The sequence below is a fragment of the Neofelis nebulosa genome, chromosome 13 (genome assembly GCF_028018385.1).
Source record: "Neofelis nebulosa isolate mNeoNeb1 chromosome 13, mNeoNeb1.pri, whole genome shotgun sequence".
Lineage (NCBI taxonomy): Eukaryota > Metazoa > Chordata > Mammalia > Carnivora > Felidae > Neofelis > Neofelis nebulosa.
In genome coordinates this window covers 28882635-28954723 of record NC_080794.1, presented here as the reverse complement: position 1 = coordinate 28954723, position 72089 = coordinate 28882635, and the positions used below count along the sequence as shown (strand labels likewise).

Below are 72089 nucleotides of genomic sequence, written 5' to 3'. Positions count from 1 at the left end.
GTAAAATGAAGATTAGAGGAAACAAGTAATGAGATATGAGAGTCATAATTCTGGCACAAAGGTCAGGCCAAGTAGTGCAAGAGAGCTTTTGTGCTTCAATTGATGAGAGTTGTCTTCTTCAAATTAGATTAAAATTATAAAGGGGAGGCTTTTCTTGCTTTTGATGGCTGTATTTAGCAAGAGATTAGTTGCTTAAATTTACCCTTTTGTCCAATAAAAAGAAACACAATGTAACTTGAAGTCTAAATCAATGTAATTTAAAATATAATTATGTGTGTATGGGAATGTCCATGGTAAATTAGATGAATGTGGTTTTGAAGAAGGAATAGGAATCTAAGGATTGAAGAGATTCTTGTCAAATAGAAATCGATAACTAAACAAATTTTCTCATTAAAAAAATGGAGCTCCACATTTCTGAGATAAATGATAATGTAAAAGTGACTGAAAAGGATATAGCACGGCTTGTAGAGATTCATAATGCTTTTAAGTGGCTGGGTTTGTGTGTGTGTGTGTGTGTGTGTGTGTGTGTGTGTGTGTGTCACAAAGCACAGGGTAGTAAGAAAAGAAGAAACAATGAGAGACAGAGGAAGGAGATCCGTTGGCTAGGGGTGATCCTCCTAATTTTTCTCTGCTTCTTCATTAGCACTCTGACTTCTCACCGCCTTTCGATGCCAACACTTTCTGCCTAGGTGAGCACTCAGTTACTTCGAAAATGGATGAAACACTTTAATCTTGCTTTCTTCTTTACAATGGTTAAGGGTGTGGATCAGGACAGAGGGAAAGAATGAGATGGAATTTCAACGTGGGCCTTGGGAAATGGCAAAGTTTATGTGAGGTGGATGTGGCACCAATAAAGGAAGGATAGAAATAAATATTTCTAGAAGTTCTGAAGGAGAGATTACCTTCATGGGCAGCCAGGCAAGTAAGTCTTCAGAGAGGAAGTGACATTGAAACTGGGTGTGGAAGGATGGGTAAGATTTCGAAAGGCATGGCTGGAAGAACATTCCAGGAAGAGAAAAATGGCCCAGACAAAGGTGTCATGGCAAAAAATACAAACCTGTTCCAGGAATGATATGTGATTCAGTGTAGCTGGAATGATAAAATGGGTGTAGAGGTAGAAGGCAGGTTATAAGAGGCCATGAATGCCAGGTTAAGATTTTAGTTGGTATGTAAGTAAACTCCTCACACAACTCACCAATATGAATGTCCATCTCCTAAAATTTCTGGTTGATAAGGATTGATTTTTTATCAACAAATATTTTCTTAAAGAAGAGGCACGATTGTACTTTGCTAAACCTTCTGAAAGAAGAGGCACAATTGTACTTTGCTAAACCATCTTTTAGTGTCTTAAAGGCAGGAGCTTGGCCAAGTTAACCTAAGCCTGGATTATATATGAGGTTCAGATTATCACAGAGCACTTTGGGATTCTAAGATGTTGTGTGGGGTGTTTTTTTTTCTTGTTTTTAAAATTTATTCATCTTTATCATGTGGTCACTTACAGGGTAGATGTGGCAGATTGCATTTTCCATAAATGACCAAATCAAGTTCTGTCATCCCACACAATCTTATTACATAGTTATCTTGACTTTCCTCTTGTCAAGTGGTGGGATCGTGTTCTCCTCCCTAGGCTGGGTCATAAAAAGCCAAGCAGCTTCCTCCTAGTTTTCTTTGGATGTTTGCCTTTGGAACTGTAAACCTCAGTGGAGGAAGTCAAGGGTCTCCATGCTGTGAGGAAGCCCAGGTCACTTCTGGTTGGCAGTCAACATCAGCCACCAGAAATGTGAGTGAAAAATGTCTCCAGATGATTCTTGGTCCTTGAAGTTAAATCACTCCAAGCCTAGAAGTCCTTCTTGCTGAGGTCCCAGATGTCAAAGAGCAGAATAAATCACCCCCACTCTGCCCTTTCCAAATTCCTGGCACACAGAATCAGTAAGCATAATAAAATGGTTATTGTATGAAGCTAGGTTGGGGTAATTTGTTTGCTGTGGTAGTAACTAGAACATTAAGAAGAAAATTAACAGTAAGCACTGGTGACCTTTTGCAGTTATCTCTCTGTTCAGCATGATCATTGTTGTAAAGAAGGGAGGGAGGGAATTATCATTTTTTAGAGGGCCTTTTCAGGTGATTTACATATATTATCTCGTTTGATCTTCCTCATGACATTGTGAAATTAACATTATCAACTCTATTGTATAGAGAACCAAGGCTCAGAGAGGTTAAATGATTTCACTAAGGTCACACAACTAGAAAGAAAACCTAATTTTTGTGGCTCTATAGTTCAAAGGATTTCCCCAACCACATGAGTCTTCCCTAGGCTGGGTGGGGGCCACTGCAGTATCATATGAACAGTGAATTCTTCTGCCTAACTTACCTCTCCATCAGATGGCACCCTTGATGAGCACCAGGGCCAGGAGCTGTGAGGGAGATGAAAAGAGAGACACGGCCCCTGCCTTTGTAGCAGTGATAAGTATTTTGGTGGCTAGTCAGCTGTAAGTCCTATGGGAAGATACAAGCAACACAAGGCAGTATCTGATCCAGTACTGTGAACCTTCACAGAGGGAAGGGGTCACTTTGGAGTCTTGGGCAAGTAAGTGGCCTCCTGGTGATCTTCTTTCTAACTGGCCAAAGTAGGAGGGACCATATCTCCCACTTCTCCCAGACAGTTTTGTTTTGTGCTTGTTGTCCCAGGGAAATTATTAATAGCACCTCTTTTTAGTGTCACAGATATCCTGTTTTGGACGATAAATTGCATGGTCACCTTCAAATTGAACTTTTTTAAGGTAATAGGGTGAAGCACTATTGAAATGGCATGAAGGCAGTAACTAATGGCCCCAAACAAGTAGCAGAGTGTGTTATTTTAATGAAAAAACTTGTCCATTCACTGTAGAGCAAAAGAGCCAATTCGTGATTTTGTTCAACTAAGTGAATGTTTATTGGGCGTCAACTGTGTGCCATAATTAAAAATGAATTGACAAAAACAAACAATAAAATCTCACCAACCAACCAAACAAACAACCACAATTGAATTGGTCATCTAAATTGACCTAATTGGTTTGTGTCTGGCCAAAATGGCAAGGACAATCTATATCTCTTTTGAGGAAAATGAAGGTAAATAAATCTAGTATAAGGACCAGGCTATACATCTGAAAGTGTGGGCATTTGCTTGGAGTAGGAGATGAGGATTGGGGAAGAGAGCTTAAAATACAGATTCTGGGTCTCTATCCCAGACCCCAAAATCATTCTCAGAAAATGGACCCATATCTTGGCATATTTAGCAAGTTGCCCAGGAAATTCTGCTGTACCCTAAAGTTTGAAGATATCTGGGATTAGATACTTAGTATCAAGGAAACACTAAGGCCCTAGATAAAGTTCATTATTTAGAGAATGTTGTTAGTTTGATTTAAAGTCACACATACATTCAGAACTTGGACCAGTGGACTGATCCCAGGGGTAGAATTAATCTCAGTCAGCACTGTGAAAAGAATATGAAGCTAGTCTTAATTCCAAACCACGTCCCCATGTTCTAAACCCACCCATGAGGATGGGGAAAGGGTTGCATCATATTACAAGAAAAGGGGATATGTTTAAACATCAATATTTTTTTATTACCTCTGTCATTGGGATTAATCCCATAATAGATTTGCTAACTACTCTCTAAGTAGTTTAGGAGCTGCAGAAAATGAGTTGTGTTGATCTGAGTTTGGCCCATTTTGACCAATTCTAACAAAATGAACAAAGGGGAGAGAGGTACAAATGGTGCCCTGCAATTCAATGTGGTAAAGATTGCATAGGTCACTTTCTGAGGATATTTGTGCCTGTGTAAACAGAACTTCACAATGGAGTGGAAGAGCTGGGATGTTAGAGTTGAAATGGAGCTTTGAGTTCATCAACCCAACCTTCTTATATATGGATAAACTGAGGCCCAGAGAAAGGAAGTGGCTGGATAAATCCCAGCTCTGCTGCTCCCTCTCTGTGTATTCTTGGACATGTCACTTGCTTGTCATTTGTCATAATGATGCTGACTTTTTGTAGCTTTGGGAAGGAGTAAATGAAGTGAGAGCATGCACAGGACGTGTTGAGCACACCGCTTGACACTCCTCGTTGACGTGCTGTTTACCGTTATTATTAGCTACAGTCATAGAGCTGGTTAATGACAGAGCCAGGCCCAGGCCCCAACTTTCCGACTCCACATTTTCTGTGGTGTCCGTGGGGTTCCAGAGATCAAGCACATGAGATACCTGTGTGTTTCCACGTTGTCAAATGCTATTTTAAGACCTTTCAGAAGGGCCCCGGGACAATGAGCTCTGGCTGGATGCCTCCAGCTGGACAGTCTGTTCTCAGGGGCATGTGGCTTCTGTGCTCTGGCTGGCCATCTGTCTGTGCCCCGCAGGGCCCGGCACTACTGGCTCCTCACTGCTCCTAAACCACATGGTGGTGTGAAAGGGAGACTGAGGCCACAGTTGCCAGAGCCACTTTGTAGGGGAACACTCCTCAATTGTGAGAAAATCAGGAGGCCTGGGAAATGTAGGGGTAAAGTGTGAGTGTTATGAAGGCACACTGCCTCGTTCTACCACTTACTGGCAATGGGGCTTGAATAAGTTACTTGCCCTTGGAAAAAATCCTCAGTTTCCTCATCTGTAAAATCTACAACAAGCCTACTTCACAGGGTTGTTGTGAGGGTCAGTGAGGAGATTCACACACATCAAAAAACCTGGCCCACAGTCTACAAGTAATGGCTTTTGGTTAACTTTTAATGATGTTTCATGAATTTAGAGCATAATTAGGATATAGAGAACTTCTCAAGGGAGGGGACAAAAATCAGAACAGAGAATTTTCATTTGTAATGAGTAATGCAATAGGATTTTGAATATCATAGAAAGGTAAGGCTGAAATTGAGAATTGGTTGAAAATATTGTATAGCCATTGGTGGGCAAGTTAAAAAAAAGTTGGCAGTAGCTTTGCAAAGGAAAAATTGGAAGTGCTTTCCATACTTCACTGCTTTGTGAGGTTCTCCCCATCCCCCCATATGCCTACTTCTCCTCAGGGATGGTTATGGCTATTTAAGAAATTGGTGTAAAAATAAATTTGCCGGAAGTTTCTATCCGTGTTTATTAGCCCACAATGTACTTTGAAAGTACATTGTACTTTGCACAATGAACTTTGAAAGAACTTTTAATTAACAATAAATTATATCGGTAGAATTTATTATTAGCATTTATACTATTTTATTTATTTATTTTTACTTTTTTAATATGAAATTTATTGTCAAATTGGTTTCCATACAGCCCCAGTGCTCATCCCAACAGGTGCCCTCCTCAGTACCCATCACCCACCCACCCCTCCCTCCCACCCCCCATAAACCCTCAGTTTGTTCTCAGTTTTTAAGAGTCTCTTATGTTTTAGCTCCCTCCCTCTCTAACCATTTTTTTTCCTTCCCCTCCCCCATGGTCTTCTGTTAAGTTTCTCAGGATCCACATAGGAGTGAAAATATATGGAATCTGTCCTTCTCTGTATGACTTATTTCACTTAGCATAACACTTTCCAGTTCCATCCATGTTGCTACAAAAGGCCATATTTCATTCTTTCTCATTGCCATGTAGTATTCCATTGTGTATATAGACCACAATTTCTTTATCCATTAGTCAGTTGATGGATATTTAGGCTCTTTCCATAATTTGGCTATTGTTGAAAGTGTTGCTATAAACATTGGGGTACAAGTGCCCCTATGCATCAGTACTCCTGTATCCCTTGGGTAAATTCCTAGCAGTGCTACTGCTGGGTCATAGGGTAGGTCTATTTTTAATTTTTTGAAGAACCTCCACACTGTTTTCCAGAGTGGCTGCACCAGTTTGCATTCCCACCAACAGTGCAAGAGGGTTAGCATTTATACTATTTAATTAAATAATCGAAGCCCACTGGCCGCTATATAGTAGGCAAGTGAAATGTATTCTGCTAGGTTTCAAAGTGAAGGAAAAAACTACTAACTGTCTTTAAAAGAATTGCTGCTTTAGGTTAACTAATTTGGGTGATGACCGATGTAAACCTCTGGCTGCATAATGCTTCTGCCATGGTGGATATTTACTAGTCAGGCTAGGTCAGGTAATGCTGAGGTAACAAATAACTCCAAAAACTCTGGGTCTTGAACAAGATTTATTTCTTCCTCGTGAGACATGCCCATATCAGTTTGTCTAGGGCTGTGCTCCAAGCTGGGGACCCAGGTTGATGGAGCAGCCACCATGGGGCATGTTGCCAGTTAGCATGGCCCAGAGAAACAGTAGTGGATTGAGCCCAGGGTCTTAAAGCTCCCACCTGGAAATGGTACACATCCATTTCGAGTGGACACACTCGACTGTAAGGAAGCATAAAAGTACAGTTGTGTTTGGCTAGAGAGCAGGGATGTTGGGTGACCAGCACGAATACTACCACATTTACATACATGTCTTGCCAACCATAAACTTCTTGAAGGTAAAGACACTGACTTGTTCCCCTGTCTGTCTGTCAGCACCAGCCCGCAGTAAGAAAGTGATACATGTTAGGCAGCTGGCTGCCTACAGAGCTTAGTATGTGGCTGGAAAAAAAAATGGGAAAGAGAACCAGTAAACTTGACTTTCTTTTCCCCTCCCATTTGGCACATCTGTCCTTCCCTTGTGCCAGGATTCTGACTGCAGCTGGAAAAGGGGGATATTATTACTGTCTTATAAAGATGGAGTAAGATGGCATATGTGAAAGGCACTGTCCAGTAAAGTCTTGTGGCTCTAGCTATTGCCAAATGCCCTCTCTGGGGCCCCATGGGTGTCCACTACCATCTGTTTTGCTGCCCCACTGAGGCCGCTGTCCCCAGGCAAAGCCTTACTGTGCATTCAGTCTCCTCTAATCTTTTCCCCAGTTTTCTCTTTAGATGTCTCTATCAAGACTTACCTGCCCTATATCCTGTTTCTTCAGAACTCAACTTTCTACTAAGTAGGATAAAATAATCTCTATTAATTCATTAATAGATATTAATGGGTTAAAAAAATCCCCCCAAACTTGGCAGTTGCTTGACTGAAGGGACAGTTGACACAAGGTAAACTGCTGGTAGTCACAGATTCTCAGTGTGTCCAGAATAAAAGGTGCCTTAGAGAACATCTAGTATGATGGTGTTGAACCTTTTTTTCTTTCAACTGAAAGATAATTCAGGACACTACCTATAACACAAAAGGGGCAATGCCCTGATTGAGAGGAGGTAGGCAGCACGTCCCTGCTCAGCTTTCCCCAACCTCAAAGTGCTAGAGACATGCACAGAATTCCACTGATTCTACACTAAGACCCAGACAGAGGAAGGGAGCAAGGATCCCCCAGATAGGTAGGACCAGGGTTGAAGCACTCCTGTCATGTGAGTGCTGACAAACCTCATCTAATCTGACAAACTTACTTGGGAGAAGGTGGTAGCCAGAGAAGGCGGGGGTTATTTTTGATGAGTCATGGAATTTTTTCATCTATGGGCAAAACACGTGTGTGTGTGTGTGTGTGTGTGTGTGTGTGTGTGTGTGTGTGTGTTTCTTCTAAGGATCTAAACGACTCTAGCCAGAGATAATAAGATACAAAAACTTTACTTCTGAGCTACTCGTTTGAATGTAGTACAGACTGTTAGTTACTCAGGGTCATTATCATGTGATGGGTTATCAAAGGCCTGTGTGGAACGTGTGGGATTTTTATGAGCATGTTTTTATTATAGTAGAATGTTTAAAGGCCCCTTATGTACAAAGGGCTTTGAAAACTCTAATGGGGCTTCATAATCACCCGCATGATTATGAAGGTCAAATTGTGCTGAACAAACTTGAGAGCTATTTTTGAACAAAGTAGTGGATGAACAGAACAATATTAAAAAAAACCCTCCAACTCTTTTGGTCACCCCTCTTAGCTCTTCTGGGTACAACACAGTCTCTCTCAGAGCTGGAGAAAATTGCTACTCTGATGCATGTTCCCACTTTGTTATAAACGCAAGGAGGTATTCTTTCCCTGGGTTTAAGATACAGAATGGACAGACTGTACACTAGGTTTCAGAGTAAAGAGTTGGTTGTCGTGAGTATTCAGACATACTTGCTAAGGAAACTTGCTCCAGTTTGTTTTTAGCCCTGTCCCCCATTGCCCCACAATCAACACGTGCCCTCAGGAGCAGGTTGGGCCTCACCGGATGTCCTTCTATAGAGACGCCTGCTGCTTTCACTTGCCATCCGCAGTTTTCCATCTCACACTAGGAAACTACAAGGTTAGAAAAACAATGGACCGTTTCCTTCCTCTTTCTTTAAACTAAGAGGCTGAGAGGAGGGCTTCGTATTCATTACTCACAAGCCAGACTTGAGGATAAAGGTCATTATAGTTCAAGTGTAACAAAAGTGAAAATCCACAGGTCTCAATGGATCCTCAGCCCAACTGGGGTCAAATAGTCCTCATCCTGTACTTAGGGTGCTGTCTCAACCCGAGGTTTGCCTTAAGCTTTGCAAATATTTTGGGCTGACATTTGGAATCTGAGCTTGCTAAAAAGAGCTCAAGATGATGGGCACAGGGAGAGGGGAAGAATGGCCACAAAACAGCCTCAAGTTGGGGAAAGTCTCCCCTTCTAGAGCCTTGGCTGCCAGGCAATCTGGAACTGTTATTATTATTGGTTGTGACAGGTACATTTCTTAGAACCCCAGATTTGAGTGCTCCCGTTGAGCAGTTAAGATGGGTTTTCCTGACATTTTGTTTCCTCTCTGTAATATCCTTTTGCCGTACACTGTTTTCTCGTGGCTAGACACTTTGTGGCCAGAAAACCCTCCTCCAATGGGTGATGCAGACACCCTGGTAGCAGTGTTTCCTCATCATGCTGAAAGGGAGAAGGAAACCACCTTCTAACAACTTGCACCAGTCTCCCCGGGTATGCTGTTTATGCTAAAGAGCTGCTGTCGTGCTTTTTACAAGCCAGACTCTGTCACACTTGACATCCACAGAGCCCGAAGTGACAAGCTGCGGTAGTGTGACCTTGGGGGCAATGGGAGAGACACATGAAAAATTGCATCAATAGCACAGAGTGTCTGAAAATCCTGCAGAGACATCAGGCAGGGCCATAGTCAGACTTTCAGGGGGCCCTCAATGTTTTTGCCATTGTGGCCGCTTCCTCCATGAAAATTAAATAAGTAAGTAAATCATTAAATTTCATGACTGCATTGGTATAAGACAACATGTTAATGTTATCTATCTCAATATTTCTTTCAGCCTAAAGGTTCATTTATTTCTTCTTACTTTAGAGGAAAGTAAAAAATTTTTGTGGTCCCCTGAAAGTTTTTTTGGGTGGAGGCACTGTGCCTGTTGTACCTAATGGATAAATGAGCCCTACCAACAGGAAGCTTCCTTGGCACAAACTGGAGAAACTGACTATGAATTAGGCCAGTTTCATTACTTTGAATGACAATGCTGGGGCGTCTGGGTGGCTCAGTAGGTTGAGCCTAGGACTCTTGATTTCGGCTCAGGTCATGATCCCAGGGTCAGGTAATCGAGCCCTGCGTTGGGCTCTATGCTGAGTATGGAGCCTGCTTGAGATTCTTTCTCTTCCTCTGCCCCTCTTTCCTTCTTGTGTGTCTGCTCTCTCTCTCTAAAATTAAAAAAAAATTTTTTTTAAATGACAGTGCAAATGATAAGTGGGTTTGGGTCATAAAAAGAGAGAGATTAATTAAATGTGTGTACAAATCCACAAACCAAGTTCTCACAATTAGCAATAGGCTTGTATACAGGCCTTTGACATTTTGAAGTAAATTTTGAAACCTTGGTTTAGAAGTAAAAACCAGAAGTGTTAGAAATATTAAGGTGGTATGGCCTTGGGTCAGAATCCTGGTTCCACTACCCACAAACTCAGGCAGCCTACTTTACTCCTGGAGTAAGTTATTTTATTCCTCATTCTTGGCTTCCATCTCTGTAAACGAGAGATGATGAAAGCTACCTCATCAGGTTACTGGGAGAACTAAGTGAAGTCCTATTTGTAAAGCACTTGGTAGAATGTCTCTGCTATGGTAAAATGTCCAATACATGTTGTTATAATTAGTATTATTATCATCATCATGAAGTATGGTTATCCCATTAATAAGATGAAGAAACTCAAGGTCCTCCGTTATTTTGCTGGACAGTCATTTTGCTAAACTCAGACAGGTAATAAGTACTTAAAAAGAAGGATTTATCTGAGATTAGAATTAATCAACAGCATGTAAAGAGAATATAGGAAATGATGGGAAGGTTCAAAGATAATCAAGATACAGATCCTGGCCTCAAGAAGAGTACTTCATAGTTAGGGAGACAGGACACATCTCGAAAGGATCAGAGACAGTCACAGTGGTGGTGGACAAGTTCTAAGCCCTCAGTAGGTTGAGATTTCCAGGAGGAGACTTTTTCTCAAAAGCACCTGTCACATCCTATCTAGAATTGTCAAATCTCAGTTTGTAAAAATGTCCTATTTCAGCTGGGTAGGGAGCAAAGGTGGTTTGGTGCTGCCACCACCACACTGGCAGAATCCAACCACGTGAGAACAGAACTCTTGGGCATCCAACGGACAACAGGACAGAGAAAGCAGCAATAGACACATGCACGCACACACAAGGTATTTGAATTACATGAGTTATATGAATAATACTTGATGTAGTGCTTTTAATTTTGTAAACATTTTTACATTTTTATTTTTCACCATTAAAATGATATACTCTACAAGGATTCCAACTGTTATTTTCATTTAAGGGTGAGGAAATTGAACTTGACTGATTTACCTAGTATCAGACTGCTAAGTCTTGGGCCTTTTTGCTTAGGTCTTCTGATGCCCTGTCTTTGTTGAATTACTATAAAATCTTCGTGTTGATCACAACAATAATGGAGTATTTATTGATCCCCTACTATTTCTTTGGCATATGTACTGTTTCTCACAGCTACCTTATAAGGTGAGGCTTCCTAATTCCATTTATAGTTGAGGAAACCCAGTCTCTTCCAGGTCAAGTAACTTATTCCAGGTTCTATTTCTATCTAATAAGTTGAGATCTTACTCTAGCTTTGTCTGACTTTAAGGGTCAAGTTCTTTTCTGCATGCTTCTTTGTCATTAGTTATTGGGGCTTGAGGGGATATAATTTTACTTTAATTTTTAATGAATATTTACCCAAATGATAAAGAAGTAAAGATTATTCTCAGATAATCAGCCAGTGACTTCAGAAAGATGTCTTTGAAAATAATGCTTAGTGTTGTTTACACAAATGAGCTGGAGTATAGATTTTTCAGATATTAGGATGAGGCATAGGAAAAACAGTATTTATCCACCCTTATATTTGATCACAGTAAGATTGTTATGTGTGTGTCTGAAGAACTTGGTTCTGAAGGTCTGGGCTAGACGGTGTCAAACTTTTGTTTTCACCTTGCTGACAGAGGTAAGAGGAACCTTTGGTCCGAGCCTGAGTTGGGAAGCCCTCACTGCTTCTATGTTGCCTGCCCAGAGTGTTTTCATGTTTCTCCATGGGGTCATCTGAAACACCAAGTTCTCGGTCACATGTCTTATGTAGATTTTAATGTAGACAGTGTTTAATATGACACTCCCCACCCATCAGAGTGAGAGCATATTGCAAATGGTGGGAGACCAGTTGTGAATTGGTCTTTTATGCCTGAACCTGAACCTTGTCCCCATTTAAAGGATTCATTATTCACAAAAGCTTGCCTATATACTAAAACAATACTCACTTTCCACCTCATTGATTTTTCATATTGCTTTTGTGAGCCTGAGTTTCTTTGAAGATCATGGGTTTGATAATAATAATTTTGAAAGATAAAATTCTTCTTAAGCATCCCAAGCCAAGTTTGAAGTTTGAAAAGAACTCTACTCTCTTTAAGTATGTGGAAGCATCTGTTGAGAATGCAGCTGGCCATTTATTACTGTTTTGTATTAGCTAATTGGAAAACACCTAAATTATAACTAGTCACCCCCGCAGTTCAGGGTTGATTAAACAGCCCATGACACTTTTTCCCTTGTAGGCTGTCTTAGGAGTAATTATAATGACCTGCCCATTGGATTGACTTAATTAGTCCTCATTCTTTCTAGTGTTCCTCCTGGCAAATGTCCTAAGAATATCATACCATCTTGCACCACTTTTCCCCTCATATTTCACAATGGGCATGTATAACCAGGAAAGTTTAAGCAATTGCTTGGTTTGGTTTGGTTCTTTCAAAGGAATAGATAAATCATTGAGCTACACTTGAGAGAGGAAATGACAGTTTTTATCTTTTATTCAGGTACCTTGTATTTACAGGAGACCACAAAAGTTACTGACAGGATGTTATTGATTGCATTTACCCAATTGAGGCTTGAGATGAGGCCCTGCCATACCACACCACACAGTCTTCTCATTCCTGCCTGACAGCCTGATCCCAGATCTTCTGGACTCTCTCATGAAATCGAGAATTTTTATAATAGAGATTTCAGGCCTTCTGACCAATTTCCCATGAATTATTCTTCTAATTTAGCTCCCTTCTCTCTGTGCCAGTCAGTAACAGTATCCCCTTTTGTTGGCTACCTTGGCTAATTACTTGAAGGAACTAATGAAGATCAAATATTCGTTGTAGTAACTAAGTACCAGTAACTGAGTATTAGGCCCCCTTATAAGTGATTTATCTGTATTAGCTCTTTTAATCCTCACAACAACTTTCAGAGGGAAGGGCTATGTTTTTTTTTCCCCTCATTTTATAGGTGAGGAAACAGATACATACTGATTTGTGATTAACCTGAGGCATAGTCCTTCCTCCCCTTCCTTTTTTTACCTCCCCTGCCCTATTTTTTCCTTCCCCTTCCCACCACTTCCTTTCTCTTCTTTCCTTCCTCCGCTCCCTTTTCCCCTCTGTAGACCCCCCCTTTTCCTCTCCTGTCCATCTCCTTCCTTCCTTCCTTCCTTCCTTCCTTCCTTCCTTCCTTCCTTCCTTCCATCCATCCATCCATCCATCCATCTATCCATCCAAGTCTAGTTGAGCCCTTAAAGTGTGCTGAGTAGTAGTATAGGCACGTGGGGTGACAGTGAACACAGAAGACAAAGTCCATGCACTCAGGCAGCTTCACCACTATCCTGTAATACCCCAAATGACACATCTCCCCCAGGATTTCCAGATTAATTCCACCCAACTTCTAACCCACCTTCCCTTTCAATCCATTTTAGTAATTACAAATTTCAAAGGGTCTTATTTTAGGTAATGTGACTGCTTCAAAACCTTTGTGTGCCAATAGACAGTGTCTATCTTTATCTGAAGTACCTTGTTACATGGTCTTGCCTCCTGTGAGTGGTCACAAAATTCAGTGTAACTGTGAGACTGTGTTGCAATGAGAGAGAGCTCTCTGGGACATGACTGGACCCATTTCAATAAAAGAAGCTGATTTAGGATTTCCTGAATGACATTTGCAATTTGGGAGTGGGGCATTTAATCCCAAAAGCCATGGATCATGCTAACTGTGGACATCAGCCTGAGTTAAAACATTCACCCCTAGGGAGAATTTCTAGGTATTTTAATTATAGTCAGTTAAGATCACTCTTCCCTCTCCAGTTTTCTCACTTCTTCTCATGTGACATTTCTTCTCGTGTCAGCTTGTATAGGGGAAGGTATACCTTTTATATATTTTCAAAATCAGAATACCTAGATTTGTATTTGTCCTAGCTCATCGCTTGTTAGCTATGTGACCTTGCACAAGACATAATCTTCCAGAGCATCAGTTTCATTAACTTTAAAATAGGAATGATAATATTATCGGCCTCACCTACTGCATAGGTTGTTTTCAGGGTCAAACAAGATCAAAGGAAGAGTTTATTGTACCCTGTGAGCTACTTTACAAAAATAAGTACCCTTTGCTTTCCTCCTCCTTCTCCTCTTTGGAGATTCCACTTTTACTGCCAGGATGATATGTTGTATCTATCTGACTATAAGGAAGACCCATGCTAATGCCTGTGTTAACTAGGAAACTGAACATTGTTTTCAATTTTCCCTCAGGGACAGAATATTTATTACATATATGTGTGTGTGTGTGTGTGTATATATATATATATATATATATATATATATATATATATATATATATGGAGGCCTTTAGAATATGATGATACATATGTGAGGAGTGTGGGCTCTTGAAATATTTTCTTTGGGGAAAGAAAGCAGAGGGAAAAAAAGAGTACCATCTTGAATTTTTCTTGAGTTGAGGTTATTGAACACGTAGTGTATTAAATGGAGTAGAATTTCCGTAATGAAGATGTTTTACATTTTAAATATCTTCATCACATCTTATTGAGTAACTATTGGTATGCACATCTTAATTACAACAAACCATAAAGGACTGATTGTTTTTTATCCACGTAAATTATTTTATGGGCCTCTGGGTTTCTGTCTTGGATACCGAAAGAACCTCTCCCAAAATGTATGCAAAATATACAGTTTGGAGATAATGACAGGTGTGTGTATATGTTTTCTTTTTTTTCACAATTCCCTTACTTCTTTGCAGCCTTCCACCCATTGTTTCAATGGAATTTATTACTTTAGGAGAAGGCTAAAATAGCTGATCCCAAAAAGTCAATTGAGTTTCTGAACTTATTTATTAAAGTTCTCAAAGAGAGAATACTTTTTGAAAGCTGAGACTTTTAGTATAAAAGCCTGAGCTGGAAAGCTTAAGATTTTGGAAGTTTCAATGCCCAGAGTTTATACCAAACCACATGAGTATTTTGCTGCCCAAAAGAGATCTGGTTTGAGCAGCAGGTACCCAGGGGGAAAAACAGAAGTTAGAGGCTAATGAGGAGCTGAAGCAAGTTTTTAGTGCTCTGCTTCCCTCCTACAGAACCTTTGGGGAACCTGAGGATAGGATGGGATAGGATAGGATAGGGTAGGATAGGATAGGATAGGATAGATTTGGGGCCCTGTACCTTGATTCCTGATAAAGGGCAAGAGAAGGAAAGCAATTCTTGTAGGTAAGTCCATTCCAGCATGGTTTTGCAGTAGCAAAGTATAAAAGATGACGGGAAGGTCTAGGCAGAGAAAGTCTTAAGTAGCACCCCAAAAAGCCTGCAGCCCCTAGAGATGCCAGATTCAAAAATCCCCATTCCCCTGAGATGAGTGTGGCCATTTACATTTACCATTTTTTAACACACAAAATTTGTAATGGCTACAAGTGAGTCATTGCAGTCTGATTTTCCTTTCTCATGTCTAGATGTCAAATAACCCAAAGTCTCTGGAGTCATCTGTGTGACCTTCAAAGACCCATCAACCTGAGAACAGAGCAGTAGGATGCAGGTTTTTCAACCATGGATGCCATAGTGGTAGGTCACAAGGTCATAGAACAAGTTCCACTACAAATCAGTGTTGGATGGATGCTGATGGACAGGGTTGACATCATCTGGTACTCACCAGCAAGGCCCTATCACTTGTGTCACTTGGTGCCTATTCTGGTGATTGGTTGGTGCCTGTACCCTATTGCTTGTTAAATATTTTAAATATCACATCTACTGATGTCCTTGGCCTAATATCAGGAAGTTTCAAAAGCCCCTTCCCCTGACGTGGATCACCCCATAGGGATACAATAAAAGAAAGGGATGGAAACATCCTGAAATGATGATGATCCTGTCCTAAGGAGACCAGAATGAACCCATGACTAAGCTCACCTTGATTGTCAAACTTAAGTTTTCCACTATCAGTTTGTGAACAAATTTAAGTTCATTTACAGTGAATAAAAAGCTCCATTTTTAACATGTAAATTACGATACTGCTACAAATGTGAATCACTGTATTCTAGCTTTTACTTCTCATCTCTAGATGTCAAAGCCTCTAAAGGCATTGGGCATTAGGTTGGGGAGGTCGAAGGGGAAACCTGTTCTTCTGCAGTTTTAAGGAGTGGGAAAGAGGGCTCAGTGGTAGTGTGTTACCACAGTGGAGTTGGACTTCCAAGCTGGCATAGTGGAACTTTATTTTTCTACCATGTAGGCATTGAGAAGAATTTGTCAAGCAAACCCCACAACAGATATGAGGTTAAAGGATATGTTTATTTCCCATGGGCTAAAACCAGGAGAGCTCGATATCAAATAGGAAAAAAAATCAACTAGAGGAAGAGTAAAAAACCAAACCAATACAAAAATACCAGAAAGGAAATGGGCTGATGTTCATAGCTTACCACAAAGTTAATCAAAGGGGCTTAAATGTTCTTGGAGGGAAGAGATTTATCAGCATGTCTAAGAATGAAATTTTAAAAGAAATAAGTGTTTTGAGTCTATGTTTGAAAGTAGCAGGTAAATTCAAAGGGATTTAAGGCATGGTCTTTGTAGAAAAGTTACTTGCCCCTTAAAAAATGTTGTATTTGCCTGGGTAGACTAGGATGGGGCCATTGGATGTCTCTGGTTAGGACCCTGGTTGAGAGATATGTTCATCAGATCAAGGATGAGTTCCTCATATGGGAGCAGCGTGGATATTGTTAGGTATTGGAATGGGTGACCAGACAGAGTGAGGGAGTCTTTTCTCAGAGGTTATGAAAATCAGGAAACATTTTTATTGGTCTATTTAGGTTTTAAACTTCTTCAAAGTAAGAGGAAGAAAAGAAGATGAAGCAGCTGAGTCCAATGTAGTGAGCATCCTGAGCCAGTGCAATACTAGGTTGTCTTCAAATATTAATTATGTATATTTGAAACTTAAAACCATCATAGAAGTTTCACTTAAAATAGTGGATAACAAACATAGGTAAGAATGGTAAGAATGAAGAGCATGGGGGAACATTACTGACAAGGGTCAAGGGAAATGGTCTTATTGGTCTCAACATTTATTTTGATTTTGAGTCCATCTATTTTTCAGAATTCCATTAGAAAGCATTCCATATTGCTACAAAGTGTCACCAAGTGACCCTCATACTGATACTGGTCACAATCTAGAAAGCCTTCAGAGGATTTGCTATGCTAAAAAAAAAAAAAAAAAAAAGGCTTGAGAAAGGTATTGTTAATTCAGTATCTCTAGGTTTCAGGGTGATTTAAAAAAAAAACTCATAGGATCAGGGTCATCTCTATGTTGTACGGGGCTCTAGAAATATATTTTTTGTGCAGGGCCCTGTTCATAGAAACACTTTGATTAAAAAACATAAAGTCAATGGACCCCTGTGAGGTATAATCATTTATCAGTGAAGATTTAGAATAATGGATGGACAAGTGTTACTTCTGTGTTTGTTATGTGTCCAGTCAGCACCTGTGAAGGTCCTCATGCTCTCTGGGCACTAGCTCTTCCTGTTTAGGTCCAGGGACCTTCTCTCTCTTCTCCTTTTTGTCAGATGCACCATTCCTGGCTAACTTCATATCTCCCACTGTGGGAAAAAGGTAAGAAATACATTATTAGTCCCCACAGTCTTTGGAGCCTGTTGGTATTAAAGCAGTACGGACTGATTTTACCTCTTTAGCTCTCCCACAGTCCTCTGTTCAGTGCTGGTCAGGTCGGTACTCATGACACCTTATCCTCTTTGCGCTGCCCGTGAATATGGGCCTCCAGTGACTCATAAGCATCATTAACCAAGCTTCTTTGCCGATGACCGCAAGGGTGAGTTTTACCCGGACAATGCAGAAAAGTGGGAACAGTCATTTATTTTTTTGGTCATGTTAAATTGACTGCTTGCAATTATATAGCGTAAATGTAGAATAACACATCTTCAAGTATGTCTTCTGTCAGGTGCTGCAGACTAGTGATCTCCTTCAGTGTTGACAGTGGGAGAGGGTCCTGCGGGCCCAGCAGAAGAGTGGTTCCCTACCTACAAAAAAGCCAACATGAGAAAATGCAATGTTAGCACATTGATCAGAGACACGGGGACATGTGTTACAAGGGTATGTGATACAGTTAACAGTCTCCAAAAACCTTGGAGGAGATGAGGGACTCAGGCATTCCTGTAGACTGACATGTGGCGAGGAGTGTGTCAGGGGACGGTGGCTACCCTTAGGCCAGCAATGAGGGTGGGGCATCCTGATGTTGAAGGACCCCCACTGCCACCCCGCTACCCTGGGGTTTTGTAGATTGGAGGCAGCACTGCAGTGGGAACACTGACAAGCCCACAAATGCCAGGCTCAAGTCCAAAAGTGGTTACTTCACCCATTGCCCTGAATAATCCTATGTCCGATGTGAGTGAGTCACCCAAAGTCAATATGCCAGCACCCACGCTGGCAGCCCAGTCGTTTGCAAGGAAACAGCATGCTGGCTGTTGAGGGGGAGGGGACCTGTTTGCCAGGCTAACCTCCTGGAACACATCTGGACCACAGGCCCCAGAAAACCGAAAGGTATGAGGTCAGGGGTTCCTTGGGGCATCTGATTGAAGCCACCCTGGGACAGAGGGTTGGAGAGCGCCCTGAAAAGAAGTGGAGGCTAGCACCCCTGCAGGCACTGGTCTGGGATGGGGCTGCCAGACCTGGATGGCACTGCTAGCCAGCCCTGGGAGATCCCAGGCATCTGAGGAAGACTTAGAAACATTTGCACAGGTGCTCTGATGGGATTGGGCCACTTGCCTGGACCTAAGGTTGGTGCCGTGTAGGGTGTTTTGTCGTAGATCTGGAAGCATGCAGGGATCATATGTAGAGGGCCATACTGTTGACTCAGAGCTGGATACACGTTAACCCTTCAGTTTGCAATGGTCTGTCAGAGTGCAGGGGTAGTTTTCCAAAAAACAACACCTGTATAATAATTTGTTAGGGAAGCATATATATGTGTGTGTATTCCCCTAACACATGCATGTGGTCACATATATACATTTTTATATACATTCATATAAAAATATATAAGCACATAATTTATACTTTTTTATAAACAGGTATAAACATAAACATGTGTATGTCTTTCACACGTATATCTCTTTCATTTGATAGAAGAATTTGGCTTCATTAATTCATTTTAATTGATTTTTTCATTCATGTAACCTATTTATTGCAAAGCAACCATTTTCATGTTTTTGATCCAATAAAGTATTCCAATATGTGAAATCATGACACTAATATGACATTAATCTTCATTTCTTTTTTTAAAATTTTTTTTAACGTTTATTTATTTTTGAGACAGAGAGAGACAGAGCATGAACGGGGGAGGGTCAGAGAGAGAGGGAGACACAGAATCAGAAGCAGGCTCCAGGCTCTGAGCCATCAGCCAAGAGCCTGACGCGGGGCTCGAACTCACGGAGTGCGAGATCGTGACCTGAGCTGAAGTTGGCCGCTTAACCGACTGAGCCACCCAGGCGCCCCTTCATTTGTTTTTAAAATAATCTCTAGGCCCAACATGGGGCTCAGATTTACAACCCTGAGATCAAGAGTCACACACTGTTGGGCACCTGGGTGGCCCAGTCGGTTAAGCGTCCGACTTCCTTTGGGTCATGGTCTTGCGGTTTGTGAGTTCAAGCCCCATGTCGGGCTCTGTGCTGACAGCTGGGAACCTGGAGCCTGCTTCAGATTCTGTGTCTCCCTCTCTCTCTGCCCCTCCCCCATTCATGCTCTGTCTCTCTCTGTCTCAAAAATAAACACTAAAAAAAAAAAAAAAAAAAAGAGTCGCATGCTCTACCCACTGAACCAGCCAGGAGCCCATTTCTTCACTTCTTAAGGGAGCTGGATAGATACACTTATGGCACCTTGGTTTCTCTTTACAACCATATTTTCTTTATGGCTGATACTTTTGTGTAATTTTGTATAAGTTGGGAGATTTCTTACTAATTTTACCCTGCTTGTCTAGTCTTTTTCCTTTCAGTATATAGTACTTCTTGTTATATTTTCAAAAGAATACTTTATAAAGAAAAAATATTCAGCAAATAAAGGAAATGAAAACCCCAATGGATGTTGTGTAAGAATAGGATTGTATCATTACCAATGAAATTTTCTTTCCTATAAACAAAATGAGGAACCAGACTAAGAAGTATTAAGTATGCTTAAATATGCTGAGGTCTTGGAAATTGTAACTGTAAGAACGTGTATCACTGTACCGTGCTTAAGGGGTATAGCTTTCTCATTCTCTGCATTCACTGGAATTTTGAGAAGTAGTGCCAAGTATACGTTGTGAGCTTTGTCCACTCTGAACTCAGTGGCAATGCAAGAGGCTCCTGGTTTGGTGGCCACATCTCAGGTTCGAAGAGGGAGGCAGTACAGGGGCAGAGTGGGCTGCATGGTGAGGCAGTGGTGCATATGGGCCTCAAGGGCTGGGCAGTGGTTTGGAAATTGCAGTAGTGGATGTGGTGAGGTGCTGCCCAGATGTCCCTTCAGGAGGAGACAGACACACATCGCCCAGCTGCAAGGAGAGCTGGCTGCTGATGGATCTCAGCTGAATCCCTCTCTGAGAACTGCCTTTTGCCAAAGGTTATACCTCCTTCCTGGGAGGAAGCCCACCTCTGGTGCCTGGTCAAAGGGGGGTGGAGGGCACAGCACCTTGACATAATTTCTGACATCCTGAAGGGCCACCCCAGCTCCAGAGCTTCAGATGGGATCCACTGAGGCCTGAGTTGTGGACGCATCATGGTTCACCTTCCCCCTTTGCCCAGTCCCGCACCCCTCGCTCCCTCAAGGGGCTTCCTGAGAGCTCCCCAGTAAGCCCTGCATGCAGATCTCAACATCTCACTGTCGGTTTCCAGGATGCCTGATGTAAGATAGTAACAGGCTTTCCAGGCAGAGGGTGGCTTTGGGAAACACTCGAGATGTCCAGTTGGCTGGGGTGTTGTGTTGAGTGTAGGGGCAAGTGAGATAGAAATGTGGCAAAGGGGCAGGTCTAGGGGGTGGTGAGGATCTGCAGTTTTGAGCACAGGGCAGCCTTATGGCCAATTTAGGTCAAATTACCAAAAAATTTTGTGGTATATCTCAGGGACCATATTATAATGAGAAAAGTAACTGAAAGAAGTCGGTTTATAATGTACTGTCATTTTGAGATGCAAATCCCATCATTAGTGAACCATAGTTTTTAAAACATTTTTTCAGGAAACAGGGATAGATCTGAGAGGATTGTCTACATAAGCAATCTCCACATGCATTTACAAAATAGCTGGTAGGGGTTAAAGAGATTGCCTCTTCACTTTCGAATACTTGTTCCTAGGTGAACAGAAACTATGTCCTACTAGGTATTAGAGATTATGTATGTTCTCTCTGAACCTACAACAACCCTGCAAGGCAGTATTAATGTACCAGTTTTAGGGATAGGGAAACTGAGGCTTGGATGGAATAAGGGACTTGCCTGGTGAGTAAGGGGTAAAGATGGGATTCAATCCCAGATTTCTTTAACTTAGAAGCTTCTGCTGTCCAAATCAGATGAGCAGGTCTCATGGAGCCCATGACCTGGGCCTCGTGCTCCAGGGCTCTGACTCACCAGGCCTAAGTGGTGACCAAGACATGTGCTTATTAACCCTTGTAAGTCATCTGTTCAAGTAACCAAAGTGGCGCTTCAGTAACTTAGCCGTTGATTTCAACAACGGCTCCTTCTTCAGTCACAATAATAATCATAAATAGCACTTCTATTTTTATTATTTGCAGAGCCCTTTCTATGCATTGTGTTGTCCGAGCTTCACAACAGGGCTCTGTGGTAAGTAGAACAAAGCATTAGCCCCGTTCTGTGGATGAAGGGACCGAGGCTCAAAGAAGCTTAGGTGCTCACTCACTTGGCTCAAAAGGGGCAAGACCAGACCCTGAATTCTCGTGTTCCCTTTTGTGTTCCAGGTCGCTTCTCTTAAGCCATTTACTTAAACATCTGAGAGGGAATGAGGCTCTAAGGAGAATGTATCTCTGTCTTTGACCTTGGTTGAACTTAATACTCTGTAAATACACCAAGATTGTCTGTGAACAATTCATCAGCCAAGAAATAAAAATGGCAAGTTCAAAGTGATTAAAAAGGAGGTTCGACCCTACTGTAACTTGCTGGGTAGACACCATATTCTGGCACCCTCGTACTTGACTATAATTATCTCTAATTATCATTCCATTCTGGTGGATGCTTTCTACTTTTATCAAAACCTGATCTTTCCCCTCATGTCACCTGCAAGGCCCTTTTTTCTAAACTCTGTAAGATTTGTCATTTAAAGGTGATTGCCATGTCTCACTAGCAAAAAATTCCCAGGTTATTGAAACAAGCACCTTCTTCTCTATACTTGGGGTTTTATATCATTGTTTACCTGACCCTTTGTGCTCTTTAAGTTTTAAGGATTTTTGTTAATTTTTTTCGACCTTTCTGAGGCCTCTAAGCATGGTAGTTTTTGTTTGGGTTTCTGGCTTTGCAATATACCTGGTATTTGTTAGCACCACAGTCTTGCAGGAAAAAGGAATAGAGATGGGGATTCTCTGTAACTAGGAAAAATGGGATATACCAGATGTGGATGGGAAGAAGTATAGGAAGAAAGGGGGAGGGGAGGGACAGAAATGGCCTTCCTGAGAAAATACTTCCCTCTGGGCTCAGCCAGGCATTGGGACTTCTCTGTTTCTCAGAGAAATTCCCCCTCCCCCCCCCCTTTTTTTTTTTTAAATAAACTTCATGAAAGTGAATTGTGTGTGAAGGAAAAATGACCTCACAAATTACTCTGCTTTCCATGAAGTAAAAAAATCATCGTGGAAAATTTACAAGGAAAACAATTTAATTTCTCTATTTCTCTTGCCATATGATTTTCAATATTACTCAACACTTGGACCATCCCTGCTAAGTGTCTGTCCTTTTTGACCTCATTTGTATTTCCCAATCACTTTGTTTAGCAGCTTGCTAAATATAATGCCCCTTCACCCTAGGTCCTTTTTTCAACAGATGAAGGATGAGACAGGAAGTAGTGATATAATTTCCCTGGATTCACACTGCAAGTTAATGGCAGAGGCCAGGGCTGTGTGAGAATTTAGCACCAGCCCTTTTCCTAGCTCTGCTCTTGGGCACAAATAGTAGGAGACAGACCAGCCTTCCAGGGTGAGGACTTTATCAGAGATTAACAATTTGGTCTTATAGAACACGGGTGGGCAAACCATAGCTAAGGGCCAAATCTGGCCTGCTGTCGGTTTTTTTACGGTCCTCAAGGTAAGAATTTTATTAGAGTTTTAAAAATCAAAAGAAGAAGGATATTTCACAACACACAAAAATTATATGAAATCAGTTTCGTGTCCATAAATACAGTTGTACTGGAACACAGCCACACTTGTTTGTTTACATATTGTCTTTGGCTGCTTTCATGCTACAATGGAAGAGTTGAGTGGTTGCAACAGAAATTTGAAAAGCCTAAAATAGTTTATAATTTATAAATTAGATGGCCTGCAAAGCCTAAAATATTCACCATAGTGCCTTTTATAGAAAAAGCTTACTGACCCCATATAGAAGATTCTGAGGGATGAGCCATGAAATAAGTATTAGTTTTTTGGCTCATGCCTGGGGCCCGCGTCTGTCAGCAACGGGAGGCAGAAAAGGGTGGGGCAGTGGAGAAGCTACAGGAAGATTCTAATTTTTCTCAGACTAGGGCCTGTATGAATCCCTAAGTATATCAAAGGACCCCACTCCCCTTTTAAAAACCAATTCTGAGGGGCGCCTGGGTGGCGCAGTCGGTTAAGCGTCCGACTTCAGCCAGGTCACGATCTCGCGGTCCGTGAGTTCGAGCCCCGCGTCAGGCTCTGGGCTGATGGCTCGGAGCCTGGAGCCTGTTTCCGATTCTGTGTCTCCCTCTCTCTCTGCCCCTCCCCCGTTCATGCTCTGTCTCTCTCTGTCCCAAAAATAAATAAATAAAAAAACGTTAAAAAAAAAAAAATAAAAAAAAAATAAAAAAAAACCAATTCTGAGGTTTTCAGTTATGGGAAAGGAAAACGACACTTAGAAAAGTTCAGTGACTTTCTGAAAGCTATGCACCCAGTCAGTGGTCTGCCTGTGACTTAAGCCCAGGAGTTTACGTTCAATGCAGGGTGCTTGAAGCACACCGTGCTTCTTCTGCAAGCTGGGCAGCCTGGGAGAAGCCAGGGCTGCTGGCGGGAAGCCTCTGTACTGAAGCAGGGGAGGCGGCCACCAGGCCTCCACTAGCGCTCCCAGATCACACCACTCTTTTTTTTTTTTTAATTGAAATGGACTTTTTTTTTTTTTCCAAGTTTATTTATTTTGTGAGAGGAATAGAGACAGGGAGAGAGAGAGAATCCCTGGCAGGCTCTGCACTGTTAATACAGAGCCCCTCACAGGGCTCAAACTCACCAACCGTGAGATCATGACCTGAGCCGAAATCAAGACACTTAACCCACTGAGCCACCCAGGCACCTAGATTGCAGCACTCTTGTGTTCTCTGCTAAACCTGGCAGTGCTAAGGGCCCGTGCGGTCACATCTTATTTCAGCAGCTGGAGTATGAATCCTTTGAATAGGGTTTCCAGATTTAACAAGTTAACATGCAAGATGCCCAGTTAAATTTGAATTTCAAATAAATGCTTTTTTAGTTCATGTATGTACCATGCAATATTTGAATCTATTTGTATGAGATATATTTAAAAAGTTACATGAAGAATTGTTTATTGCTTATCTGAAATTCTGATTTAACTGGACATCCTGTAATTTTTCTGATTACTCCTCTTTTGAGGGCAAGGATCAGGTACTTTACTCTTTATTTATCTACCTCTTTCCTCCCACGTCACCATCACTCCCACACGCAGCCCCACAGCACCTAACTGTGCCTTTCAAAGACACTTAGGTACTAAATTTAATGAAAACCACCCTCTTTCAGGCTAGGCACTAGCTCCCACCGAGGCTGAGGAGGCAGACATGTAAACAGATTCATTTCACTATATTCTGATTCCCACCAGTGGCAGGGTGAATCAAGAGCTACGGGGGTCTCAGGGAGGGAGCCCCTCGGCCTCCAGGATACAAACTGAAAAGGCTTCCCAAAGGATGTGATCCCCAAGGTGAGATTTGAAGTATGGGTAGGAATTGATAGACAAGGCGAGGGAAGGGAATAGCATGCGTGGAGTCATATCTAAAGAAAAGGGAGAGACGCCTGAGTGGCTCAGTTCTTTGAGCCTCGGGCTCTTGATTTTGGCTCAGTTCATGATCTCGCAGTTCATGGAATTGAGCCCAAATTGGGCTCTGCGCTGACAGTGCGAAGCCTGCTTGGGAATCTCTCTCTCTCTCTCTCTCTCTCTCTCTCTCTCTCTCTCTCTCTCTGCCCCTCTCCAGTTCGTGTGTTCACGTGGGCTCTCTTTCTCTTTCTCTCTCTCAAAATAAATAAACATTTTTAAAAAAGAAAAGAAAAGGGGATGGTGTGCCCAGGAACAGAGAGATAAGCTGGGTGATTGGTGCACTGGTATCTGGGACACAGTAGGCACTTGATAAACAGTGATCCAGAGATTTGCCCCAAAGGCTAAATTCGGTAGCTCTTTAGAAGTGGCTCTAGAATTAAGACCACACAAGATCCTTGTGCTCAGTACTGTGACTCTAACTACCAGTTCTTGGGCCATTAACCTTGCAGCCTTTTAAGTCAAGCAAATGTTCTTGGAAACTAATTGCCTGTTTGCTTCAGGTTAGTTTCATGATATAGTTGGCATGTCCTACACCATGGCATGAAAGAAATCCCATAGTGAAGTCTAATATTCACTTACTGTTCTTGAACTAGTGATGGGAAAGAGACCCATGCCTACTTGGGCCTGAGGCTGAGCATTTCATCTACCTTGAGGATCTAACTGGCTATGGTGACTCTCTGTGAGGTAAAAAGGAGTCTGTCATTAGTCAGCCTTATTCCTGTTAACATTAACCTCATGCTTTGCTGTCCTTAGTCTTTTTTCAAATAACACTAATAGATAATATAATATGCATGGTATCTTGTATGTGTCCCTCTTCTCTACTTTTCCATCTTGCTAGGTATCCAGGAGCCTGCACTGTATGGGCAGTCTCAGTGGACAACCTTACCCTCACTTTGGAGGGCAGTTGGTCAGTGAGGTGGCTCTGTCCCTGCTGAGTCACTCTAAGTTCACTGTGTCCCTCTACAAAAGTCTACAGTTTTCATCAATCACCTTTTCCTTATAGCAGCCCTCTGGTTCCAGTAAGTGCTTCCTTCCCTTGGTCCTCCTCTGCCGCAGGCTTTGGGTAGTAATGGCTCCCCACTCTTGCTTGCCATAGGGTATGCATTTTTCCTGGTTGTTTTTCCTAAATACTGCCCACACCTTGATAAACAGTCATCACTTTATTAAACTCTCCTGAAGTGTACCATTTATTTCTTGATGGAATCCTGACTGATGCAGATAAAATAAGTATCAGGACAATAATTTATTTGCTTATTAGTTTCTATTTACAATACTAAAGATGGAGGAAAAGCTAATTCAAGGTCATACTTCACTCTATTGTACATTTTGAACAACAGGTGACTATTATGTAGGAAAATACGTTGGTTTGGAAAATAAACTGCATTTCAACTTAGTTAATATCTCTAGGGTGTCTCCGGTGTTCAACACAAAACAAGTGAATTATTCAAGAGAGTTGCCTTTTTTTTTCTGCAGGTGCAGATATAATGGTAAAGAACATGAGTTTTGATGTCAGGAAGATTTAGTTTTGAATCTGAGCTCTTTTAGTTACTTCCTTGTGGTTAAGGGATAAGTTGCTTCCCGTGGCCTTATCTATAATATGTGAATGATAATTCCTCTCTCACACAGTGGTTGTGACAGTTAGGTGAGATATCAGGTAGAGAACCTGAATAGACATTTTTCCAAAGAAAATATACAAATGGCCAATAGGTACATCCCTAGTCATCAGGGAAATGAAAATCAAAACCATGAAGAGATATCACCTCATACTTGTTAGGATGACTATTATTAAAAAGACAAGAGCTAACAAATTTTGGGGAGGATGTGGAGAAAAGGGAACCCTTGTACAGTATTGGTAGGAATGTAAATTGGTGCAGCCCCTCTAGAAAACAGTATGGCGGTTCCTCAGAAAATTAAAAAAATAGAACTGCCATATCATCCAGCAGTCCCACTCCTGGGTATATATCTGAAGGATATGAAAGCAGGATCTGAAAGAGAAGTATCTGCACTCCCACATTCATTGCAACATTATTCACAATAGCCAGAATGTGGAAACAACCTGCATGTCTGGCAATGGATGAATGTGGTGTTTATACAATGGAATATTATTCAGCCACGAAAAAGAAAGAAATCCTGCCATTTACAACAGTGCAGATGAATCTGGAGGGCATTATGTTAAGTGAAACAAACCACACAGAGCAAGATATATATTGTATGGTATCACTTATATGTGGAATCTTTTTTAAAAAGCCAATTTCGGGACGCCTGGGTGGCTCAGTTGGTTAAGCATCTGACTTCGGCTCAGGTCACAATCTCACTGTCCGTGAGTTCGAGCCCCGCGTCGGGCTCTGTGCTGACTGCTCAGAACCTGGAGCCTGTTTCGGATTCTGTGTCTCCCTCTCTCTCTGACCCTCCCCCCCCGTTCATGCTCTGTCTCTCTGTCTCAAAAATAAATAAACGTTAAAAAAAAATTTAAAAAAAGCCAACTTCATATAAACAGAGAGTAAAATGGTGGTTGCTGGTGTCTGGGGGAGGGGAAAATAGGAAGATGTAAGTCAAAGGGTACCAAATTTCACTTATAAGATGAATAAATTCTGAGGATCTAATGTATAGAATGGTGACTGTAAGTAAATAGCACCATATTTTACACTTGAAATATCCTGACAGATCTTAAGTATCTCACCACACACACACACACACACACACACACACACACACACAGAAGATAATATTTATAAAACACTTAATTTGTTGCCTGATACATAATAGGAATACTAAAATGCCTAAGTAGGTATTTCCCCCCAAAATGCAAAAAAACACCAATTTAAAGGGATAAGGCATCTCTGTGCTGATTACCTCATTATTTACAATATCCAAATAATGAGAGCAGCCCAAGTGTTCACTGATAGAGGAATAGATAAAGAAGATGTGGTATATATATATATATATATATATACACACATATATATATATATATACACACACACATATATACACACACACACACACACACACACACACACACACACACACTGGAATATTATTAAACCATAAAAAAAAAGAATTCTTCCCATTTGGAACAACATGGATGGGGCTGGAGACTATAATGCTAACTGAAAAGAGTCACTCAGAGAAAGACAAATACCATATGATTTCACTCATTTATGGAGTTTTAGAAACAAATGGGCAAAGGAAAAAAAGACAGGGAGAGAGAGACAAACCAAGAATCAGACTCTTAATTATAGACAGCAAACTGATGGCTACCAGAGGGGAGATGGGTGGGGGGATTGGTGAAATAGGTGATGGGGATTAGCACCAGGTGATGCTCATGGAATTGTTGAATCACACCTGAAACTAATATTACACTGGCATTAAAATAAAAAGCTTAATAAAAAATACCTAAGTGAGGCTTACAGACATCATTTTAATTGTGTGCAGCAATAAGCCTTGGATTCTAGAACAGAAGCTTCCCATAGAACTTTCTGCAGTAATGGAACTGTTCTATATTTGCACTAATATACACCTATTGAATACTTGAAATGTGGCTAGCTGAATTTTCAATTTTATTTAATTCTAATTAAATTGAAATGGCCACATATGGCTCATGACTACCATAGTGGACTACGGTAAACAGTAGGTCAGAAGAATAAACTTAAAAGTAACAAGTCATTTTGTAAGATCACCTGTGCCATTTGGACATGTGGTCATAAAAGCTATCAGTCGGATACAGTCAGAAGTATCAACTGTTCATGCTCCCAGAAGCTGACATGATAATAGTGTATGCTATACTCATATAAGAAATTTTTGTACTAGAGAAAGCAGATAGATTGAAATTATATGCAGATACATAAACATGCACACACTTTAAAGGGAATATTTTGGATAAATTTATTTTAAATCAGATTACCTGGATAATTATTCCCAATTTCTCCTTCTGCTTTGGTTCACTGAATATGAATATGAATATGGATCTGGATATGAGGACTTCTCTGCTTTTGCCCTTCCACAGTCCATGGTGTGCATACTTTCATAGTGGCATGCTTGTAGCACTGCCAAGCCCAGTTGGGCCTCCCAGTCCTCAACAAGACCATGTAGGAAGGTACAACCCACTGATTGGAATTGACATGTGAGACACAGCCTATTTCCCACCCTGGATTTAAAAACATTTTTTTAAGGAATGCTTGGGTAATCTGGAAAGAGATTTGTAAATTATATACTAAAAAATAAATAGAGTTATATAATTTTAGAGCCAGAGAAGGCTCAAAACATTGTTATATTTTTCTTGGACTTGCTCTATTTTCCTATACACAAATGTACCATATCTGCTGCGTGTCTTCTGATTACCACCTCCCACTCCCCCCCTCCCCCCAGATCCAGTGCCCACCCTTCTCCACCCAGATGAGTGCCCTGGAAGGCTGACCTGTGGACTGATCACTGGGCTTCCAGTTGAAATTGGCCAGTTGGACGCACCAGCAGATCTGGCAATCAGATAAGAGTGAAATTGGGGTATTTATTCTGCTCTCTTCCTGTGAGGACAATGTGGACTGTCTGGATCCTAATACTGTGAGTCATAGCTCCTGTCACCTGTTAGGGACCCTCTCCTCACAATTCTCTTTCCTTGGAAACAGCTCTTTCTCATGGCCTCTTGAGGCCTAGGGACAGTAAAGGGAGTACTGTTTTTGCTGCCCCAGATGCTACACTATTTCTTGTTTCCCCATACCCTGGCCAGTTCTCTGAAAAGAGCCTCTTTATCATAAACTCTCCTCATATTTCACAAATTGAGTGTGCTGTTATTTTCTGATGGGACTTTGATATATCTATGAAAGAGTATCTGGATGTCCTCTCTCTGAGCCTTTCTTCCTAGAGGCCATTGCTACAGGGATAATTTAGGACATTGCTTTTTTAAAGCAGTTCTTTAATCTCACTGCCTTACCAGACATCAACTCAGACCCCTCTGGGGTGAGTCATTCTATTTGTGTGGGTGGGGTTTGTTAAAAAAATTTAAGAATTTTCTCAAAAGTCCAAGTGCATAGCCCCAAATAAAATAAACAACTGAAAAAAAAAAAAAAGGACTGTGCGTTTAAATGCCTTGGACAGTGACCCACAACTCAGCCCCTCCTTTCTGGGCAGGATGTGGTCAGAGTACTATACACGGCTAAGAAATTTCCCTTTGGGGCCGTTTGTTCATGCAGTTTGGTGTGGATGAAATCAATTCCAAGTAATACCTAGAAGTTGAGGTGTTATATGTACAGTATCAGTTGAAGAGCTTTGGAAGAGTCAGGATAGCATATTAATTTTCTCCTCTCCCAAAGACTGTTAAAAATGGTTCTTGGTAGGACTCCTTTCCTTTATTTTGGTCACAAGCAGTAAAAGGCTGGCTTTCTATGGCATGCAGTGACAGACGGAGACCCACCTGGACCCTTGCCTATCTGGTGTAAAGCGTGTAAAAGTGCTAAAAACTCCCTGCTCAGAAATACCTTTCTTCCCAGAAGTTCTGTCACAATTCCAAAAATTCCCATTATGAACATGTTACCTTAAGGGTATTACAGAGTGATCTGTTTTACTGGGTTAAGGCATCGTTTTGTGGATAAGGACATTGCACATCAGCTGGTTGATGTCTTGGCAGAACGAAATGTAACTATCGCCTCCTGGCATCATTTGTAGAGAGAATGGGAAGATAAGGGTCCTGGTTGGGAAGGAGGTAAACAAAGGTTTGAGGCTTACAGAATCACTCAGGAACTAGACCTGTTAGGGAGAACACAGTGGTGAGTTAGTGAGTACAGGGGCCACTGAGGTGCCTGAGTGTGCCTGGGTATGACTAACACTGTCATCAACTGTGCTGAAACGTGAAAATACGGTCCATGTAAAGTGTTTGGGTCAAAGCTTAATAAATAGATTTCCTTTTCAGTGCCACTCATAATGTGGCTGAAAGCTGTCCCAGGCAGGAGATTGTCAAAGGATACCTAAGGATGTGTCAGAGCTTGAAGAACTAGACCATTATGATAAATCAGGAGCCAGAATGGCAATCATCTGTCAGGCTGACTGTGATTAATTGGTAGTGACTGCCTGAAGTGCAGTTAAGGAGTGTGAGGTGGCATCTAGTCACAATGAATAAAAATGACATTGTTGATTACAGTGGGCTTATGAGTGTGGGCTTGGACTTGGAGGTAAGGGGAGGTGATACATGTGCCACACATTTGCTAGGCCTACCAAGGGTCTTTTTCTGCTTTATTCCATAATCAATGTGATTGCTGGGTTTTGGGGGGCCTTAGACAGGCTTCAGGAATCCCTAGTACCACCTTCCTGGGGATTTCCTGTCACTGGATCAGTTTACAAAGAGTATATGCACGAAACTTTTCATTTCTTCCTATGATAAAATCTGTTATTTGGGCTAGATGCCAGATGATGGTTTGGGGATTCAGGCTGGGGTCTAACAGGCCAGGAAGAATCGTCTCCAAAAGGAATGACTGGTGAGGAACATATCTTCATATGCTTGTTTTCTCATTCCACACCTCTACACCAGGTCATGACTGCAGGAAGCCCTAGGAGTCATCCTTGACTCCTCTCGTTCCCTCACATTCTCCATCTAATGTATCGGTAAGAGCTGACAGAATATATGCTCATATGATGCACTTCTCACCCCTACCACTGCCACTTCAGTCCATCTCTCCTCTGGTCTGATGGCATAGGTTCCTGTCTGGCTCCCTGCTTTCACTCTGGTGCTTTGCAGTCTGTCTCCTCACACGTTTTTAAAAACATAAACCAGGTTACATCATTCTTCTGCTTACCACTGTCCAACAGCTTTCCAGCACACCGGAGTATAATCAGAAGGCCTCACCATGGCTTCAGATATCCATGTGATCTGTGGTCTGATCCCTGTGCTCTGGTTTCTCTGGCTTCATCCCCCCCCCCCCCCCCCGTTCTCTTTCTCTCTCCCTCTCTTCCAGCCATCCTGGCCTACCTTCTGTTCCTCCATCTTGCCAAGCTCATTTCCATCTCTGCCCCTTTGCTGGATATGTTCTCCCCCCCAAATCTTGATGTGGCTTTCTCTCTCATTCTTTCAGGTCTCTTTCAAGTGTTACCTCCTTTCTTGACTCCTTTATCTGAAGTGACACCTCCTCCCCAGGTTACTCCCTGTTCTCTAACCTTTATTTTTTCTTCTTGGTGCTGCTCATTACTAGTGGATACCATGTTAAATCATTATTTATGTATAGATTTTTCTTTCCTCCTCCCTGGAATGTAAGTCTTTGAGGGCAGGATCTTGTTTATTGTTATAGTATTTAGAAGAATATCTAGAACATAGTACGTATTCAGGAAATATTTATCAAATGGATGCACGGATTTTGAAAGTGAAGCGTCTTCACTAGGCCATGCGGTTGCATGTCAAATCATGTGGAGGATCAAGACGATGTGCAAATCCATGGCAAGGAGTGGTGCCTGAGTGGCAGGACCAGCTAACTGGTGGTCTAACTAAGGGCTGATTGGGGAGCCTCGTAGCAGGGGAACAGTCAGAAAGTACAGAGCTTCCAGGGAATTGTGAGTCAATGTCAGAATCCAAGAAAATGATTGTGACAGCACACAAGAGTTCCTAGCACGAAGACATTAACATTGAGACACTTTCTCAGATGGAAGGCTTTCTAAACACTTATGCCTAGAACAGGGACCACAGTGTAGGGACTGAGTAGAGTCTGAAGTAGAGCTTAGTTCAGAGATGGCAAACAGGTTAATCAATCCACTGAATTCTACAGTCTGGGGAGAGACTCACAATCAGCTCCTAATGCACCATGGCTGCCACCTCCTTGCAGATGCTGTCCCAGAAACCAATTCTTCAAGGGAGATGTCACTGTGCTGATGATCCCCAAGAGGCCAGAGACCAATGAGTTCAGTGGCCCACTTACATCTCACATTGGGGAACTCCACTCAGCAGCAGGGGCCTCTGCACTGGCTGGGAATCCCCACTGCAGCAGCAGCCTTTGTGGGGTTGAGCTGCAAGCTACTTTTCAGATTTAGCACACAGCCTTGTGAGGAGACAAAGTTGTATTGCCTCTGACGAGAAACAAAGCCAGTGATGTTGACATATATGGGAAATGGGAAGATATCCAGAGGTTGGAAGCAAATCTCCAAGCTGGAAGTGTGGCTTGTACTGATCTTTGTGTGTCCCCATCCTCAACTGTGTTTGCAGGCTTCCAGGATCTATGTAGAAAGTACATTGCTGTGTGTTTGTAGCTCCGCCCATCATTTGAGGGTAAGTAGAAAAGAGGTTTGGCGTGGCTTTCAGAGGAAGTAAGGTGAAGATTCTTCTCTCCCAGCCTAAGTAAACCACTTAGGCCTTTCATGACTCAGAAACCACAGACCCCACAGCCAACATGCATCTATTCATTCTTGTCTACAAATATTGATTGAAAGCCTATTGTGTGACTAACACAGTACTTGGTTTGAGGATGTAATGGTAAAGTAAGATTAACTCTCTCCCCTCAAAAGTAGATAATCTCATTCTAGTGTGGAACATTTTGCAACATGGAGGACAACGTAATCTAGTAGCAAGGAATGTAAGCTGCTGCCACTCACTAGACTGTGTGATATTGTACAAGTCACTTCCTTTCTCTGCATTTTAATTTTCTCATGTATATTTCCAGGACATTACCCATGTTAGGGGATTTAATAAAATAATGCCTATCAAGTGTTTAGCCTATGTGTCAGTAAATGTAAGCTATGATTCTGATTCTGATTTTATGGTAAGAGTTGGTAGACAATGCTGTGGGGGTACATTTATATATCAAAATACCGTATTTCTAGACAAATGTATTTATATTCAAGACTAAGCCCATAAAAAACTTGAGTAATTGGAGATTACATTTTTTTTTCCTTTCCTGTCCAAGACCCTCTCTATCCAAATCTATCTTCTTTCCCCTTTCTGGAAGCCTTGAGTGCCCTGGATCTTTCTCTGATTTTCTCTGTCAATGCTTCTCTCAGTGGATTGGTAGATGGGAATGAATCCAAGCAAGATATGTATGTCACATTGTCACTGATTTAGAGCATTGCCCTTCCTGGAGGTGTTCTCACCTCACCCAAAGAATGGCATCATTTCAGGTTATCAGTAAAACTGCCTTTTCTGAAAGTAATGAAGGAGCTTGGTATCTGTACAGGAGGAGAGCAGATCTCTTCCTGTACAAAAATGGAATGGTCTCAACAGTAGACTCCACACATGAGAACTTGGTTCACAACAGAGACAGCAATATAAACCTACGGAGAGGGGAAGAATTATTCTTCAAGTGTTGGGATAATTGGTGGAAAGGAAATCCCTACCTCAGAGTTTAGACACAAGTAAATTCCACATAGAATTAAGATGTACATATGAAAGGGAAATTTTATAACTTTGAGCAGAAAACATAGGGGACTTTTAAACATAGGGGCTTATGTCTCAAAAGACATACACCAAAAGGAAAAGTTTTAAAATATTATATTGAAATATAATTCTGTACCAACAAAGACACAATAAACAAAGTATAAGCTTCAGACTTAGAAAAGATATTATAATGCCTATAACCAACCAAGAATTCTTAATAAAAATTTATTTTAAAAAATTCCTATGGATCAATAAGAAAAGATAATCAAAGAAAAGTGGGCAAATAATATGAACTGGACCCTCACAGAAAAATAAACTTAATCTCATTAATAACAATGAAAATTCAAATTAAAACCATAGTGTGATACTATTTTACACCCTGAGCCTGGCCAAAATGATAATATCTGGTAAACCCAGTTTTGATGAGGCTGTGGGGAGACACATCTCACATATTGCTGGTTAGAGTGTGTCGGCAACATTACCCTGGAGAGCACATTGGCAATATCTATCAAATCGAAGAAGTGCATAACCTAAGACCTAGAAATTCCACTTGTAAGTATATATCCTAGAAAATCTCTTGCACATGTATACAAGAATGATATTTTCATTATTGGAAAGGCAAAAAACTGGGATGAATTAAGGCCCATCTGTAGCAGGATAGATAAGTAAGATGTGAATTAGTCATATAATGCAATCTTATACAGCACTTAAAATGAATGAGATAGAGCTACATGTACCAATATGGATCAATTAATCTCTGAAGGATAACATTGACATACAAATAGCAAACTACAGAAGGATCTAAATTATATGATACCTTTCAGATAAAAATATACAAACACACCAAACTTTATACTGTTCACATTATATGTTTATTATATGTTATATTATACTGGGTTTATTATATGTTTACATAAAATATATGTAACTTATATGTATTTATTATATATGTACATCTAAATCATATGTTTATTTATTTTTTTAAAGTTTATGTATTTTTTAAAATTATTTTTAACATTTATTTATTTTTCAGAGAGAGAGAGAGAGAGAGAGTGAATAGGGAAGAGGCAGAGAGAGAGGGAGACACAGAATCCAAAGCAGGCTCCAGGCTCCGAGCTGTCAGCACAGAGCCCGATGCAGGGCCTGAACCCATGAACCGTGAGATCATGATCTGAGCTGAAGTCGGATGCCCAACCGGCTGAGCCACCCAGGCACCCCTAAAGTTTATGTATTTTGAGAGAGAAAGAGAGAGAGAGAGCAAGCAGTGGAGGGGCAGAGAGGGAGGGAGAGAGAGAATCCCAAGCAGGGTCTGCACTGTCAGTGCAGAGCCTGATGCAGGGCTTGAACTCATGAACTGTTGAGATCATGACCTGAGCCGAAATCAAGAGTTGGAGCCACCCAGGCACCCCTAAATCACATGTTTTTGTTGTTGTTGTTGTTTTTTCGTTTTTTTGTTTTTTAAACACGTATATGTTGTTTGTGTAAAAATACTAGAAAGTATCAGAAATGAACATGGGCAGAACAAATATCAACCTGAAGACAGTTTGGAGATGGAAGAAGGAGAAGGGGATAGTAGTAGTTTGGTGGGGAAAGTCTTCAATAAGATTTGGATGAAATATGATAAAAATGCTCTTATTAAATCTCGGTTGTTGAAAGATGTTTATACTTTTCCATATGTTTGGCATTTTAAAATTAAAAGAACCAGTTCCCTTTCTTGATGGTGAGACTGGCCTTCCTTATGGTTTTATCAGTTAGCTCTCTGATAAGATATTGTGTGATGGGGGTCTATTTATTCCCTATAGTACCTCCTGGATTTGTAGTACTTGGTTTGAGTCTACCTCATGTTCTCTTCTTTGGAGAAAGGGCTTATCTAGGGCAGGGATGCCATGTGTAGGTGTGCAGTCCCTTCGCTGTACAAAGGTGCTGGCCAGGTGGGGTCTGAAACACAGTCCATGCTCTGCTCCCCAAGCGATGGCCCTGATACAAGACTGCACCCTTGCATGGCTGTGTAGGGGCCTTTTGCTAATTCAGGTGTCTGAGGAAGAGTCTTTCTAATCTGACCATGTAATAGGCAGTGCCTTTTTCTATTTGCACAAAGGCACACTCTAGTGGAAAAGCAGACCTGACCTAGGAGATTAAGGCCACAGCTAGAGTTTCCCAGGCTTATTGGGGTAGATATTCACCCAATCTTTGAGAAGACGGTTGGAAACATGTTTATCCTGCATGGGACAGCCAGAGAGAGGCTGGAGGAGAATCCAAATCACTCACCAGTTTCCCAACATGTTCTAAGTCCACAGCACATAGGAGCCAACCAGGTCCTGCAGACCCGCCCCCTCCTCACCAAGAAGCACCCACATGAATATCACTTGGCAACTTCTTTTATAAATTTGTGGGCATTTTCTTATGACTTTTAATGGGAAGGTGTGATTGATGTGTGAATTAGATCTTCACTGGGAAGGCAAACTTAGGTGTCAGCATTTATTTGAGGTGAATTTTCTGATTTAATTTATTTCAACTGGTGTGTTTACTTAGCATCTGCTTTCTAGGTATTGAGTACAAAATAAACAGGTATTTATATTCTGTGCTCCAAAAGTTACAACAAATCCTTAAAAAATTTGTATTGATACTGCTTTGAGGATGATAGTTATTGGATTGATATATTATTGTTGAATCCTTCTGTCTGAATAAAGATACAACTATAACTTAAAGTCAAAATAGTTCAGATTCTGTAAAGTATAAGATTCATCACTGGCCCATTTTTCCTTTCAACTAATCATCCAAGACACATGAGTCTTGAGTACCTCATGGTTTTATCAGTTAGCTCTCTGATAAGATATTGTGTGATGGGGGTCTATTTATTCCCTATAGTACCTCCTGGATTTGTAATACTTGGTTTAAGTGTGCTAGGTGCTAAGGATAGAAGATTGAATAATCTTCTTTTCCTCAAGGAAGCCAGACATTCAAAGAATTACACTTCAGTGTTTTAAGAGCAGTAAGAGAAGGGAATCCAGGAGACTGGCATGTCTAACTCAGCAGCTGGTTGAGGGCATGTGTTTGTGTCACTGCAGACTTCCTGGGGGAGGTGATGTCTGAGCTGGATTAGAGTCTGCAGTGGGGAAGGACATTCAGGTAGAGGAGGCAGCGTGATCCAAGGCACTATATATGACATTTGGTTTTTGTTGTTGTTGTTCACCCAGATGCCGTTTTCTTTTCCTGATGACCCTTTGGGAACTCCCCCTCTACTAAGAGCAGTCTTGGTGGAGCTGTCAGTCAAGGGACTCTGAGATCCAAGCTCTAGGCAGTTGAGCCAAGCTAGGCTCATGGAATTCTCTTACCCAGGAATCTGACTCTTTAGCCCAATTATTGCAATGAAGGAAAATGGTTGTTGCAGAGACCTAAAAATAATGTTCATAGTTCCTGCCTAGATCCCAGACTTGTTCTGGTTCTCAGATTTTTCCATGCTTGATTCTTTAGTTTTTCCTTCAATTCTGTGAGCTATCTCATATCCTTACAGTAAAATCTGTTTTGCTTGTTATCCAGAATCAGTGTATATTGCTTACAACTGAAAAACCCGAAGTGATACAAGAAAAAAAATCAATGGTGGAAGCTATTAGTAGCAGTCTAAGAAGTCTACTTATTATCTACCAGAACTCCTTCAGGAAAATTTCCAAATGCTTCAGAGATGGGAAGGAGAGAAAGAAAGAAAGAAAGAAAGAAAGAAAGAAAGAAAGAAAGAAAGAAAGAAAGAAAGAAAGAAAGAAAAGAAAGAAAGAAAGAAAAGAGAATGAAATGAAACTAAAAGAAAATAAAAGAAGAATAAGAAAGAAAGAAAGAAGAGAAAGAGAAATGGAAGGAAGGAAGGAAGGGGAAAGGAAGAAGGAAAAAAAAAAGATTTCTTTATCATACCATGACCAAGCACCTTCCCATATGGTGTGATGGGAAGGTACATTCCTGAGGATGGCTGGGTTTGCAGGGTGGACTTCTTGGGCATCATTTAAACTCCTGCCCCTGGCCAGCCTTGGTCTCTTCCTCCCTGGACTGGCTGTTACATACAACATGCAGGAGAAAAGGAACAGTTTGATGCTGCTTCACACAGAGCCCAGCTGGAATCTGCCAGAGACTGCTCTGCATCCGGAGACAATTTACCTTGTTGGCCCTCAGGGCAAAAATGAAGATGACAATGAGCCAAGGATGTCAGATTTTCAGACTGCTGCTGGCTGAGTTTCTTAGGTTCTAGTCTGCAAGCCTGAAGTCTATATTAAAGGGGAAACAATTAAAAGCTCTGACTTTTTCATTGTATTGTAATTACAGCAACATCTCTGGTACAAATTATAACTCACTTACTATTCTAGGCAGTTAGTATCTGGACTGCCACCAAGGAGACCCTTTTTAGGTTATAAAGGGGTATCACTGGGTGCCCTCAGAAAGCTGGAGACTCATAAGGAAGAGGCTTTACTCAAGGCAGGAACAGGGGGAGGGTTATACTCTTCATAGATGAGGCGTCTTACTGAAAATACTTGGGTTCTGACACCCCCTGGAATATTATTGATAGTTAGAAGCCTTTATTTGTTATCTTCATTATTGTGTATATTGCTGTTATCAGAATTTATCCGCAAAATGATCATGGGAGTTTAGTCTGCAGGGAACTACTTTATGAATTTATGTGAATTTTTACTTAAATTAAATTTTTGCTTTCTTTACCATTTCTCTGTTGGAGGCAGCCAATGGAGAATTTCCTTTGGCAGATATATAGGATGTCGTGTCTGAGAGAAAGCAATCAATCATAAATTCTGTAGCAGCTCAGATAAAATCGGGATTTTATCTCTTCTGATGAGTACTGATTCAGATACTCTCAGGTTGCCTCTAGTATCAGTCACAAATTTTTCCAGTGACAAAAATCCTGGCTTGAGCTGACTTAAGCACAATGGGGAATTTACCGTCTCTGGCCATTGAAAACTAAGATGCTGATTTGGCTTTGACTTGATTTAGAGTTGAAGTTTCTCTCTTCTTGAATAGATTTATTCCCAGGTTCCACGTAATACCCCCAGAAACTCCAGGCTTATTCCACCACAAGGCAAAACCCATCAGAGAAGAGCAATAGGTTGTCTGAGGGTTTCTTGTCAAATCCTTGAAATTCACCATATTGGACCAACTTAGGTCACATGCACACTCTTGAATGATCTCTGTGGCCAATGGAGGGCCATGATCCCACTGTGTTAAATATAAGGTATGGGTGGAATCTCACAGCCTGTGGGGCTGAGTCAAGGAGAATGGATTACCACAAGCAAACCCCAAGTAAACAATCCCAATAAATCAGTGCCTTTGCAGGAGGAGAGGGGAATAGTTTCTGGAGAGGAAAATTGCACATGTCCCTCACACCTCTTTAGTATGGACATCTCTAAATGTAGTCCCCAAGGATGGCAGAAGGAGTGGGGCCTCTACCCCAAAGCGTTGCCCTCATTTCTTTCAGTTAACTCCCAAAATTCTGAAATTATTCTAGACCCAGAAATCTATGGAGAGTCATAATCCTTTTGTGAGGGGGTGATGGAGAATGAACTAATGCATAATCAGAAGGTTTTCCTGAAAGATAAGATCTTCCAATTACTTGCAAATCTCCCCAAAGCATATGAAACAGTTTAAATATTTATTTTCTATGAAGGAATTTTGAGAGATATAACTAAGCAATCTAATGATTTTAAATAGGATCCTCCCTGAAAATAACAAGACTCCCATTAACCAAAGACCTACTCTATGCCAGACTCAGTTCTAGATGCTTGGTTAATTATTTCCCACAGCAGCACTCTGGGGAAAATATCATCGTCTCTATTACAATCCAAATGAAGAAACTGTAGGTCAGAGAGCTTAAGTAAGTTTCTGGACCCAGCTAGGATTCAAGCACCCTCTGTTCAACCCCAGACCCCAGAGCCCCAGGCATTGCCCATCCTTTGAAATTACACATGACGGAGAAAATCCATCTCCCTTCCCTAATGGAGCAACAGGGATGAGAAAATCTCTCTGCAGTGTTAGGATGCATTTTTATACTTTTTGTAGTAGGAAAGGAAGAATAGTATTAAACAATTCCGGAGCATCAGCTAGATTTGGACCACTGGGAGCGGAGGGAAAAACGCTTTGTAGTCTACTCAACAATGAGTTTTGAGTAGAGAAGAGTATGATTTCCCAGGCCTCTTATCAGATTCAATTCATGCACCAGGTTTTGCACAAACTGCAATCAGTGCCGACAAGAGTGCTGGAGGTCAGCATTAGCAGACACCACGTGGCTTTCCACCTAGCAGCTACTCCCAAGCACTAATGAAATGATGCATCAAAAAGCCGCCCTGACTCACTACTGGAGTCTGTCCACGCCAGCCTCTGCCACCCCCGCTCCACAGAGACCACACTTACTAAGATCACTGAAGATCCTCTTGCTCCTAAACCCACACGGAAATTCTTCTCTGTGACTCTTTCTGGTCTCTGTGGTGCTTGATCCAGTGGGCCGCTTCTATGTTCTAAATCCTCTCAAACAAGCAATAGCATCACTGCTGGGCTGTCTTCTCTTCCAGGTCGTTTCTAAGACACTTCTTACAATTGGCAGGAGACCCTTCGTATTTTGTTTGGGGTTGATGACCGTGTTAATGACAGATCAAGACCCTGAGCAGTTCCACTTGTTTCTGTGTGTTCAGTATGCCCCCAACAGGTTCAAATCTCGAGATTTTTTATAAATGACCTGACTTTTGCCTAAAGGTCACCCAACAAGAGCACTTGATACACAAATCCATGATCCTCTGTCCCATTGTAAACCTGCTGTAGAAACTTTTATAAATATTTTGAACTTTGGTATACAGATTTTTGTCATCAAGTTAAGGCAAGCACAGTATATCTTTACTCATTTAAATAGAATTTAATAAGGAAGTAGGGAAACAGGTGCTGGAGGACTGAAAATATACAAAAGGGAATACTGAGGCATCACAGAAAGTAGCTAAGGGAACAGAGGGAAGAGGTTGGGGAATCTAGAATCTTGGAGAAGGGGGTATACAGAGAGCTAAGGCCCAGGCCACTGAGGAGGGGCCATGGCCAACTGGTGTGGGGAACTCTGAGGAAGGTCTAGTAGCCTTGGAAAAACTCAGGGAACTGGGACCAATACCTACTGCCAAGATAAAGGTCTTGGAATAGAAACAGTATAAGCAAAAACCAAAACAGGAATGAGCAAGTCCCTTTTCCCTTCCCCTTCAGTCTCTTTATTTTGCCCCCGGGAGCACCTAAAAGGATCCGCTTGCAAAAGTGAAATAGGTTTGCTGAATTCCCAACCCCAGCATCACAAAGCAGAGCATGGAAGAGTGCCTTGCAGCTAAGAGACAAGAGCTTAATAAACACACACCTCTGACCCATTCACTCTCACCACTGTCTTTGAACTTTCTGCAAGGAGCATTATTTGCCCAGAATTTCCATTCCCCAACTCTGCCAGGTCATTAGCCCTAATTACAAAAAATCCAAGGGTCTGTTTGCTCCATGGGATCTTCCTGGATTGATCACAGGAAGGAGAGCAGTTTTTGCCCGCCATGCTGCCCACACTGCTCTCCAGCTGTGCCTGCTAACATCTACAGTGATGAAAATCCATCTCTCCAGCTGCTTTTCCCTTGTGGTTTAAGCATGGCCTGTGCATTTGGTATACTGGGAATTACTGAATAGTTGCCTCCCTGCTGTGTGCAAACAATGCTTAATTTTCTTTGTGGGAGCACTTATGTTTCTTTGACAAGTTCCCATTCCCTCTTGGAAGAGAGGATACTCAATTTCACCCAAACTGTGAAATTAGGTTTGATCCTAAATATTTTAAGTCACTTATGGTTTAGAATAGTCTCATTTCAAATGACTATTCAGTCCAAATCAGGTGCTGTGACCCTTAGCCGCTGTCTAATTTAAAACATCAATTTCATGGTTTCTGTCTGTTTCTCAAGGATTTTTCTTCCCTCCCCCTGGGACCTTGAGCTTGCCTGTGTGCCTCCATTGCAGGGAGAGGAGGAAGATGTCCTGCAGGTGAGGGTACATGAGTGGGAAGAAAATTGATCAGCTGGGATGAAGTCAAGGACTTTCCAGCAGAGCCCAGCTAACTGGTTTCTTGTTGGTCTGCTGTCAGGTGCTGGTGATGCCAGCCGCCCTGATAGGTGGCTCTCTTGGCCTGGATAGTACCTGGTGCTGCTTTCTCATGGGGCATGTTGGATGGCACTCTCTAGCCTGAACATGTCAGGGCAGCATTGGATAGTACTGCTTCCTCACCTTCATCCTTGGAGAACAGTCTGCAGGGGGTCCCACCACGTTCTTCCTTCCAACAGTGGAAGTTTCTGGGGCGTGGCTATCTGGCTTCTGCTACTCTGCCAGTCTCAGGCATTTTACTCTTGAGCTCATTTGTCATCCTTCCCCTGCTACCCTTTGTTATCACAAGGGGCTGATCCTACAGGCTATGTTGTCCAGGCTGCCAGGTCAGCTGGGTTTTGTCCAGAACCAGCAAATAGGAGGATTGGCAAGAGATTGTAGGTGGCATTACTGGCAGCCATGGGGTGTCCTCTGTGGCTCCAGCTCCCACTGGATGGGTTCTCCATGGTCTTTGGCCCTTGCATTCCAGTACTACCTCCATCCTTTGTCTTTCCATCCTAGAGCTAATATTCATTCCTACTTTGCTAATTTCTGGGTTGTTTCATCATTCTCTGTTTGACTCTTGGCTCCTTCATCACCTGTATAACCAATTCCTTGCCCTAAATTCCTTCTGTAATACATACTTAAGTGGATTCTGTTTTTCTGTTTCCCAAGGCCCAGCCTGGCCTAGATCAATGGGAACCTTAGGAACCCCCTCCATACCTACCTTGGCTCTATGAACAGTTCAAGGGTGATCTGTGCCAACTCTCACTCACTATGCCACCTTGCCAGGGCAGGTTGGCAGATCCTACCACCCAGGAAACTCCAGATGAGTAACTGGTTCCAGTCCCTGTACTTTGAAAACCCCCTAAAATTCAGTGGAGAAATGTCCAGAAATTGCAGCTTCCCATCCCACTACACGGTATGCTAGGGAGGAAGGACAGAGTGCTGAAAGCTCCCCAAATGTTCTCCTTCAACTCTCTCTCCCTCCTAAAGTGCTCTTCTTTTTCAGGCACAAGAGCTGCCAAACCAGTTGTGCCTTGTTCACACCTCAGTGAGGATTAGGTGGATTTGACCCTGGGACATCTGTCTTCAGTAACTTCTATAACTTCTGCTTGGCCAGTGGGTGAAGGGCTGACAGGCTAGTCAGGTAACCTGGGGGAGAAAGAAGGAGTCTCAAGGAATATTTCACACCTTATATCATATATGTTCCTGTATAAGATATGCCTCTGGCCTAAAGTTTTAAAGATATTCTTAGAAAACTGTAGGATCTGGAGTAAATCCTATGACTCCACTGGAGTAAATCCATTGTGTTGGATTAAATTAAATGAATATCAAAGGAAATCTTGTAGAAGCAGAAGACATAGCAAAAGAGAAACTTGAATTCTTGCAGGAATATGGGCCTACAGAAAGAAAAGAAGAAAGATCTCTCCCTAATGATATTATATTCCTGGATATTCCTAATACCGTCTGGTAGAAGTTACCTCTTTTTCCAGTGAACTACACATCCATTATGCTGACATATGCTTCTCAGAGAGTAAAGTGTACTCTATGTAGATTCATTCATTGTTTTTCATTTCTGGCCCCTTACCCTGTAATCACTAAAAGATACATTGAAAAACAGGGTGGCTCCATGGAGCCTTCACATGGAAGTGGTTCAAAGTAAAACAAAACAAAAGCCCACTAAGCTAAAACAAACAAAGCCCATTTGTTCTAATTCTATATGTCATGCCAGACACAATGGATTAAAAACTGTAACGCACTTATTAAGTCTTGAACTTGCCACAACCCCTTTAGTTTTATTTTTATTGTCTGAAATTCTCTAACGATTCAATGTCACTTTTTCTCTTTGGGATCATTAATTTTCAGGGTTAGATAGAGATCAATAGTCATAGTTTGAAATTGGCATTTTTGGAGGAGAAATATGTTGTGCCACTGTGCATAGATTGGATGGTGCCCCAGTTAAGAAAATGGTGTGCTCTTTTATGATTGCGTTCATCGATAGTACCCTGAGCATTATTTTATTCTGTTGTGAAGATTCTGACAGTCTCTTATAGTGTCTTATCTATCACTGAGTTTTCTTTTCTCTCCTTTCATATTGGGTCTATGGAGTGGAACTTTATTTAAAAGGCCCTGACATGAGAAATAATGGCCATGGCCAGGCCATTCTCTTTTAGCACCAAGGAAAGTGGCCAAGTGGTCAGACACCCAAGTCAAGAACTCAGTGTAGTGCCTGTGCAGCTAGGGTGTGGCTTTAAAGGTAATCAATTTCATTTGGGGGACTATATGACAATGGATATTTTGACGTTACAAAACACTTGGCAAAGTTGGCAATCACTTCCCTGAGCAAGACTACTGCCTGAAGCCTGGCTCAGAGGAGGCAGCCCTCAGAGGCACTCATCTAGGAGGCAGAAATTCACCTTATTTATTTTTCCTTTCAACAAATATTTATTAAGTGCCAGGTGCTATAAATACAACAATAAACAAAACTGATAAAAATCCCTGCCCTCATAGAAATTGTGTGTGTGTGTGTGTGCATGTGTGAAAAGACAATAAAAAAATTAACCAGGGAATTATGTATCTGTTTGACTAGCTGCCCTATCTTTTAGGTGGTGATAAATATTATGAAGAAAATATAGCAGGAAAGTTTGTGCCAAGGTATGGGTATAGGAGGAGAGTTGCCATTTTAAACATAGTGGCCAGGGAAGGCATCACTGGGAAGGTGATGTTTGATCAGAGACATGAATGGGGGACAGGATGTAGATATTTGGGGAACAGAAAATGCCAAGTCTCTGGGGAAGAAGCATGCTTGATGGACCAAAAAAATGGCCAGGGTGGCTTGAGCCAAATGACTGGGGGGAGTGGTAGGAACTGAGGTCAGAGAGGTAGCAGGGACCAGATTGTCCAGAGCAAAAACTCGTACTCAGGGTCTACTAGATATTGTCACTTAAGGTAATAAAGAATCTGATGTATTCACATATTACAAATTTGGACTTAATTTTTGTTCACTGTGTTTCAATATGGTTGGTTTCTTTTTTAACCCCATGTCTTTTACGTACTTAAAAATGTTATTTTGAGAAGGAATCTATAGACTTCAACTGTCTGCCAGAGAGATTCACTTCACAAAGAAGGTTAAGAATTCCGGATGCTACTGCAGTACTTCAGCTTTTCCTCTGAGAGATATAATGAATGATCACTCTGGCTGCCATGTTGAGTGTAGGCTAAAGATGGACAAGGGTGGTGGCAGGAGATAAGTTAGGAAGCTATGACAGTGATTCAGGCAAGACATGATGGCAGCTTGTACCAGAGTAGTAGCAGTGGAGGTAGTGGGGAGAGGCTAATTCCTAGAGAGATTTTAAAGGTAGAGCCAACAGGATTTGCTGATGGGTTGGATATGAGCTTAGAGGGAAACAGAGTCAAAAGTGATCATGAGATTTTAGTCCTTAGCAACTGGAAGGATGCTGCTGCTTTCTTTTGAGGTAGGGAAGTATGCAGGGGAGCCAGGGAGGAGGGATGGGGAAGACCAGATTTCGTTTTTGGATATCTTGTTTGAAATGCCTACTAGATATCCCAGTGGAAATATCGTATAGGCAGCTAGAGGTAGAAGTCTAGAAGTGTGGAGGGGAAGTCCAGGCTGGAAACGCAAAGTTGGGAATTATCAGTATACACCTGGAGTTAAAGCTGTGTGACCAGATAAGAATTTTTATCTTGCAAAGTGGTACACATGGAAAAGAGATGAGTTTTGATGGTGGTTACCTGGGGTGACCTAATGTTTAGAATTTGCGAAGAGGAGAGGAATCAGACAGGAGAGCAACCAGTGACTTAGGAGGAAATTAGGAGGATTTGATGTCCCTAAACCCAAGGGAAGAAAATGTCAAAGAGGAGTGATTACCTGTTACATGCTGCTGATAGGTCAAGTAATATGAGGCCTGAGTTGAGCATGGATTTAGTAACTTGGAAGTTGTTGGTGACCTAGAAGAGAGTTTTAGCCAAATGACTGGAATGAAAGTCCTATTGAAATAGGTTCAAGAAAGAATAAGGAGAGGGAAGTTGGAGACAATGGGAAGAGGAAACTCCTTTCCAATATTTCCTTCAAAGGGAAACAGAAAATTTAGGTGATAGCTGGAGGGGGTGTGAGGATCCAACAATTTTTTTTGAGCTGGAAGAAGTTTCGGCATATTTGAACACTGATAGAAATGATTTTAAAAAGAGATCACACAGATTACTCAGGTGAGTTGGAGGCCATCATTGAAGCAATGTCTTAGAGTAGACAAGATCAGACAACTTAGAGTAGACAACTAGAGGGAGAACAGAGGGGTTGACCTTAAACATGACCTGTGGAGTTCACCCATAGTAACAGGTGGAAAGGCAGATATAAGAGCAGAGTATTATGGGGAGAAGTGACAGTGAAACATGGAATTTCTCTTTTGGTTTTCACCATTTTTTTTTACAAGAAATAAGAAGCATGATAATCAACTAAAAATGAGAATGGATAGGGATAAGAGGTTGGAAATTTGAAAAGAGAGGAAAGGTGTTGAATGGTTGTCTAGTGTGGTGGAAACGTGAATGGAACAGCAAAATGCAGTAGGAGTGCCAAGAAGCATTCAGGACTCTCTTGCTAATTAGTAAGAATTTCAAATGAATCTATTCAAAATGTTATATTTTTCTTCAGTCATATTAAACTCGTTGGGTACAGACCTGAAGTAGGTAGAGAGTCAATCAAGATTGGGTTTTGTCATGTAAGTTGAAGGGAGGACAGAGCAAGAGAACTGACGGCTGACCCAAGGGAATAACTGATTATGGAATTTATGTAAAGAAATGAGGCTGTGAGGGTGGTGTGGAGAGTAAAAAGGTGGTAGAACCAATAGATTGTAGATTCTAGTGCCGTGGAACAATTCTCAGAGTCAAGGCACTAGAGGAAGAGAGGTGAAAAGATAGGAGGTGGAGGACAGAGAACATAGTTAGAATAGAGATTATGGGAGTGATGTGGCTTTTGGTAAGGAGTAGGTTAAAGTTTGACCTTGAGAAAGAGAAGCTGAGTTAGGGTGGAGAGTAAGGTCATCAGAGGGAAGGAAGTTAAGGAACCAAGAGTCCAGCCTCTTGGAAAGATAATCTACTTGGATATTTAAATCACTAAAAATTAGGTAAGGAGTAATGTTGACAATGATAGTAAGTAAGCCTGGGGATAAAATCTTCATGAAATAGCAATGGTGGCAACCGTATCTGCAACAAGAATAGACAATGCCTCATTGTCTAATTGTATATGATTTAAAGCTGGGGTCTGGAATAGTGATCTTCCATTTGCCAGGGTCAAGGCAATGAAAATGATCTTTTTAACACAAACTCGCCTCAACTCTATCTCTGGGAGCTCTCTTCATTGAGTAGGTGGCTGGAGGAAGCATATAATTAACACTTGTCTTTTTTTTTTTTCACGCAGATTTTATATATTTTTTCATTTTAATTTTGGTTGTTCACCTACTTTTTTCATCATTTACTAGGGTGACAGACACTCTTTGTGGGTGATGGTGAGGGATAACCTAACTTTTATCCATAACTGCCTTTTACCTAGTCAACTTCTAGCTAGTGATGGCGATGTGACACTATTCTGGCCAATGAAATACAAGCAGAAGTAATTGAGTGAGGTTTCTGAGAAAGTTTTTCCTTTCCTGAGAAAAAGAGACAGACTCAATAGTCATTTCCCTTTTACTCTTTGCCCTTGTTTTTTTGTTTTCTTTTCTGCAAAGTGGATAGGCGACCCCAAGGTGCGACAATCATCTTGTAACCATGAGTGACAAATGGCAGAACAGAAAGATAGTAAGAGTCTGAGTTCCTGATTCCACTGTGCAGCCACTGCCCCAGCCCTAACTATTACCTCTGGAATTCTTGTCATGTAAGACAAATCCTTCTTCCTTGAAGCCAGCTCATTAGCTTTGTTTGTTTGTTGTTTTTGCAACTTGCTGCTTCCCTAACTCATAAAGCGACTTTCTTGTGAAGATAGAAATTCTAGACAGTTGGATTTAAGAGGGAATTTCACAGACTTATTTGTGAGTAACCTTATTTTTATAACATCTGTCGACCAAAATGTTTGCTTGAGTCTTCCTCTTCTTCAGGTTACTGCCTTATCCTCATTCCTCAGTCAGATTTATTGTATGAGTAGCCCACACACGCTTTCTCCACTCTTTTGCATTCTACCGTATATCAGGCCTGTAGAGTTGATCTCTAGATAACTTCGATGGAAACTGTTATAACTAACATTACTGATGACCCTGTGGCATTTTGTTTTTTGATCCTTATCCCCCTTGAAACCTTTGTAGGGATGGCTCAATTGGCCATTTCCTCCTCCTCTTCCTCCTTGGGCTTCTGCAATATGACCCTTCCCTAGTAGAAGTTCTCAACTTCTGAATTATTTTCTTGACCCTTTTCATAGCTCCTTGTCATCTGCCTAACCCTCACTGTTTCTTCTTTAGTAGTCCCCTTGGTCCTCTCACCCTATTTTTCCTCCACTCCCATCTTCTCATCTTTCACTCTCTAGGTTTCCCCAAGATGGTTTCATATGCTACTAGGTTTCTACCTGCTTCCAAAAGGTCAGCAATATATAAGTGTATCATTTCATTCTAGACCTCTCACTAGAGTTATAGATGCCTATTTCTAACTGCTTCCAGAACACCTTATTTTAAATATTATTTTATCAAAACTGGATTCTACAGATTCTGGATTCTACAGAAATCCTACCTATTCTATCCTATTTTGTTTCTTTTGTCACCACCATTTATCCAAGTGTCCAAGCAAAGACTTTGAAGGCAACTTCAACTCTACTGTATTTTCCCCCCCATTTTTCATATCCAGCTGGTGAATAGCTCTATTAATTTGTGCCTTGGAAATATTTCTCAAACATCGGTTCTTTTCTCCATCCTCATTACCTCTGCTTCTATTAGGACCTCCCTTACCTGTATATACCCTCCCTTGACTCACTTCCACAGAGAAGGTTTTCTCTTATGTTTTCTCCATTCTTATGAAGAGCCATCCTCAACCTTTAGAAGAGATATCAGTCCTTTCTTCAACTTGATTATTTACTAAGACAAAAAGACTTGTGATTAATGGCAACATAGAGTAATTTGAGACTCTTGTTAGTTGAAGCCCTTTCCAGCTTTGGACATCCAGTTTTTATTAAGAATTCAGCTCAGAAAAGGGAGTGAAGGATGGCTTGAAGATGAAATCTAACCCTGTATCAAACCAGATCTTCAGAGAGCTAGTTGAAAAGAGATTATCAAGGGTGTTACTCATGACTTCACAGAGACCTCCTTTTGCTCTGTGAGATGTTCCTGTCTCGTGTCAATACCGAGAAGAGTGAGTTGTACTTCCCTTAAGCAATCAGTAACAAATATATAGAGCAATTTATTTTTAACTCTTGATTTGTGGCTCTACCCCAAATGGAGCCTTTTGATCCTTGTTTTTCATTTTTCATTGGCTCCACATTTATTTTATGCCCCTTATATTTATGTATCTTTGGATGTTAACTTCCTTTTTTCTCTAGAATATGGTGAAAACAAATATATAAATAGTCTAGGTTCTTATTATGTTTTTCCCTGGTTATTGTAATATTGGCCTTCCTTGCCCACCTCATATCTCTCCTTCTATATATCCTTTACTTATATATATCCTTTACTTACTCAAATTATTCTTCTGTTTAAAAGCATTTAGTAGTTTTCCTCCTGGCTCTTTAACAGGATATACATATCTCCATATGTACATAATCTTCACAATCCTGCAATATAGTTTCCTAGCCTTGGCCCCGTGCCTCCCCCATGCCCTTTTTTCCAACTATGCCAAGCCAGTCTCTTGGAAATGTGTGTCTCAAGCTTCTAACCTTCATTTTGTTCAAAATGGTAAATATAGTTGTTATATATGTTACATGTATGTATATATGCTGTGCCTGCTACTCATGCTATGCTCATGGTTCCCATTCATCCTTGAAGACACATGTCAAAAGTTACCTCCTCTGTGATGCCTTTTCTGATTCCTTCTAAAAAGAGTTTTTCTTTCCTATAAGTGTTCCTGTAATACTTTTAGGTTCTTTTGCTAATAGTAATTATCACACTGAATTTTATTAATTTGTTCCTTGGTATATTACTTAACCATTTGTTTTCATTCATCTCTGTACTTTGCTTGGCATAGTGTACTGCTTATTAAGTTTGTTTTGATTGTGCAAGTGAACACTACAGTGTTTTTGGGTGGATGTCTGTGGCTGACATTTCACCACCTCATGTGATACTGTGGCCACATGACTTTTTGGATTTGTGGGGTTTGTTCAGTTGCAACAGTAAGTTACTTAAAAAAAAAGTTTTGATTCCAATAATAGATATATTGAGTCATAATAATCATCTCTAGGTCAAAATAACTAGAACACAGACTGACAGCTGCTAGTATCTTTTGGGGTCCCACCATTCTATCTTTAAAAAAAATCATTCTATCAATCTCTAACAGAATCTCACTGACTAGAAGGTTAATGATAAATTAGCAATGGTTAGAAGTCTTGAATTAAAATTGGAAACAAGGGCTATTATTAGGGATGCCATTTTTATGGTCGATAGCCACAAAAGAATTATTATGAACCGAGACATTTTTGAAAAACAGATTTGGTATGTTTTACTAACTAGTCTTCAGACATTATTTTAGCACCTGTTTGCCAGCAATTTACTAGTCATTTTAGGTGTCAGCAGCTTATTCTTCAACTAGATTGAAGGTAATGTAAGATCAGGGATCACACATTACCTACTATTGGACATGAGCTGAGCATACTGATGGCAAAATACTAACTGCCATAGCCTATCAAACATGTGCATGATGTGGGAGGGATTCTTCCTGCATCATGGGAATACAGTCTAGTTTAAGCTGTTTTGAAAGTGGAACATCCCTCTTCTTCCTCCTGCTATACCACCCGGTGAGTTTTGTTTTGTTTTCTCCATATTTGGCTCTGTGGGAAGTCATCTGATCTTTGGCCCTAGCCAGGGACTAATGGGCACATGAGATCTTGAGGGTTCTGATCCAAAATAAAATGGGAAAAAAAAACCCAACCAACTGATAGGCTTTTGTCAAAGCAGAACAACTAGTCACCTCTGAAAATACATCCAAGAAATGAAACATTCTCAAAATGTTCACAATAAAGATTTTCCTGATCCTGGCCCAAAGTAGTTATGGCATTCATCCAAAAGGATCTCCTGGACATGAAACCCAAGAAAACATTAAACATAAATTTTCTGTTAGGAGCACTTAAAAGGGTTACATTTTTAAGGAGAAGAGCTGACTTAGCAAGGATGTGCTTTTAGGAGAACTTGTCCTGGAAGCCTTCACTGCTATTTAGCTCTGGCACTGGAATTCATGCAAAGGTTAAACACACTGCCTATAACTATGACCTCAGGAAAAATGGGGGAAAAGCACATAAATACACAAAATCAATCTGCTAGTGCAGCAAGAAAACATAGATGATTAAACCATCATAGAGTTGGTTTCTTTGTGTGTTAAAAACAAAACAAAACAAAACAAAACCCAACAACAGAATTCCATTTTAATGTTATTATTGCCAGTTTGAATCCCCAAAGGATCAAATGGTGGTTGAGAGTGATTCTAGTTATGAAAAGATGAATATTTAGCAAATGTATTTTTTCCATTGGTATTAGGCTACAGGCATCCATGGGAGCCAACTATTTATAGTCTTGGATTTGTATTTCTCCTTCTTCTTCTTCTTCTTCTTCTTCTTCTTCTTCTTCTTCTTCTTCTTCTTCTTCTTCATCATCATCATCAGTAGAGTAGGGGTGGGCAGGGTGAAAATAGTCTCACACTAATTTTAGAGAATTTACATAGCATTCTTAGAACATGGTCTTCTCTTTGACTTCCATGAAATGAGCAATTGGACCAAGGAGAACAGGATACAGATGAGGCATTTTAGTGGGGATCTTTCAGTCTTTGCTGGCATAATACATCTATAAGGTATACTTGAAAAATAACTTGGAGGGTCCTTACTGTGTATGCGAAGTGGTTGCTTTTCTATTTAATAAACTTAGACAAGGCTAAGTGTTAGAGAAAAATCTTCCAGTGTTTCTCTGTAAAGTGTTGGTAACATACTGAGTATGTACGACAGAAGTCAAAGTGATGGCAAGATTCTGTCACTATGAGTAGCTACAGTTCCTAACAAATGGCAAGGGACAGGACTGTAACTTGCAGTTCCCTTGTGTGGTGTAGACATGTGGAAAGAGAATGGCAAAAGGAATGGAATGGATTGAATACATATTTTGAAGTTCTCTGATCTTTCTTTCTGTTTTTGAGTGAAATGCAGCCATTATTACATCCCTTACAATAAACATAGAGGTATGTGTACTGCCCATATCCAGAAGTAAGCCAATCTTCTTTGCTTCAAGGACCAAGAATCCTATAGAAAGGCTGATATTACAAAATTAAGTTTTCAAAAGAAAATACTTTTGCATTTTCAAGCAATGCAATTATTCTATCGATTTACAACAAAACTTAACCACATGCCTCAAATGACTTGAGATACTTTTGTTCTTCTTAAAGCTTTCATCTTTTTTAGCCAGCTAGTACAGAACAATACTGAAGTGAGTGAACTTTGCCCAAACATAGTTGTTGTTGTTGTTGTTGTTGTTGTTATTGTTTTAAGCATAGGGCCTTTTAAATGCCTTAACAATGTCTAAGAAAATTCATGGATCAAGGACACTAGTATTTGTGTGCTGAATGCCAGCAGGCCAAGAGTTACTGCTATGTGGCGTTCCACAGTGAGAGTCTGGCCGTTCTCATGTCAATCTACATATATAGATCAACTTTTCTCCTACTCAAATCCCCCAATGCCAATCTGGTTCTAATTTTATTAAAATTTTGTCAAAGCTGTTCCTGGACTGGAAACTTGCCTGCTGAGTTTTAGCCCAAGGCAGATTTTAATGGCCAAGTTCTACAGGCATCAAAGGGAGGAGGAGTTAGTTTGAGGGTGCCGTCTCTTCCTGAACGTGACAGCCTGCTCTCCTGCAAAAACTCCACAGATGTGTCGCAAGTTAGGAGACTGGAGCATCTCTGACAGGCAGCCTGGAGTTTAATGACACCTCTCCTTTCCATAGCACCACCTCAGCATAGGCATTTCCTGCCCTTAGAAGTTTTAAATGCTCACACTGATCGAAGCATTTGGAAGTCAGAACTAATTTCACCTACACCCTTTCCTTCATCACAAGTTGTGCTTTTCATGTATTAATTCACTTCTTCTTCACTTGGATTTAGCTTTGGTTATTCATGAATCCTTCATTTTCCCATTTCTCTTATCCCTGAATGAGACACTTGAAGACAAAGGAAAGGGAATTGAGAGCCTGAATTGCCTTGATGAATTCTGAGTTATTGTGAAGACATTTAAGTTTTGCTGAAAGTTTTTAATGAGAAAACAATGCCCAGATAGGCCATGGCCCAAGTCTTACCTTCCCATTGCCTTTACCTTGCAATGGGGCATAATTTTAATTAAACAAAGTTAAAGACAGAGAGGCAGAGGACACAATTACTGTATTAAATTTTCTGGTAGTGGAGACTGAGGGATGCAACTGGACCAATTATGCTAATGGGCACCTCCTTATTAATGGGGTGGTTCAGAAGTAAGTGATTCCCAACCAGAAAGGGGTTGACTAGAATCTACACATTGGTGGTTGGTTCAGGAATAGCCATGTAAAGTCCAGCTTCAAGGCTGATTGACAGCTTTGCTCTGCTTAACCTCCCTAAGGTCAAGAAGCCAAAGAAATGAGATTCAGCAGAATTTGAGGCCACCCAGGTTCTATATGACAATTTTTGACCCCCATTGCATGTGTGTGTTGGGGGAAGGAGGAAGAGGAGAAAAAGAGGAAACATATCTCCAAAGGGGTCATGACTCAAGCAACAGGTTAATCTATTTGGAGAAAGGTCAAACCCTATAAAATCCATCACAGATACATCAGCCTCCTTCCCATCCAACCACCCACACTAACCAGCAAGAGGTTCATAGATTCTGGGGCATCTGTAAAAGGAAAAAGACAATACAGGGTTGGGATAAATTTTTCCTTCTTCTATGGCATTGACTCCTGGCATCTTCACTGCCTTTGTCTTCAGTGAGGGTAGGTAGGCTCAATGGCTCATCCATGGATCCTCACCAGGAGTCCTATTACTTGGTACAAAGTATCTTGCCAAAAAACAAAGTCAGCTGCTACCATTTTAGACTGAGTCCCTCCCAGAACAATTGAATCAGAATTTCTGAGGATGGGACCTGGACAACTATTGTTAGTAGTACCCCAGGTGATTCTAACTTATACCAATGGCTAAGAACCAAAGAACCACAGCATTACATAATTCTATACACCCTGTGGATACAGAATGAATGCAAGGTTGCTGAATAAAAGCAAAGCTGGCACTGTTCTCCTCCATCTGTTCAGAAAAGCCATTTATCCAGACATTTGCTAAGGGCCAGCATATCTAGGTCTTGGGTTAGTTCTCACAATTTCATGTGCATGAGAATTACCTGGAACCTTGTAAAAATAGTCTGGTTCAGTAGGTCTAGGGTGAGGCTGAGTTTCTGTGTGTCCTACAGATTTCCAGGTGATACTGGAGCTGCAGGCCTAGAGACCACAATTTGAGTAACAAGACTAAGAAGGTTCTTTTCCTCTGTCCTGCAGCAATTTATTGGGCTTCCTTCAGGGTTGACACAAAGTCTGTTTGGACACAGAGGTCTGCTTCTCCATCTGGGTCCTCCTCCCTTCCTGCCTCCCTACCTCTCTTTTGCCTTCTTATATTCTGGCTCTTTTATTCTCATCAAAATATTATCTCTGAAGAGAATAAACATGTAAGAGTGTTTTATGAGGACAGTGACAGCAGCTTTGCTTTAACTATTTATTTCTGTTCCCTCACACCCTTCTCCCTACCCCCACCCCCACCTTTTTGACTAGGTTATAAAAACTTAAGCTGGGGTTTTCATGGGAATATTTCAGGCATCCATGAGGCTTCCTGAGAGACAAATTTTAGGGGTTGGAGGAGGGGCAGGAGGGTCAGCACCTTGATAAAGCCTCTAAGGTCACATCACATAGCAAGAATTGATGACATCAATGACATCGTTGATGACATACATTTGTCTAACAGCCGCTTTGTATACAGACACCTTGTGTTTCTCATTGTAGCACAATTGTGACCGAAGTGAAGATACGTTTCTTTTTGGCACTTTCTATCACAGCAGCTAATATTTATAGAGTGTTTTTTTTACAAAGCATTTTTATTATAGAGAATGTGAATGTATCCTAGAAGTAGAGCCCTATGTGCCCATCACTCAACCCCAGCAAACATTAGCCCATGGCTGGTTCTGCTCCATTCATACCTCTGTCTATTTCCCTGGAATCCTAGATATCACAACAATTAAAGAATGCTATTTATGAGGCAGGCATCATTTGAGTGATTGATATATATTGGCTCATTTAATTCTCACCACACCCCTATTAGGGAGGCCTCATTATGATCTCCATTTTATAGACGACAAAACAGAGGCAAAGAAAGATTAAGTGACTTGCCCACAGTCATACAGCTAGTAAGCACTTGAACCCAGGCAGCCTGTCTCTGGAGGAAATACTCTGAACCACTATACTGCTCAGCTGATCAAGATTTGGGAATTTTAGCCGCCTTCTTTTCCTCTTCTCCCCATGGGAGCACTCAGGACTAGAACTATTGGTATTTCAGCTCTGGATTTGCACTCAATTTTCGAAGCCCACCTACAATGTTGTTCCTTAGGGAAAATGAATCAAGTCTCCCAGTTCCCACCATTTTTTCCAGGACCATTCATAGTGAGCCATGGGTCCCGAGATGATCGAGCTTCCTGGCTTTGTTGCCCTCAGGGCTGTTGATTGCTAGGTTGCCTATAACATTTATGGCATGCTAGGTAGAAAAGGAAAAAAACAGTACAGTGGGATCTTATTTTTGTGAAGAAAAATGGTATATAATAATATTTACATCCACACACACACAAGATTATACACATAGACACACACCAGATATACACACAAAGACTTATACCAAATATACACACAGATGCACATAGTGTTTACACAGAAACATACACACATAGAAACACACAGGTAAGTTTGGTATTATCCTTCTATGCAATTTTCTGTGCTGTTAAAAACATAAAGTTAGGAAGTGCTCTTTGTTCCATTTTTCCCTTCTGTTGGTTTAAAATTATATGTTCCATTTCTATTCTTTTATTGGTTAAGGGTTTTTTTTAACATTGTAGTTTTTGTTACATATCCATGAATATATTTTTGTAATAAAGACAAGAGTTATAATCAGTCTGTGTCCCTCTCTAGGTCAAGACAAGAACATTTACTTCTCTTTGTGCTTCCTCTGCTTTCAATGTTCATATGATCCAGAATGTTACTTCTAAATCGCTCTGACTGTCCTTTTAAATAAATACTTATTTAGAACTAATCCATTCATTGTATTCTTTGCTTATAAATGTTTCTTGGGGCGCCTGGGTGGCTCAGTTGGTTTAAGCATCTGATTTCAGCTCAGGTCATGATCTCACGGTTCACGAGTTCAAGCCCCACATCAGGCTCTGCGCTGTCAGCATGGAGCCTGCTTGGGATCCTCTCTCTCTCCTTCTCTCCCTCTCTCTCTCTGTCTCTCTCTCTACTCCTCCCCTACTCTCACTTTCTCTCTTTCTCAAAATAAATAAATAAACTTAAAAATAAATAAGTGTTTCTTATCTCCTACTCCTTCCTACTGTGTTCATTTGTTTCTCTGTTAGAGTACATTCTGGAGTATTCCTTTAGAAGATCACCAGTGAATGCTAAATCTTCTGAGATTTGAATCTCTGAAGATATTTGTTTTCTTTCTTAAAGCATAGTTTTCTTTCAGTATTTTATATGTGTTCTTGAGTTTCTGAAATTTCACTATGATGTCTAGAGACTGATTTAAAAATTTTGTTGTGTATATGAGTAGTGGCACTCATTCGATCTGAGGATGCTTATCTTTTATTTTATTTTATTTTATTTTTTTGGTTCTGGCAGTTTCTTGGTGATAATTTCCTCAAACATTGCCTGTCTTCCATTCTCTCTATTCTCAGAACAGTAAACTTCCCAAGTATCATCCTTTAGTCTTGTGTGCTCTTGTTCTTGTCATTTCATTGTACTTATGCCTATTCTATACACCCCACGATGCATTGTTATTTTTATGGTAAATGATTAAAATTATTTTAAGGAAATTTAGACATAATGCACATATATGAAAACGTTCAAAATAATATTGGGTATACTGACATATTTTTCTTTCTGGAGTGCTTAATTCCTTCTTGCACAGCCAGGTTTTCATCTGGTACAATTTCTGTTCAGCCTGCAGAACTTGTCTTTGTTGGGGCTCCTGGGTGGCTCAGTCAGTTGAACATTGGACTCTTGATCTCAGCTCAGGCCTTGATCTCAGGGTCACGAGTTCAGGCTCTGCACTGGGCTCCATGCTGATGTGAAGTCTACTTAAAAAAAAAAACAAACCGGGGCACCTGGGTGGCTCAGTCAGTTAAGCATCGACTTCAGCTCAGGTCATGATCTCACAGTTCGTGAGTTCAAGCCCTGTGTCAGGCTCTGTGCTGACAGCTCAGAGCCTGGAGCCTGCTTCCGATTCTGTGTCTCCCTCTCTCTCTCTGCCCTTCCCCCACTCACACTCTGTCTCTCTCTTCCTCTCAAAAATAAATAAAAAGTATTAATTTAAAAAATTAATTTAAAAAACCCCAAAACAAAAAAAACTTCTCTTTGGATTTCATGTGGTATGGTCTGTGGAGAAAAATTCTTTCAACTTTTGTCTAAGAATGTTTTTATTTCATCTCCAGTTTTGAAAGATGTATTCATTGGGTATAGAATTTCGGAGTTGGCAGGTTTTTTCTTTTAGTACTTAGAGATGTCATGCCATTGTCTTCTGGCCACTATTTTTGATGAGAAGCTAGTTCTCATCCTTATTATTCTTTCCTTATATAAAATATGTGCCTCATCCCACCTTTTGAAGCCTCCATTTGCTTTCAAGATTTTCTGATTTGGTTTGTTGTTTATTTTCAACTGTTTGACTATAATGTGCCTAAGTGTGGATTTTTTGTTGTTGTTGTTTTTAGATTGTTTGGGGTTTGCTGATCTTGTATCTGTGGGTTGATATCTTTCAACAATTTTGAAAAAATTTCAGCCATTATCTCTTCAAATACTTCTTCAGTCCCTTTCTTTTTTTTCTCTTTCTGGAATCCCAATTATATATACAATCTGTTATATGTGTGTGAATATTTCCCTCCAGACTATATAATTTGTCTTCCAATCTTATTTACGGTGTTTTTCCCCATTCTGTGCATAAATTTGAATATCTTATATGGATGTCACTGAATAAGAACATTATAACTCTGTACTGGTTTTTTTTTTGGCAATTTGGGCATTATGTACAACATGTAAAATTGGGTAGCCTGCAAATGCCATTGTCAACTTTAAAATAGTTTGTCAGTTGAGTTATGAACACATAGCATGCCATGTTGTAATGACATGTTGAAGATAGTTGTAGTTCTAGGTGTTTTTATACATTTTGGGTAACATTAAAAATACTTATTCATATATATATTAGAGTTCAGCTTAAGTTTTGGTTCAAAAAATTCGCTTTCTAAAATTGTTGCAAAACCACTGATCTAGATGATACTCTGGCAATTGGGTTTTGACTGGTAGTATTTATATGAAAGTCTGTTCTGATTGTTGTTTGGGCTTTAGTTTTGTTTTGTTTTAACTGAAGGAGCACTCTTTTGCTGTTACCTTTATGTGATAGGAACTTAGTTCAATATTCTCTGTGGCTCACTAGGGACAGACCTGCTCTGAATCCTATACCATTTCTCTGCCTTAAGAAGCTGTTGTGGACTCCCAAAGATTTTTTTCTTAGCTCTCCTGCCCATGGAGAGCTCTAGGTATGGCAGAGGACCTTGAGATTAACTTTTTTAAAATTATAAAACTTTAAAAAATGAATTAATATTAAACATAAGGTGGCTAAAGCAGAAAACTTTGCAAATGTTAATAAACATTAATCGGCATTTATCAAATGCCCTTGCTAAATTTTGTAGTGTTGGGTACTTAAGTTACTTTTTAGATTGTTTGATTTGGAGCCATGTTATTTATGTAAATTTACTTGTGAAAATAGTATCTGGCTCTGAGTTTATCTGCTTTTTCTTTCTCTAAAGATCAGAGCCAGATTTACTATGGCGCAAGTGAAACACAAGCTTCATCCAGGGTCTTTCACTTGAGTGGACCCCCAAGACAGCTGAGTTGTTGCTGAGGGTTGTAGAGTGTTCATGGGCAGGGGATCCAGACTGAAACCTGAAAGCATTTCCATATAAGCATTTCTGCTAAGTTACAAGAGAAAAGAACTAATCTCTAAAGCTCCAGGATTTGTGTGTGTGTGTGTGTGTGTGTGTGTGTGTGTGTGTGACTTATTTTCTCATTCTAAATTGAAATACACATCAGTCACTAATTTTATAATTAAGAGTTTATATTCTTTTTACAAAGAGGCCTCCTAAACTATATAAGCCTCAAGCTTCACATAGACTCTTATCCACCCCTGGTATTGATGGTATTATTCATTTTTTATATTACATTTTTTTCTGACCATAAAAATATAATTATGGAACAGTATCCTTCATGGTGCCATTGTATGAGTTTAAAAAGTCATCCTCTCAGGGTATCTGAGGGGGCTCAGTTGGTTAAGCGTCTGACTCTTGATCTCAGCTCAGGTCATGATCTCACAGTTCATGAGATCAAGCCGCGTGTTGGACTGGACTCTGCACTGACAATGTGGAGCCTGCTTGGTATATTCTCTCTCTCCCTCTCTCTCTGCCGCTCTCCCTCTCATTCTCACTCTCTCTCTCTCTCAAAATAAATAAATATACTTTAAAAAAATTTAAATTAAAAGTCATCCTCTCTGAACAGAGGTAGTGCATGGGTCCATGACATGGAGTGCTCTGTGGGCTTGGTTCCCTTCTTCAGTGCACAACTGCACAACTGCATGTGGCAACCTGAGGTCCATCAAAGAATTTAGAAAATGCAGAGAAGTTTATAAATGGAAATAAAGATTACTTATAATTCCACCTAAAAATAACTAGAGTTCACATTTTGACGTACTATACACACACACAAACACACAATTGGCATCACATTGCATATCCAATTTTTTATCACTTTTTTTGGCATAGCATTATATATTAAGAATGTTCTCATGAAGTGAAATATTCCTTGAAACACCATTTCTAATTAATTGCATAATAGTTCATCATAGGGCTATTTCTTAATAAACTTTGCATTTTTCTAATACTGGTCATTTGGTTTGGTACCTACTTTTTCTATTATAAATAACATTATGTGGAACATCTCTATGCATACATTTTGATTCTAGGTTCTTAATTTCCTTGTGACAGATTCCTGGGAGGTTAATTGTGGATCAAATGGTTAAAGCTTTTATTTTAAAGCATTTAAGGCACGTTCTCAAATCATTTTCCTGAGATGTTGTTCAAATACATGGGCTACCATGAGTTCATTCTACTCCATGTCTCCCTGACATAGTTTTAATAAAGGCAGTGGCCCATTATTATTATTATTATTATTATTATTATTATTATTAAAGGCAACTGCCCCTTTACTTTCTGTAATCCTCTACAGTGCTGATTTGGTTATGTGGCTCTAGACCAGAAGAACAGCTCACCCAAGACAATGTAATGTCTGGCCTAAATTTTACAAAACTATCTTATTTCTTCACCCTGGAGTGAAGCAGACACTCATGTCTGACAGCATTATAAGTAACTCAGATCAAAGTATTGATCAGGAGTGGATATGTTGTTTTCCAGTGGGAGGATAAGGATGGAGAAGCCAATCTATTATTGCCTCTATCAGCTATCTCACTGAAAAGCGATTGAGCTAATGATACCAACTTATAATTGTCAATTTGTTTTAGCTAGAAAGTAGGCAATAACTCATTGTATTGTCAAGGCATCTGTTAAGAGGATACTGTTGAGGATGTCAGTTTCCAAATTTGATGCTCTTCTCCTTTGTGTACATTTTTTAAAAAGAGAAACAAAACCCAATCTTTTCTTAAATGAAAAATGTAGATGGCTCTTCAACCTCTCTTTCTGATCTCCAAGAACATATGTTTTGCCATTTAATTAGAATTCTGTTCTGACTACCTGATCTTTGCTAGTGTCAGAGCTCTATCTCCTCACCTAGAGTCTATAGAAATAATCGGAAGCTAATCCTATCCTTGCTTGCTTATGAAATGAAATCATAAAACTTTAGGGAACCTGAAGAAATCCTTGGAATCCTGTAGTTCAGAGTTGTAAACCTGTAGCCTTTAGGTTGAATCTGACTTATAGCTATATTTAGTTTATAGTATTTTTTAAAGTTATTTTTATTTAGATTTATTTATTTATTTATTTATTTATTTATTTGATATACCAAATTGTTACACCTTTATTTTAATTGCTTTAGAAAATAGCCATTGTATCAAGCATGGTAACTTGGCTGCCAACATAGTTATTCCCAACAGTCAGAGTAATACAAAAATCTGCCAAAAAACAAGAGTCCAGGGCCAGATGGCTTTCCAGGGGAATTCTACCAAACATTTAAGGAAGAGTTAACACCTATTCTCTTGAAACTGTTCCAAAAAATAGAAATGGAAGGAAAACTTCCAAATTCTTTCTATGAAGCCAGCATTACCTTGATTCCAAAACCAGAGACCCCACTAAAAAGGAGAACTATAGACCAGTTTCCCTGGTGAACATGGATGCAAAAATCCTCAACAAGGTATTAGCCAACCTGATCCAGTAATACATTAAAAAAATTATTCACTGCGACCAAGTGGGATTTATACCTGGGATGCAGGGCTGGTTCAATATCTGCAAACAAATTAACATGATTCATCATATCAATAAAAGAAAGGACAAGAACCATATGATCCTCTCAATAGTTTTTATTTATTTTGAGAGAGAGAGAAGGAAAGAGAGAGAGGGAGAGAGAGAGTAAGAGCGGGAGAGGGGCAGAGAAAGAGGGAGAGAGAGAAAATCCCAAACAGGCTCTCTGCTGTTAGTGTGGAGCCCATTGAGGGGCTCAGTCTCATGAACCATGAGGTCATGACCTGAGCTGAAATCAAGACTCAGCCGCTTAACCGACTGAGCCACCCAGGTGCCCCGTTTATAGTATTTTTATATCTTAGGAATAATTATGGCTAATATGTATTAAGCTCTTATCCCTTCACATATGTTGTGTTATTTAATCCTGACAATTATTTTATGAGTATTATTATTGTCTTTATTTTACAGGTGATAAAACCAAGAACTAGTGATTTTAAGGAACTTGCCAAATATTGGAATCAGTAAGAGGTAAACCTGGGGTCTGAACTCAGACAGCATAGTTCCAGAACCTACTTTCCTAACTGCTACAAGGAAGGAATTGCCAACATTAAAAAAAAAAAAAAAGTCAAGCGATTTCACGGAATCATGGGATTCATGCCCTCTCTTGAACAGTTGTAACATATGGTGAGTGTCCACTGGAGGTGAAGAGTATTCTCCCCTTTTGATTGGATACATGTTCTCAAATTTGCCTTTCTTTAATCTAGCCTAGTTCTCTCATTTGTATAATAGCTTGACCTTTGTCTGCATTTATTACCCCTGATCTAATTCAGTTGTTCTCAGCTGGGGTGATTTTGCCTCCCCACCGCAGGGGACATTTGGCAATGTCTGAAGATATATTTGATGGTCCTAACTGGGGTGGACTGGGGATGGGGGTGCTACTGGTGTCTAGTGGGTAAATGTCAGGCACGCTTACAAACACCTAAAGAATTATGTGTTCCAAAATGCTGAGGTTGGGTGACACCCATTGGATTTAACATCCCCATTTCATAGGTGGGAAAAAAGACTAGAAAGGACATGAGTTGCTCCAGATCCCAAAGCAAGTCAAAGTCAAGGGTGGGAAGGCCCACATATCTCACTTCTCCCTGACCATTTTCCAGGTTATAAGCTTTGCAAGCCTTGAACAGAGATTTTAAAAAAAAAATTTTTTTAACGTTTTATTTATTTTTGAGACAGAGAGAGACAGAGCATGAATGGGGGAGGGGCAGAGAGAGAGGGAGACACAGAATCGGAAGCAGGCTCCAGGCTCTGAGCCATCAGCCCAGAGCCCGACGCGGGGCTCGAACTCATGGACCATGAGATCATGACCTGAGCCGAAGTCGGACACCCAACCGACTGAGCCACCCAGGCGACCCGAACAGAGATTTTTATAAATGGTATCTTTCTAGTTTGCTTTGTTAAAATGAGAAAAAGAGAACTAAATATTACAATTGTTGTGAAAAATCTTCATTGTCTATCTATTGAATGGAAGATTTGCCAATTAAGAATCCTCTAATTAGCTTTACATGAAAAATGGTATGCTTTCAAAGTAGCTGGCAGGATCCAACTATAAATCACACCCTTTTCAAAGAATCTCTAATATGTATTTATTACATAACAGGCACATGTTGGCTGAGAATATTGCTTTTTCTTCATAAAGTGTGCAGTTTACAAGGAAGAGGAGAGACACTACTTTCAGTTTTGATTCAGTTAATGACCAGGAAATTCACAGTAAATCTCTAAACTATATCCCTTTATTGTGGGTTTTTATGATTTTGTAGTCAGGTGAGATAAGGTGGTAGTCTTAGCTCAAACCTCTATACTCCTTTGCTTTACATAGATTCTGTTCAGACTATTGCTATAGTTCAACATACATGTTTTAGGTTGAATATTTCTGAGACTTCCTGAAGACCTGAAATGGATTACATAGACCAGTTACCTTCATTATTTGCCTCTTTACTCAAAGGGCAAGAGAGAAGACAGAGCTGGGAATTTAAACACATATGAAGGATATAATCATAGCTAAAATTTCCTACCTGGCAGGCACTGTCAGAAGTGCTTAGTGTGGACTATCTTATTTAATCTCATTTTACCAGTGTTTCCTGCAGGATACTCTATTGATATACATGATGAAAATATATATCTTACATAATCAAAACTCCAAGGTAGGAGAGCTCTGGGGTTGGTTGATTTGGTGACTTAACAGTGCCTTCAAGGACTCAAGTTCTTTCCATCATTGTAGACTCTCCTTTTCAGGGTGGTAGCCTGAGGTAGCAACATGGCTGTTGTAGTTCTGGCCATCACATTATTACTTTGTGTGTGTGTGTGTCTCTCTCTCTTTTTTAATTCAGTGCAGAAACCTTTCTAGAGCCCTCCTGCATACATCCCTTTGCACCTGATTGGCTGCCATTATGTCATTTGTCCATTCTTTAGTTGCTCACTGTCAAGGGGAATGGAGTTACCATATGGGTATAGTGAAACACTGGACTGTGAGGAGGAGGGTTAGCTGAACAAGATCCGGGTTCTATTAACAGAAAGAAAGGGGATGGCTGACAGGTAGGAAATCACAGGGTCTCTTACAACCATTTTGAGCTGGGTTGAGTTTCTGTTGCTGCTGCCTTAACACTGGGCATGATAGCAGCCCTTTTCTAAGCAAGTGGGTTGAAATCCACGTGGTAGAATTACTCAGTTCAAACTTTTAGGAGCCCAGGACAAGCTAGTGCAAGCAGAGACAGGGCTGAAAGGGTGCGCTGCCCTGCCCTACTGGCAGGCCTAGGAACCAGACCCCTACACGCTGGTTTGTCACCAGGTAGGCAGTCCCAGGTGCTCCTCTCTCTGCCCAGTGGCGAAGAGCAAGCTCTGGCTCTACAAGCTGACACCAAGAAAACCAAACTCCTACTCACCATCAGCTGATAAGCTTTCCCTCTCAAAACCAAGGAAAGGCCTGGGTCTTTCTCACTCACTCTGGTGCCACGTTTTCTCTTTTGAGACTTGCCTTGAGGTTCATTTTCAACTGATTTCATCCAGATTAACACTGGTGAGGAATCCATTAATGAATGCTCCTATGCTTCATGGTTGTTTCCTTCTACTGTGATAGTCCAGACTACTGGACAGCAAATCAGTATTTATGTTGGCTCTATATCGACACTAGAGTCTGAGTCCGAATCCTAATTCCAGCAACTGCTAGTGGGGGACCTGGTGAGTTACTTGATTTCTCTAAACCCTAGATAATGATGGTAATGACATCTCTCTCTCTCAAGGTGCAGATTAAATGAAAATATGCACACAAAATGTTTAGAACAATGCCTGACACATAGTAGGACTCAATGAATAGTAACTATTAATATTATTAGTTAGGAAATAGGCACAAGTTCTGGAGTGTTCCATAGCTGACCAATTAGTAACACTGCAGTGTCAAAATCTAGAATCAGACAAATAGGTTTCTTCTACTTTTGGCTGATCCTCTAGGCCTAAATTTTATCCCTTAAAAAAATGTCCTGTAAATGTAAAACAAGACTGTTGTGAGAATTTAATAAAATAGTACACCCCGTGTTTAATTAAATACAACTATTAATACATATTCCAATTCTCAGAGACAATGTGTCTTTGCTCTGTCAAGACTCGGTGTATCCATATTCCATGAGCTCTTCTGATTTGGGTTTTTTTTCCCTCTGCCTCCCTGCTAGTGTCATCGGAGCCCTCTCCCAGTCTCCAGAGATTGTGGAAGTTTATTTAAACTTCGGATTTACAAACTGGCTGTCCTCCCCCATTCTTCAAAGTCCTGGGCCTAATTGGAATGCAAATGTCTCCCTTGGTAGCTGAGCATTGCTTCTGTCACTCCGGGGAAGGCCCTTGGCCATCCAGGGCTGGATGGGAGGCAAAACGTACCCCACCCCCGGGGTTTTCCATCTTTGTGGGGAGAAAATGATGATGATGTATGAGACAGTGATGCTTTGGAGTCCAAGGAAGACATGACAGATGGGATAATATGGGAGGAAAATACTGTCTTCGTAATGGAGACTGATGGCCTTTGCTTGTCTTCCTGGCATTGTTAGGACTGGGGCTGAGCCGGGCCTTCTTCATGCAGTGGCAGGTTGGGTATGTCGTCCATGATGCCCTCAGTGGTAGTCTTCAACCAAGGGGTGGGGGATGGGAGAAGCAAACAGAGGGGGCTTGTGGGGGTGTTGAGCGCAGGCCTCAACCCCCCTTGGCTTTGACATGCATGTTTGTCAGGAGTGACAGGCCTCTCTGGATCTGTTCATAACTGCTGGCTTTGGGGTCTTTTGCCTTCCACCCACTCTGCCTCCCCAAACCCCCAATAAAAAACAACTATGTTAAACTAAAAACTCTTAAAAAGAAAAGGCCCCAGATCCCTACCAAACCACTCCTACTCCCCCTTCAGGCCCCTACTTGGCTGCAGGAAAGAAAGCCTAAAACTAGAGTAGGAATGTCATCTTTAGAAATCATCTTTTGGAGCAGTTTTATTAATTTCACTTCTCTGTGGTTACCACATGTTTGGGGAAGACAATTGGTTTCACAGATCTGTGTGGGAGGCTGAAGATTTGGCTCTGAGGCGGCAGAGAAAACCTACCGCGAGAACAGGCTCACTAATTGACATACAGCAAAGATGTTCTTTAAGGAAACTTTTCTCCTACTGCCTGTTTTTTTTTTTACTCTAATTTTTAATTTTTAAGTTAATTGTATTTTTTAAAAGAGAGGCTCTATTTTTATTTTTCCTCTACTCATCCATTTCCCACCCCGATTCCCTCCCCACAATTTCCATTCCAGAAATGAAAAGGAAGACTGGACCAAGTATTAAGTCACAATTTAAGCTTCAAAGTCGCTGCCAGTGGCTACCGATCCAAGGCCAGGGCTCCAAAAGAAATGAGTCCTTGCCTCCTGGGCTCCCATCTCTGACACCTCCAGCTGAGACGTTTCTGGCCGGAGCATGGTCCTGGCAAGGTACAGAGAAGCAGGTGATTCCGGGCCATGCATGAGCCCTCTTGTACTTGGGAGAAGTCTGTTCACAGTTCCTGAGGGCACTGTTGCAGGACCTCCCTGGTATATTTTTTGAGATGTCAGCTTTTTTGAGATGTCAGCTTGAATGACTGCATCATCCAGATAGAAATCAGTTCTGATTCTAAATAAATAATAGGCCAAGCTAAAAAAAAAAAACAAAAAACAAAAAACTCAATTGTTTGATCTGCGGGTGGTGGTGGGTGAGTAGCTGCTGTTTTAGAACTTTGAATGTGGGTCCCTTGGCATTAGCTTTATTTAAAATAGAGTAGTAGGGGGCGCTTGGGTGGCGCAGTCGGTTGAGCGTCCGACTTCAGCCAGGTCACGATCTCGCAGTCTGTGAGTTCGAGCCCCGCGTCGGGCTCTGGGCTGATGGCTCGGAGCCTGGAGCCTGTTTCCGATTCTGTGTCTCCCTCTCTCTGTACCTCCCCCGTTCATGCTCTGTCTGTCTCTCTCTGTCCCAAAAATAAATAAAAAACGTTGGAAAAAAAAATTTTAAATAGAGTAGTAGCTCTTCATGCTCTCTGAAAAGTTAATAGCCCACCTTAAAGGAGATGGTAGCCCCGCAGCGCTTTTACGTTGCTAATTATACTGCCCTAGTGGGAGGAGGAGTACATGGCACTTTGGAGAACTCCCAGAAGACAGGGTTCCTCCCCAGCAGCTTCCATGATGACTTGAGATGGGTAAGAGGTTTACCAGCAGATGTTTGAGAACTTGACGCGAAATAAGAGTGACAACCGGGACTTACATCTTTTCCCAAACATTCAAGAGATCCCTCAACTGGTTCCCCAGGTGTGGTTGGAAGCAAACATGGTCACTTTTCCTTTCCCTCTGTTCTTTCATTTGCTCCATCCTCTACTTCTTTGTGCCATGTAATCAGGTCCAGAGTGAGCTGAGAGGGGTTTGTCCCCACTGTCTCCATTCTGCCCCAAAGTTTCCCCGACTATCATGAAAGTGAGCAGTATGGCTGAGCCAGTCACTTGTGTGAATCCTGAAGAACTGGCTTGGTGAAGTTATGGCAAGGCAGGGAGGTGCTCTAGAGGTCCTGGTGTGGGTGGGAGGCTGGTCCAAGTGCAGACCATGACAAGAAAGCTGCCATGGATCCCTTCTAGAGCTCCTGGGGTGAGGAATTGAATCTTAGCTCTGTTGTTTTTGTGACCTTGGCTGAGATCAAAACCCTCCCCAGAAAAATGGGAGTTATAGCATATCAGCCTGCCAAAGAGGGGTATTATTTCAAACGCGAAAGCATTACGTTAAAAAAAAAAAAAGTGAGACCCAGGGGAAGGAAGGAAAAAGGGGGCCGTCAGTGGAGAGGAAGTGACACGTTTCGTGAAATCGGAGCTTTTTAAGGTTGTTTTGGGCACAGTTTCAAGAGGAAGTGCCGGTTTATTAAGACAAACAATTGCTAATCTAATCTCTACCAAGAGACATATTTAAGTTCAAGCACATTTTTTTTTTTTTTTTTGCCTCTTCTGGATTCTGGATTTTCAATTGAATGCTGGAATATGAGTGTAAATCCAATGGAAGCAAAACAATTTACGGAAGAACCATTTCTGATTTCTGTTACATGTATGAAGTTGGAGAAAATTGATCAGCAATCCAGAATGATTTGATTTTTTGGACTTCTGCCTCAAGCCCCCTTTCCTAATTAAGTAATTAATCTTCCTTTAATGAAGACTTCCTCCTTTGAAGGTTCCCCAGACCCCTGTTCTTGTCAGCCTGCCCTCTTCCAGGCTCTGAGGCCCCTCAGGCACACGTACGTCATGACCACATCGCCAGGCTCCAAAGTCCTGATTGCTTGCCTGCTTTCTCTACTAAACTGGCTTCTTGAAGACTAAAAACACCTAGCCCATGTTAAATGCTCAATAAACATTAGGTCAATGTTGAATATGGTTGGGATATAGAGAAATAAGGATCATCTCTTTATTAGTTTTGTATTGCCATGTAACAAATTACCACAAATCGAGTGGCTTAAAACAACACACATTTATTAACACAGTTTAATTCACTAACGCAGTTTCCCTGCATCAGGAGTCAGGGCACAGCTTAGGTGAGTCCTCTGCTCAAGGTCTCAGAAGGGCTGCAATCAGGTGTTGACCTGGGCTGCAGTCTCACCTGGGGGTTCTGAGGGATGATCTGTTTCCAAGCTCATTGAGGTTTTGTTAAGAATTCATTTCCTTGTGGTTGACTGATGTGGTCCCTGCTTCTTTCTTACTGGCTGTTGGCTGGAAGCCACCCTTAGGTCCTAGAAGCCACCAGCAATTTACAACGTGGATGTTTGCATCTTGAAGGCTGGCAGGAGAATCTTTCTCACTGTAACTGGCTAGGATGGAATCCACATAGCATAACGTAATTAAAGGAGTGACATCTCCTCACCCTTGCCTACTCTATTAGCTAAAAGTGATTCCCAGGTCTTGCTTACACTCAGGAGATGCGATTATTCAGGGTATAAACCAGGGGAGGGGGCAAGCTCAGGGTCTATCTACCTCAATCTCTATGTATAACTAATTCCACTAGGACAAGAACTTTCATTCCAAAAAAAAAAACCCAAAAAACAAAACAAAACAAAAACTTGTTTCTTTTCTTTGAGGCTTGCGGGAGAATAGCTTACTATTTCTAGTATGTGCTCTATTATCTGAATCAGTTTCTATATTTTGTAGTTGCTTGTCCAGAAAAATACAGTGACCTGATATTTATCAAATAACATGCTATATAAAAGTCTTTGTGTTAATTATTCAACTATTGGTTCTCAGCTCCAAGTCCCTGTGACAATGGGACTCTGCAAACTGTATTTCCCCTTTGTTAGCTGGCTTCCTGTTAGGTTCTTCTGATAAGGGGAAGAGGAGAGGAGCAGGAGAGGAGACTTGTTCCTTCCTATTTGGCTGCTCATGCTGGCATCTCCCCTTCACCCAGCAGTGAGAGTTGGTTCTGGTTCAGCTTCTTCCAGCACTTCTAGAGCCAGCCTCAGTATACTCCTCAGAGAGCAGCACTAGCAGGGTGGTATTCCCTTCATGGAGGTCTGAGCCCAGCCCCATGGGATCTTTCTCTAAGCTTGTTGGTTCTGATCACTCCATTCTTCTCTCTTCATTCTCCTTAGTGCTGGTGGCAATTGCCTGCAGTTATTACCTTGGTGTTAGTTCAGTGTTTTCATTTTGCTTTTTCAGTCCTCCAACACATATTTAACCAAACCCCTATATTATATTCTCTCTGTTAAAATACCTAGCATGGTTTGTTTTTCTGACTGGCCCTGATAGATACAGTATCATAATTTTCATCCAAGTTGCCAAGACATTATAGGGTTTCAATAACTGCTATTGGAATTTTATATGCCAAAGGAACTGACATTTAACAAAGAATTGAAACCCACCTTCTGGTTCCCAAGTTGATGCTTTTAGAATGTTGGGGCCATAGTTGACTTTGCCAGTCTATATAAGGCTTCCTGGCTAACTAGTAAGAGATATAAATAGGCTCACAGGGGGTGATTCATTTATTTCCCAAACTATAGTGAATCATGACTAGAGACTCCAGCCTCTGAGAAGCCCAGACTTAGAAATTAGTAAAGCTATTTGTGTGAAGTTATGGAATATACTCAGATATCCCTATTTCGCAGATGAGGAAACAGAGTAATTTCCATGCAAGGCCTTCTTGCCAGTAGAAGGCTTCAAGTCAGGCACTATAGTTTCAAGTGTCTTCTCACCTGGCCACTAATGAACTGATTTCTCTTCCTGTGTCCCCTAACTTTTTTAAATGACATCTGTACCCATGTTCAAAATCTATGAATTACTAAAAGATGACTCTGTCTGACTTTCTCTCTTAAATTAGGTCTGCTGATCTTACTCCATAATGTCTCCTTCATTTGTGTTCTATAGTCTCTGAGTTTTGTTAGGCCCTCTTTATCTCTTTCCCACACTATTAAAATAGCCTTGTGATTAGTCTTTCTGCTGTTATCTATTTGGTCCACTCCTACCAGAAAAACATATCTCAAATAGAACTCATAATATTGCTTCTTTCCTCAGAATGCCCTACAGGGTAACAGTCAAATATCTCAGGTGGAAAGGTAAACTTCCTTCAAAATTTGTTCTCAACCTCTGTCCTGATTCTCTCTTTTATGTGTTCTTCATGCCAGCCAGACCTGTCCACAGCCACTAGAGCCTGGCCTACACTCCTACTGAACCTGGTTTTCCCCCTGCTACAGCTCACACACCCCCTTATCATGGACTCCTCCTCCCCAACCCTATCTCCTCTCCCTAGAGACATTCTCACGTTCCACTTCCTCCACTCAGCCTTTCCTTAATTCTCCTAACTGAAGAACCTCTTTTTACTTTCTGAAATGACCATGTAAGTCACACGTAGATGGTGATGATAACTATAGGAGCAGTACAGCTAAGCTAACACCTGACGATGGTCTATTCTGCTCCCCAGCACTGTATACACTCTTGACCCACATTATCTCATTTAACTTTCATGGAGTTCCTATGAAATATGAACTTTTATTTGTATTGCTGAGTAAGCCGCCTTAGTAAGGTTACATAAATTGTTCAAAATCTCATAGCTCATTTTATGTCTTATGTAAATTATTTGTATTCTCTTTTATTTATCCTCCAAATGGATAATTGAGATCAGGGAGCATTCTTTGTTCAGCTGTGACCCCTATTCTAAGCCTATGGAGTATCTTGTGCATGGTG

The 72089-nt window shown here is 40.9% G+C and overlaps 1 long non-coding RNA gene across 5 annotated transcripts; it reads left to right on the top strand.

Moving 5' to 3' along the window:
* Positions 1-14233: 14233 nt before the first annotated feature.
* On the top strand, positions 14234-67564 carry LOC131492718 (uncharacterized). 5 transcript variants are annotated; one of them, XR_009252259.1, is made up of 10 exons: positions 14247-15295; positions 16557-16729; positions 17307-17352; positions 17433-17569; positions 21508-21556; positions 25824-26004; positions 29354-29545; positions 33165-33227; positions 62821-63036; positions 67177-67564. It is a non-coding gene; the product is annotated as an uncharacterized LOC131492718 (long non-coding RNA). The 5 variants fall into 5 exon arrangements; XR_009252256.1 differs by adding an exon at positions 31506-31579 and having other exon boundaries at positions 14234-15295; positions 16557-17569; XR_009252257.1 differs by having other exon boundaries at positions 14238-15295; positions 16557-17352.
* The last annotated feature ends 4525 nt before the right edge of the window (positions 67565-72089 follow it).